The sequence below is a fragment of the Arachis ipaensis genome, chromosome B2, assembly GCF_059453495.1.
Source record: "Arachis ipaensis isolate K30076 ecotype BB chromosome B2, ASM5945349v1, whole genome shotgun sequence".
Taxonomy (NCBI): domain Eukaryota; kingdom Viridiplantae; phylum Streptophyta; class Magnoliopsida; order Fabales; family Fabaceae; genus Arachis; species Arachis ipaensis.
Window position 1 is genome coordinate 59,274,866 of NC_142437.1, and position 72,089 is coordinate 59,346,954.

General features: G+C 40.2%; 3 non-coding genes across 3 annotated transcripts; all 3 read right to left on the bottom strand.

Moving 5' to 3' along the window:
* Positions 1-3,359: 3,359 nt before the first annotated feature.
* Positions 3,360-3,467, bottom strand: LOC148574038 (small nucleolar RNA R71). The gene has a single exon (XR_015905939.1). It is a non-coding gene; the product is annotated as a small nucleolar RNA R71 (small nucleolar RNA).
* Positions 3,468-44,084: 40,617 nt separating this feature from the next.
* LOC148574039 (small nucleolar RNA R71) lies at positions 44,085-44,192 on the bottom strand. The gene has a single exon (XR_015905562.1). It is a non-coding gene; the product is annotated as a small nucleolar RNA R71 (small nucleolar RNA).
* Positions 44,193-57,550: 13,358 nt separating this feature from the next.
* On the bottom strand, positions 57,551-57,654 carry LOC148574040 (small nucleolar RNA R71). The gene has a single exon (XR_015906731.1). It is a non-coding gene; the product is annotated as a small nucleolar RNA R71 (small nucleolar RNA).
* Positions 57,655-72,089: the final 14,435 nt, after the last annotated feature.

The window sequence follows — 72,089 nt, forward strand, 5'->3', positions numbered from 1 at the left end:
TACTTTGCCCGAGTTTAGACGATGTAAACTGGCGTTCAACGCAAGTTCCATGTTGCATTCTGGAGTTAAACACCAGAAACAGGTTGCAAAGTGGGGTTAAATGCCAAAAACAGGTTACAAACTAGCGTTCAACTCCAAGAGAAGCCTCTACATGTGTAAAGCTCAATGCTCAGCCCAAGCACACACCAAGTGGGCCCCAGAAGTGGATTTCTGCATCATTTACTAATTTCTGTAAACCTAGTAACTAGTTTAGTATAAATAGAACTTCTTACTATTGTATTTAGGAATCATTGGATTATATTTTGATCCTTTGATCATTTTCAGGGGGCTGGCCGTTCGGCCATACCTGGATCTTGTTCTTATGTATTTTCAACGGTAGAGTTTCTACACACCATAGATTAAGGTGTGGAGCGCTGCTGTTCCTCATGAATTAATGCAAAGTACTATTGTTTTTCTATTCAATTCAAGATTATTCCTATTCTAAGATGTTCATTCGCACCCAAGAACATGATGAATGTGATGATTATGTGACGCTCATCATCATTCTCACTTACGAATGTGTGCCTGACAAACACTTCCGTTCTACATGCAAACAAGCTAGAATGAGTATCTCTTAGATATCTAATACAGAGGACTGAGTCCGAGATATTAGAGTCTTCATGGTATAAGTTAGAACCCATGGATGGCCATTCTTGAGATCCGAAAAGTCTAAACCTTGTCTGTGGTATTCCAAGTAGGATCTGGGAAGGGATGGCTGTGACGAGCTTCAAACTCGCAAGTGCTGGGCATAGTGACAGACGCAAAAGGATAGTAAATCCTATTCTAGTATGATCGAGAACCGACAGATGATTAGCCATACAGTGACAGCGCATTGGACCATTTTCACAGAGAGGACGGGATGTAGCCATTGACAACGGTGATGCCCAATATAAAGCTTGCCATGGAAGGGAGTAGGAATGATTGGATGAAGACAACAGAAAAGCAGAGGTTCAGGAGGAACAAAAGCATCTCTATACGCTTATCTGAAATTCTCACCAATGAATTACATAAGTATCTCTATCTTTATTTTACATTTTATCTATCTTTTAATTATCAAATCTCTAAAACCATTTGAATCTGCCTGACTGAGATTTACATGGTGACCATAGCTTGCGTCAGGCTGACAATCTCCGTGGGATCGACCCTTACTCACATAAGGTTTATCACTTGGACGATCCAGTGCACTTGCTGGTTAGTTGTGCGAAGTTGTGACAAAGTGTGATTCACGTTTGAGAGCACCAAGTCTTTGGCGCCATTGTTGATGATCACAATTTCGTGCACCAAGTTTTTGGCGCCGTTGCCGGGGATTGTTTGAGTTTGGACAACTGACGGTTCATCTTGTTGCTCATATTAGGTAATTTTATTTTAATTTTAAGCTTTTTATTTCTTATTTTCAAAAAATACAAAAAAAAAGTTCTTTTCTTCTTTTTCGTTCTTCCCAAAATAATTTTTGAAAAAAATACAAAAAAAAATTTAATAAAATCATAAAAACAAAAAATTTGATGTTTCTTGTTTGAGTCTTGTGTCAAATTTTAATTTTGGTGTCAATTGCATGTTTTTAAAATTTGTGCATTTTTCGAAAACTCATGCATTTGTTCTTCATGATCTTCAAGTTGTTCTTGATGAATTTCTTTGTTTGATCTTTAAATTTTTCTTGTTTAGTGTCTTTTCTTGTTTCTCATATGCATTTTTTAATTATTAATGTCTCAACATTGAAAATTTCTAAGTTTGGTGTCTTACATGTTTTTCTTTTCTTAATAATTTTCAAAAATAAGTTCTTGGTGTTCATCTTGACATTCAAAGTGTTCTTGGTGTTCATCTTGACATTCATAGTGTTCTTGCATGCATCATTTGTTTTAATCCAAAATTTTCATGCATTGAGTCTTTTTGATGTTTTTCTCTTCCATCATTAAAAATTCAAAAATCAAAAAAATATCTTTCATTTTTTCTTTTCATAAAATTCAAAAATTTGAGTTGATTTTTTCAACAATTTTTAAATTTAGTTGTTTCTTATGTGTCAAATCAAATTTTCAATTTAAAAATTCTATCTTTTTCAAATCTTTTTCAAAAATCAAATCTTTTTCATTTTTCTTTCATATTTTCCAAAATTTTAAATTTTGATTTTCAAAATCTTTTTCTTATTTCCATTTCATATTTTCGAAATTAGTACTAACAATTAATGTGATTGATTCAAAAAATTTTTAAGTTTGTTACTTGCCTAGTAAGAAAGGTTCAATCTTTAAATTTTAAATCATATCTTTTTGTTTGTTGTTAGTCAAGTAATCAACTTTAATTTTCAAAATCAAATCTTTTTAATTTTTTTTTTCAAATCTTTTTCAAAATAAGTTTTAATCACATCTTTTTCAAATTCAATTTCAAAATCTTGTCTAACTTCTCACCTTCTCAAAAATTGATTTTCAAATCTTTTTCAATTAATCTTATCTTTTTGTTTGATTCTTATCTTTTTCAAAACTACCTAACTACTTTTCTCTCTCTAATTTTCGAAAATCACCTTCCTTTTTTTCAAAAATCCTTTTTAATTAACTAATTGTTTTAACTTTTAATTTAATTTCATTTTTTTTAAATTTTTTAATTTTAATTGTAATTCTAAATAAAAAACAAAAATATTTTTCTTTTCTTTTCAATTATTTTCGAAAATTCCTCTCTCCTGTGTTTGGATTCTTATCTTTTTCTTTTTGCTACTCTTCTCTTTTTATACTTATATAAGGAATCTCTATATTGTGACATAGAGGATTCCATATTTTCCTTTGTGTTCTCTTCTTTTTCACATGAGCAGGAGCAAGGATAAGAACATTCTTATTGAAGCTGATCCGGAACCTGAAAGGATTCTGAAGAGGAAGCTAAGGGAAGCTAAAGCACAACTCTCTGGAGAAAATCTGACAGAAATTTTTGAAAAAGAAGGAGACATGGCCGAAAATAATAACAATGCAAGGAAGATGCTTGGTGACTTTACTGCACCAAATTCCAATTTACATGGAAGAAGCATCTCAATCCCTACCATTGGAGCAAACAATTTTGAGCTTAAACCTCAATTAGTTTCTCTGATGCAACAGAACTGCAAGTTTCATGGACTTCCATCAGAAGATCCTTTTCAGTTCTTAATTGAATTCTTACAGATCTGTGATACTGTTAAGACCAATGGGGTTGATCCCGAGGTCTACAGGCTTATGCTTTTCCCATTTGTTGTAAGAGACAGAGCTAGAATATGTTTAGACTCTCAACCTAAAGATAGCCTGAACTCTTGGGATAAGTTGGTCACGGCTTTCTTAGCCAAGTTCTTTCCTCCTCAAAAGTTTAGTAAGCTTAGAGTGGATGTTCAAACCTTCAGACAGAAGGACGGTGAATCCCTTTATGAAGCTTGGGAGAGATACAAGCAACTGACCAAAAAGTGTCCTTCTGACATGCTTTCAGAATGCACCATCCTGGATATATTCTATGATGGTCTGTTTGAGTTATCAAAGATGTCATTGGACCATTCTGCAGGTGGATCCATTCACCTAAAGAAAATGCCTGCAGAAGCTCAGAAACTGATTGACATGGTTGCAAATAACCAGTTCATGTACACTTCTGAAAGGAATCCTGTGAGTAATGGGATGCCTCAGAAGAAGGGAGTTCTTGAAATTGATACTCTGAATGCCATATTGGCTCAGAACAAAATATTGACTCAGCAAGTCAATATGATCTCTCAGAGTCTGAATGGATTGAAGGAATCATCCAACAGTACTATAGAGGCATCTTCTGAAGAAGAAGCTTATGATCCTGAGAACCCTGCAATAGCAGAGGTGAATTACATGGGTGAACCCTATGGAAACACCTATAATCCCTCATGAAGAAATCATCCAAATTTCTCATGGAAGGATCAATAAAAGCCTCAACAAGGCTTTAATAATGGTGGAAGAAACAGGTTTAGTAATAGCAAGCCTTTTCCATCATCCACTCAGCAACAGACAGAGAATTCTGAGCAGAATCCATCTAGCTTAGCAAATATAGTCTCTGATCTATCTAAGGCCACTCTAAGTTTCATGAATGAAACAAGGTCCTCCATTAGAAATTTGGAGGCACAAGTTGGCCAGCTGAGTAAAAGGGCCACTGAAACTCCTCCTAGTACTCTCCCAAGCAATACAGAAGAAAATTCAAAGAGAGAGTGCAAGGCTATTGATTTGACCATCATGGCCGAACCTGCAAGGGAGGAGGAGGACGTGAATCCTAGTGAGGAAGACCTCCTAGGACGTTCAGTGATCAATAAAGAGTTTTCCTTTGAGAAACCAAAGGAATCTGAGGCTCATCTAGAGACCATAGAGATTCCATTGAACCTCCTTCTGCCCTTCATGAGCTCTGATGAGTATTCTTCTTCTGAAGAGAATGAAGACGTCACTGAAGAGCAAGTTGCTAAGTACCTTGGTGCAATCTTGAAGCTGAATGCCAAATTATTTGGTAATGAGACTTGGGAAGATGAACCTCCCTTGCTCACCAATGAACTGAATGCATTGGATAGGCAGAAATTACCTCAAAAGAAACAGGATCCTGGTAAATTCCTAATTCCCTGTAACATAGGCACCATGACCTTTGAGAAGGCTCTGTGTGACCTGGGGTCAGGAATAAACTTAATGCCACTCTCTGTAATGGAAAAACTTGGGATCTTTGAGGTGCAAGCTGCTAGAATCTCATTAGAGATGGCAGACTGATGCACGGGAACTTGTCTCTCAACAATTTCCCTTCGGCAAGTATACCGAATTGTCGTCAAGTAATAACTCACAAAAGAGTGAGGTCGAATCCCACATAGATTAACGGATTAAGCAATCAATAGTTGATTAATTATCCTAGTTATACGAATCATATTGGAGTGATAAGTAACAAGGAAATGTAAATGGCATAAAAGTAAAGAAAGCAATAAAGTGCATAAAAGTAAAATGGCAAGAAAAGTAAATGTAAGAACTAAAAATAAAATGAACATTGGGATCAAGAGATATTGCAATCCTCTGGATCAAGTTCATTCTCATCTCTTACTCAATCAATGCATTCATTAATCTCCTTGGCAATCTTAAGTGATTGGATCCCAATTCCTTGGCAATCCAATCTCTCTAAGCTTGAACAATTTCTCAATTCCTTGATTTAATTGCTCATGGGAAGAGATGAAGTTTGGTCACTGATTATACTACACACATTCATAGATCAAAGTATTGGTAGGATTAAATGTCACAATATCCATCCAACCCCCAACCTAATCCAATGTGAGAGAGTAATTCTAGCATGATTTCCTCATTCCTCTTCCAAGGTTCAGAGGAAATCCAAGTATGAGCAATTTCTCTTCCGAGACAATTACCCAATTGGATGAAGATCGAAAGCTCTCTAGTAAAATCAAGAGAAAAGAAAGAAAAAGAAGAATAAGAAATACAATTGATCCATTGAATCACAATAGAGCTCTTTAACCCAATGAAAAGAGTTAGTTGATCATTGCTCTACAAAAATAGAAAAGAAAGAAAGTGCAGAAAAGTAAAGATGAAGATTGAAACTAAAATTGAAACTTCAAAATTCATAAATGAAAAGTACAAAGAAAATGAAACTACTCCTAAAGAAGAAAAGAAGAGAAAAGGAAGAAGAGTGTAGGAGGGGAGGGGTCCGAAGACCCACTCCCCTTGGAGTGTGCCAATTCACAGAAGTTCGAATTGGTCTTCACTCTCTCCCCCTTCCTTCAATTCTCCGTTCCAGAATTTTCTGAATGAATTGAATGTAAAAACTAAGGCCTTTATATAGGCTCTCCTAAATTACAAAATGAAATGAAATTAAAAGCAAATTACAATGAAATAAAAATTAACAATTCTAGATGCTTCTTGTGGCCTTGATTGGTTGACAATTGTGGGCTTGCTTGCTTGAGCTTTGAAGTAGACTAGAGAAGTGAATCAAATTGAGGTCCAGGGTGACTTGGCTTTATTGCTTCCGTTAGCCACACTAACGCTACAAGTGTGGCGTTAGTGCTGAAGTTAGTGTGGCTAACGTCAAACTTGCTACCCAGTTGGTATTTTTGGGGCTTAAAATATGCCTCTGGTTTGTGCTCCAATTTCATACCTACTATAGATTATTATATATCATTGGAAATCTCTGAATGTTAGCTTTCTAACGCAACTAGAATCACCTCAATTGGACTTCTGTAACTCAAGTTATGCTCCTTTGAAGTGGACAAGGTCGCTGGCATAATCGCTAGCGTTACTGGAAAAAGCGAGTCACAATAACGTTAGCGATCAGGGGCTTAATATTGCCATGTTTTGGAGCTCAAACTTAATGTCTACCCCATACTATTATATATTGTTGAAAATCCCTGGATGTCTACTTTCCAACGCCTTTAAAAGCGCATCATTTGGAGCTCTACAGCTCGAGTTACACTTCTTGGAAGGTGAAGAGGTCAGCTGGCCTTAATACAGGTTGATACCATGTTCATCTTTGCACTTTCGGGGTAGATTTTCTCCCTCAAATTCAGTGTCCACCATGTAGTGCCATATATGCTTGGAAATATCTGGAAATTCCAATGCCATTGGAATCACCTCATTTGAAGCTTTGTGGCTCAAGTTATTCTTGTTTGAAGAAGGCATGGTCAGGCTGCCAGGTGAGACTTTTGCCCACGTTAATGTCCACGTTAGTGTAACTAATGTGGCCATTAACGTGGGTCTTCCTTTGCTTCACAAACGTTAGTGGCACTCACTTTTTCAACTAACGTTGGCGCTTCCCTTTCCTTCCACATTAGTTCCCACGTTAATGTAACTAACGTGGAAGCTAACGTGGGTCTTCTTTTGCTTCGCTAGCATTATTGGCACTCACTTTTGCCAATAACGCTGCTCCTTCTTCAAAGTTAATGCCATTAACTTTCTCACTAACGTTGGGGCTTCTCTTTTCTTCCACGTTAGTGCCCACGTTAGTGGAGCTAACGGGGTCGCTAACGTGGGTCTTCTTACCCTTCGCTAACGTTAGTGGCGTTAACGTTCTCTCTAACTTTCCAAGCTTTCCTTCCTTCCACTTTAATGGCCACGTTAGTGGCGCTAACGTAGCCACTAACGTGGCTCTTCTCTGCTTCTTTTGGTCTGAAATCAAACAAACAAAGTGTATCAAAGTAACATACAAGATAAACTTTACTATACTAAGTGTGCTAATAATGCTCAAAATCATACTTTCACTTAGTGTGATCTATTTCATCATATTTACCATGTATATTAACTAAAATTCACCTATGCTTGAGATTTTGTTTCATGCAGAGATTTTTCATGCTATTACTCATTTATTGGCCAAATTTGTATGAAAACTAACTAAAACCTACTGAAATAACTATCAAAAACAGGCAATGATGCACCCGCATCACAGACAACTCAAGAAAACAGGCTTATGGACTAGTAGAGGACGTGTTAGTAAAGATTGAAGGCCTTTACATCCCTACTGATTTCATAATCCTAGACACTGGGAAGGATGAGGATGAATCCATCATCCTTGGAAGACCCTTCCTAGCCACATCAAGAGCTGTGATTGATGTGAATAGAGGAGAGTTGGTCCTTCAACTGAATGAGGACTACCTTGTATTTAAGACTCAAGGATCTTCTTCTGTAACCATGGAGAGGAAGCATGAAAAGCTTCTCTCACTGCAGAGTCAACCAAAGCCCTCACATTCAAACTTTAAGTTTGGTGTTGGGAGGCCACAACCAAACTCTGAGTTTGGTGTTGAACCCCCACATTCAAACTCTAAGTTTGGTGGTGGAAGGTCCCAACAATGCTCTGAACATCCGTGAGGCTCAATGAGAGCTCACTGTCAAGCTACTGACATTAAAGAAGCACTTGTTGGGAGGCAACCCAATGTTATTTAATTATATCTATTTTATAGTTTTTTATTATTTCGTGTTTATTAGGTTGATGATCATGTGGAGTCACAAAAACTACTGAAAAATCAAAAACAGAATGAAAAACAGTATTAAAAACAGCACACTCTGGAGGAGGAGCATTTTGGCGTTTAACGCCAGAAACAAGCATATGTCTGGCGTTTAACGCCAGAAACAAGCACCAAGCTGGCGTTTAACGCCAAAAACAAGCATCTACCTGGCGTTAAACCCTAGAAACAGGCTACATTTGGGCGTTTAACGCCAGAAACAAGCAGCAGTCTGGCGTTAAACGCCAGGATTGCATAGCAAGGGCGTTTTACATGCCTAATTGGAGCAGGGATGTTAAGTCTTTGGCCCCACTAGATCTGTGGATCCCACAGGATCCCCAACACTTCTTCTCTCTTCTTGACACCTTTTCATAACTCTCTTCCCCAAAATAACCTCCACCAATCACCTCCATTACTCCTCCAAAATCATCATACAACCCACCTACACCCACCCACTGAAATTCAAACCATTACTCTTTCCTTTTCACACATTATAACCACCTAAACCCCCCTGGCCGAACCATTCACACACTTCCATCTTCTCCATCTCTTCTTCTTCTCACCCTTTCTTTCTTCTTTTGCTCGAGGACGAGCAAACTTTTTAAGTTTGGTGTGGTAAAAGCATTGCTTTTTGTTTTTCCATAACCATTTATGGCACCTAAGGCCAGAGAAACCTCAAGAAAGATGAAAGGGTGATGCACGGAAAACTTGTCTCTCAACAAATCTCCCTTCGGCAAGTGTACCGAATTGTTGTCAAGTAAAACCCACAATAGAGTGAGGTCAAATCCCACAGAGATTAACGGATTAAGCAATCAATGGTTAATTGATTATCCTAGTTAGACGGTTCAGATTTGGATGATGAGCAGCAGGAATTGTAAATTTACAAAAAAGTAAAGAAAGCAATAAAGTGCAAAAAAATAAAATGGCACAAGAAAAGTAAATATAAGAACTAAAAATAAAATGAACATTGGGATCAAGAGATATTGCAATCCTCCGGATCAAGTTCATTCTCATCTCTTCCTCAATCAATGCACTCTTTGATCTCCTTGGCAATCTTAAGTGATTGAATTACAATTTCTTGTAATTCAATCTCTCAAATCTTGTTCAATAGCCAATTCCTTGGTCAATTGCTCATGAGAAGAGATGAAGTATGGTCACTGATTATACCACATGCATTTTCCAAATCAAGCATTGAGAGGATTATAGTCACATATCCATCCAAACCCAATTTGGTCCAGCATGAGAAAGCATTTCTAGCTTGATCTCTTCATTCCTCTTCCAAGGTTCAGAAGAGATCCAAGTATGAATAGTTTCTTTTCCAAGATAACTACCCAATTGGATGAAGACCGAAAGCTTTCAAGTAAAATCAAGAGAAAGGAAAGAAGAAAAAGAATAAGAACTACAATTGATCCATTGAATCACAATAGAGCTCTCTAACCCAATGTAAAGAGTTAGTTGATCATTGCTCTACAAAATACAAAATAGAAAAGAAAGAAAGTGCAGAAGAGTAAAGATGAAGATAAAAACTGAAATTGAAAATTTAACATTCATAAATGAAAATTACAACTAAAAGAAAAACTACTACTAAGAAAAGAAAAGAAGAGAAAAGGAAGAAGAGTGGTTGAGGGGAGGGGTCCGAAGACCCACTCCCCTTGGAGTGTGCCAATTCACAGAAGTTCGAATTGGTCTTCACTCTCTCCCCCTACCTTCAATTTCCAGAATTCCAGAATGCTTTGAATGTAAAAACTAAGGCCTTTATATAGGCTCTCCTAAATTACAAAATGAAAAAAAAGCAAATTACAATAAAATGAAAATTCCTATTCTAGATGCTTCTTATGGTCTTGATTGGTTGACAATTGTGGCCTTGCTTGCTTGAGCATTGAAGTGGACTTGAGAGAGAAGTGAGTTAAGTTGAGGCCCAGGTGCTAAAGTTAGTGCTAAAGTTAGCCACACTAACGCTACAAGTGTGGCGTTAGTGCTGAAGTTATTGTGGCTAACGTTGCACTTGCTGCCCAGTTGGTGTTTTTGGGGCTTAAAAGATGCCTCTTGTTTGTGCTCAAATTTCATGTCCACTATAGAGTATTATATATCGTTGGAAATCTCTGAATGTCAGCTTTCAAACGCAACTAGAATCACCTCAATTGGACCTCTGTAGCTCAAGTTATGCTCCTTTGAAGTGGATATGGTCGCTGGCATATATGCCAATGTTACTGGAAATGTTGATTGCCAATAACGCTAGCGATCAGGGCTTCATTATTGCCAGTTTTAGAAGCTCAAACTTATTGTCCACCCCATACTATTATACATTGTTGGAAAGCCCTGGATGTCTACTTTCCAATGCTTTTGGAAGCGCATCATTTGGAGCTCTACAACTTGAGTTACACTTCTTGGAAGGTGAAGAGGTCAGTTGACCTTAATACAGGTTGATACTATGTTCATCATTGCACTTTCGGGGCAGGTTTTCTCCCTCAAATTTAGTGTCAACCATGTAGTGCCATATATTCATGGAAAGCTCTAGAATCCTACTTTCCAATGCCACTGGAATCACCTCATTTGGAGCTTTGTGGCTCAAGTTATGCGTGTTTGAAGAAGGCATGGTCAGGCTGCCAGGTGGGACTTTTGCCCACGTTAACTAAGTTAACGTGGGAGTTAACGTGGCTCTTTGTGGCTTGTGTTGGAAACGTTAGTGACAATGTTTGGTATCACTAACGTTGTCGACAACTTCTTCTTCTTCACGTTAACTTCCACGTTAACTAGGTTAACGTGGGAGTTAACGTGGCTTCTTGGGGATAGTGTGTGTTCATCCCAACGTTAGTGACAATGTTTGGTGTCACTAACGTTGTCGACCACTTTGTTTCCTCACATTAGCTTCCACGTTAACTAGGTTAACATGGAAGTTAACGTGGCTTAATGTGACTTGGCCAACGTTAGTGAGAATGTTGAATGTCACTAACGTTGGCTTCCCCCCTTTCTTCTTAACGTTAGAGGCCACGTTAACTAAGTTAACGTGGCAACTAACGTGCCCACTTATGAGCTTGGTCCAACGTTAGTGATAATGTTAAGTGTTACTAATGTTGGCTCCATTTCCTTTCTTCAAAGTTAATGCCACTAACTTTTCTCACTAACGTTGGGGCTTTCCTTCCTTCCACGTTAGTGCCCACGTTAGTGTAACTAACGTAGCTACTAACATGGCTTCTTCTCTTCTTCTTTTGGCCTGAAATCAATCAAACAAAGTGCATCAAAGTCTTTCCTCTTAATCATGGGATCATGCATCATCCAATTTATCATATAATTCATGCAAAATTCTCATGAAATCATTCAAAGTTCACAGTGTTTGCTTGAATCAAGATGTAAGTAAATATCTATCTAAAACTAGCTTATTTCCTAAGAAAATGCATGAAACTACCTTAAAAATAGTAAAGAAAAGGTCAGTGAAACTGGCCAAAATGCCCTGGCATCAAAGGGAAGGCAATTGCTTCCACCACTGAGTCATGGAAGATGGAGAGATTCATCTCAAGGGTCCATAGCTCAGTAGTAGAGCATTTAACTGCACATCAAGAGAGCCCAATCATGGACCTCAACAAGAGCATGAGAAAATTCCTCACCATGAAATCCCTGAGATGCCTCAGGGGATGCACTTCCCTCCATAAAACTATTAGGAGCAAATCAACACCTCCCTAGGAGAATTAAGTTCCAACATGGGACAACTAAGGATGGAGCACCAAGAGCACTCCATCATCCTCCATAAGATTAAAGAAGATCAAAGAGCTATGAAGGAGGAGCAACAAAGACAAGGAAGAGACATAGAGGAGCTCAACAGCATCATTGGTTCTTCAAGAAAAGGAAGACGCCACCCTCACTAAGGTGGACCCGTTCCTTAATCTCCTTGTTCTTATTTTCCTGTGTTTTGTTTATTATGTTTTATTTATGTTTGTGTCTTTATTACATGATCATTAGTATTTAAGTGTCTATGTCTTAAAGCTATGAATGTCCTATGACTCCATCACCTCTCTTAAATGAAAACTGTTCTAAAAACAAAAGAACAAGAAGTACATGGTTTCGAATTCATCCTTGAAACTAGTTTAATTATTTTGATGTGGTGACAATACTTTTTGTTTTCTGCATGAATGCTTGAACAGTGCATATGTCTTTTGAATTTGTTGTTTATGAATGTTAAATATGTTGGCTCTTGAAAGAATGATGAAAAAGGAGAAATGTTATTTGATGATTTGAAAAATCATAAAATTGATTCTTGAAGCAAGAAAAAGCAGTGAAGAACAAAGCTTGCAGAAAAGAAAAATGGCGAAAAAAAGAAAAGAAAAAGCAAGCAGAAAAAGCCAAAAGCTCTTTAAACCAAAAGGCAAGAGCAAAAAGCCAATAGCCCTTAAAACCAAAAGGCAAGGGTAATAAAAAGGGATCCAAGGATTTGAGCATCAGTGGATAGGAGGGCCTAAAGGAATAAAATCTTGGCCTAAGCGGCTAAACCAAGCTGTCCCTAACCATGTGCTTGTGGCGTGAAGGTGTCAAGTGAAAACTTGAAACTGAGCGGTTAAATTCAAGGTCCAAAGCAAAAATAGAGTGTGCTTAAGAACCCTGGACACCTCTAATTGGGGACTTTAGCAAAGCTAAGTCACAATCTGAAAAGGTTCACCCCAGTTATGTGTCTGTGGCATTTATGTATCCGGTGGTAATACTGGAAAACAAAGTGCTTAGAGCCACGGCCAAGACTCATTAAGTAACTATGTTCAAGAATCAACATACTGAACCAGGAGAATCAATAACACTATCTGAATTCTAAGTTCCTATAGATGCCAATCATTCTGAACTTCAATGGATAAAGTGAGATGCCAAAACTATTCAAGAGGCAAAAAGCTACTAGTCCTGCTCATCTGATATTTTGGAATTTATAGTATACTCTCTTCCTTTTATCCTATTTGATTTTCAGTTGCTTGGGGACAAGCAACAATTTAAGTTTGGTGTTGTGATGAGCGGATAATTTATACGCTTTTTGGCATTGTTTTTACATAGTTTTTAGTATAATTTAGTTAGTTTTTAGTATATTTTTTTTAGTTTTTAAATAAAAATCACATTTCTGGACTTTACTATGAGATTATGTGTTTTTCTATGATTTCAGGTATTTTCTGGCTGAAATTGAGGGACTTGAGCAAAAATCAGATTCAGAGGTTGAGGAAGGACTGTAAATGCTGTTGGATTCTGACCTCCCTGCACTCAAAGTGGATTTTCTGGAGTTACACAACTCCAAATGGTGCGCTCTCAATTGCGTTGGAAATTAGACATCCACGGCTTTCCAGAAATATATAATAGTTCATACTTTGCCTGAGTTTAGACGATGCAAATTGGCGTTCAACGCCAGTTCCATGTTGCATTCTGGAGTTAAACGCCAGAAACAGGTTGCAAAGTGGAGTTAAACGCCAGAAATAGGTTACAAACTGGCATTCAACTCCAAGAGAAGCCTCTACACGTGTAAAGCTCAATGCTCAGCCCAAGCACACACCAAGTGGGCCCCAGAAGTGGATTTCTGCATCATTTACTCATTTCTGTAAACCCTAGTAACTAGTTTAGTATAAATAGAACTTTTTACTATTGTATTTAGGAATCTTTGGATTATCTTTTGATCCTTTGATCATGTTCAGGGGGCTGGCCATTCGGCCATGCCTGGACCTTCTTCTTATGTATTTTCAACGGTAGAGTTTCTACACACCATAGATTAAGGTGTGGAGCTCTGCTGTTCCTCATGAATTAATGCAAAGTACTATTGTTTTTCTATTCAATTCAAGCTTATTCCTATTCTAAGATGTTCATTCGCACCCAAGAACATGATGAATGTGATGATTATGTGACGCTCATCATCATTCTCACTTACGAACGGTGCCTGACAAACACTTCCGTTTTACATGCAAACAAGCTAGAATGAGTATCTCTTAGATATCTAATACAGAGGACTGAGTCCGAGATATTAGAGTTTTCGTGGTATAAGTTAGAACCCATGGATGGCCATTCCTGAGATCCGGAAAGTCTAAACCTTGACTGTGGTATTCCGAGTAGGATCTGGGAAGGGATGGCTGTGACGAGCTTCAAACTCGCGAGTGCTGGGCGTAGTGACAGACGCAAAAGGATAGTAAATCCTATTCCAGTATGATCGAGAACCGACAGATGATTAGCCATGCAGTGATAGTGCATTGGACCATTTTCACAGAGAGGACGGGATGTAGCCATTGACAACGGTGATGCCCAACATAAAGCTTGCCATGGAAGGGAGGAGGAATGATTGGATGAAGATAGCAGGAAAGCAGAGGTTCAGGAGGAGCAAAAGCATCTCTATACGCTTATCTGAAATTCTCACCAATGACTTACATAAGTATCTCTATCTTTATTTTACGTTTTATCTATCTTTTAATTATCATATCTCTAAAACCATTTGAATCCGCCTGACTGAGATTTACAAGGTGACCATAGCTTGTTTCAGGCCGACAAACTCCGTGGGATCGACCCTTACTCACGTAAGGTTTATTACTTGGACGACCCAGTGCACTTGCTGGTTAGTTGTGCGAAGTTGTGACAAAGTGTGATTCACGTTTGAGAGCACCAAGTCTTTGTTGCCATTGTTGATGATCACAATTCCGTGCACCAGTAACTCTGATATTTGACTGTATGTCGAAAAAAGCTTGGACCTTTCTATGATCTTGTGTTTGCTTGTCGCTATAATGTGTTATCTCTGACTTTATTTTTCGTTTTTACGCCTACTCCTGGTATTTCTGTTTGAGGCTTCTTAGGGCTTTGCATGTTCTATTGTCGCTTCTGGCTGTTTTTTTTGAAAAAACTGTATCTTGCTCACAATTTCAAAAGATTGCCCCTTGATTTCTGCCCTGTTTGGTGGCTTTCCTTGTTGCTGTACCTTTGTAGGGGATGACGATACCCATAATTTAATTTTTGCCTTTTGTTCGGAGTGCGTTTTCTTGACTTCCTCTTGATGCTTTTGTTTGCTTGTTAGTTTCGTCTGAGACAGTGAATTTTGGGAGGTAATTATTTTGATGATTTTTGGTTTGTAACTCGTGGCTTTCTTCTCGGAGTGTTATCTTCCTGTTAGGACGTGTAGAGATGTAGGTTTCCTTGAGTCCTCGCTCTCTAACTTGCCCCCAAAAGGATGCCCCTGGATCTTTAGTGCGGGTCCTGGGGCTTTCTTTTGTTTGTATTGCTCCGTGTCGTGCTTGTTCGAGCTGTTCTGAGATGTTTTGTTTTTTGTCCGAGATGTTTTGGGTTAGTAATCTATTTTCTTCTCTTCTTGCTGTAGGACTAGTTGACCTCATGTCTTCACGCAAGAACATTGTTGAGACATCTTGCCAGGTCCCTGAGGGCATGGCTGATTGGGTGGATTCGATTGTTCTTTTGTGTGTTTCTTTGGTTGATGCTGAATTTTGTTAGCAGCTTAGGCAATTTCATAGGGTTTGTAGTAGTGTTGGTGAGGAAAAGAATTATGAACTTGTACCTCCCACTTCTGAAGAGAGAGTTTGTTTCTCTACTCGGGTTGTTGGAGATCGCCCTTTTTTCTATGCTTACGATTTCTTTTTTGGCCAGACGAGTATCACCCTTCCTTTTACCAATTTTGAGACCAACCTGTTATGGTCCTGTAATGTTGCTCCTTCCCAACATCACCCGAATTCCTGGGGTTTCATAAAAATCTTTCAATTGTTGTGTCATGGATTTGGTATTCCTGCTTCGCAATCCCTTTTCTTCTATCTCTTTGTTTTAACGAAGCCTGGGGTAGTTTAGAAGAAAGCCGCTTGGGTTTCTTTCTGAGCTTCCCAACGAAAAAAGGTCTTCTCTATGTTTGATGAATCTTTCTATGATTTCAAAAATTACTTTTTTAAAGTCTGAGCTGTTGAAGGAGCTCGGCCATTTTTTCTGGATGAAAATGATGAGCCTGCCTTTCCCTTGGAATGGCAAAAGGATGTGAGGGTATCTAGATATTCATGGGAAATGTTGGATGAGGCTGAGCAAGCTTTCGTGACTGTTTTGGAAGAGACCTGGGGTCAGCCTCCCCATCTCGACAGAAAAAAATTTTTAACCAATCCCTCTCTCCTCCGAACTGAGCTGGGTAGTTAATTTTTTGATTTTCCTCTTTTATCTGCTCCTATATTGTTTGCAAGCTCTTTTCCGATTTGTTAATTGATTCCTTACTGTTGTATTTTGCTTGCAGAGATGATTAAGGATAATGAATCTATGAAGGCCTTCAAAAGGGCGAGGAAAGCTACCGCAGCCAAAAATGTCTCAGCCAAGGCAGCCGGGGAGGGATCATCCCAGGCTCAGTCGAAGCCAGCCGTTCCGAGCTCACCTGGGGCGAGGAAGATAATCCTGACTCCCCGAGTTCATTTGATTCATCCTCCCCAAGCCTCTGTTGCTACTTCTGGTGCTCCTCCCAACAAAAAGCAAAAAACCATTGAGCCTTTCAACCTTGATGCCCCTGATTTTGACGCGGTCGAGTTCTTCGATCAGCAGATCGGTCCTTATGGTGCCCTCCTTATGGATGATGTATCACTCCTTCGCCATTTGGACTTTATAACTCGAAGTAGTGTTAAGATGGCGCACATGGGAGCTGCCTTGTACCGAACTGCCAAAAATCTTCCTCTTCATGCCACCAAAGCCTTCATGGAGGAGGCTAAACAGGATTTTGATCAGATGAAGGGCTTGAAGGAGGAGCTTGAAGTGAAAGTGACCGAATTGGAGAAGGAGCTGGAGAGCGAGAAGGCTAGCTCCCTTGCCTTGGCGGCTTCTGTGAGGTTGGCCGAGGACACGGCATTGAGGCATAAAGACAGCTATGTTACATCTTATCGGGAGGTAATGCGTCTGAGGGAGGAGTTGGAGTTTGCCCGAGCTGATTACTCTGAGCTCCAAGGTCACCTTGTCGGCAGCGTGAATGCTGCTTATGAGAGCCTGAAGGAGCAGGTTTGAATTCTGGCTCCTGAGGTTGATCTTTCTCCCTTCAGTCTGGACAATGTTATGTGGGATGGTAAGATTGTCCATGACGACCCGGATGATGATGATGTCAAACCTCCCCCTGCGCCTGCCGCCAAAGTGTCAACTTCTACAGTTCCTTCAGTTGAGGCCGGTCATCCCGTATCCGATCCGGACTGTCAAATCCTGAATCGAGATGATGGGACCGTGGATGCTGTGCCCATTCAGACTCGTCCTCCTTCTCCCCGTGATGATGCTATTGGGAAGGCTTCTGATGTTTAACTGAACTTTTTTATCTTGATTATGTAGATAGCGCGGCTTGTGGGCTTGTAAACTCTTTATTTTGTAAAATTCATTTTGTTGACTGTTGACACTTGTTTAGTTGCTTGTTTAGCAACTTTAGGTTGAAAAACAAAAAATAGCTTCCAAGTTCTGGGGGATGATTTGGGTAGCCCCTTTGAATTTGTCTTTTATCACAACTTCGCGCCTTTAGTATTATGTCGATCTTTATCTCATCTAGGCACTTTTTCGAGGCTTTTGGTAGTGCTGGAGCCTTGTTGCTCGATCTCTTTGAGTTGTTTTTGTGCTTGTGGCTTTGATTCCTTTGAGGCAAACAAAAATCCCATTTTGTTTGGACCTTTTGTGAGGTCTCTGCCAGGTATTACTTTTTGTAGCCTTCGCACTTTATGTGGGTCGACTTCGTCATGTCGAGCCCTTTTAAGTTAATTTTGTAATCCTCTTTCTTGGACCTTGTTCGGGTCTCTTTCAGGGGTTACGTTTATAACTTTTATGTTTTGGGCTGACTTTGTCATGTCGGATCAAGTTATTTTGTAATCCTCTTTCTTGGACTTTGTTCAAGTCTCTTTCAGGGATTACTTTTATAACTTTATATTTTGGACCGACTTCGTTATGTCGGGCCCTTCTAATTTATTTTTGTAATCCTCTTTCTTAGACCTTGTTCAGGTCTCTTTCAGTGATTACTTCTATAACTTTATGTTTTGGGCCGACTTTGTTATGTCGGGCCCCTCTAAGTTATTTTTGTAATCCTTTTTCTTGGACCTTGTTCAGGTCTCTTCCAGGGATTATTTCTATAACTTTATGTTTTGGGCCGACTTCGTTATGTCGGGCCCTTCTAAGTTACTTTTGTAATCCTCTTTTTTGGACCTTGTTCAGGTCTCTTTCAGGGATTACGTTTATAACTTTTATGTTTTGGGCTGACTTCGTCAGGTCGAGCCCTTCTAAGTTAAAGTAATCCTCTTTTATAGGGTTGGCCAGACCTCTTTCTAGGGTTTACTTATAATTTGGTTTGACTTGGTCTGACTTCTTAACGTCGGTCAGTCTTTTAAGTTATTATTTAGCAATCCATCAGGACCTTGTCAGGTCCTTTCTCCGGATCACTTTCGATAATTTCTTGCATTATTCCGTTTTCATCTTTGCCGATTTGTAGAAGGTGGGTTAAATCCTCGTTTAGTCGACTTTAGATGAATTTGGTTTTTATCTTTGTTGGTCTTTATCGTGATCGTGCAGTGAATTTATTTTTCACTTTCTGCCAATCTGTCGCTTTATAATCGGACGATGAATGTTTCAGATTAATTCGTCTTGCAAACTTTGTAGAACATCTAATATATTTTATTTAAAAGAAAATGAAAATATGTGCATATAGAGTTTTTATCCTTTTGAGTCGGACAATTTCTGGATCTCAATTTGGCGCCTCATTAAAAAACCTTTTCAGGAAAAAGAGTGCATCCTATGATGAGATCTTTTACCTTCTCTAGCTATAGTACCTTTTTAGATTGCAAGTGTGCCATGACCTAGGAAGTTCTCGCCCATCGAGTTCGGACAGTCTGTAGTAGCCCTTTCCAATTACTTCTATGACTCGGTAGGGTCCTTTCTAGTTTGCTACCAGCTTTCCTTCTCCGGGTCGAGTTGTTCCAATGTCATTTCGGATTAGGATGAGATCATTCTCAGCGAAACTTCTTGGCACTACCTTTTGATTATATCTGGAAGCCATTGACGTTTTAGTGCTTCTTCCCTGATCCGAGCTCTTTCTTGGATTTCAGGAAGTAGGTCGAGTTCTTCCCTTTGAAGTTGGGGGTTGGCTTCTTCATTGTAATGAACCACTCTGGGCGACCTTTCTTCAATCTCTACCGTGATCATTGCCTCCGTTCTGTATGCTAATCATAAGGGTGATTCCTTTGTGGTGGAATGTGGCGTTGTTCGATATGCCCATACGACTTGTGGAAGTTCTTCGGCCCAAGCTCCTTTTGCATCTTGTAATCTCCGTTTTAGCCCGGTCAATATGACTTTGTTAGCAGCTTCGGCTTGTCCATTGGCTTGAGGATGTTCGACGGAGGTGAACTGGTGCTTTATATTCAAGTCAGCTACTAATTTTCTAAAGCCTGCATCTATGAATTGGTTGCCATTGTCTGTGGTGATGGAGTATGGAACCCCAAACCTTGTGACAATGTTCCTATATAGGAATTTTTGACTTATTTGAGCAGTGGCGTTAGCTAGGGGTTCTGCCTCGATCCACTTTGTGAAATAGTCTACCCCTATGAAGAACTGAAGATTGATGGTTTAGAAGTTATAGTAAACTCTCGTTGCAAGTATAGTTACTAAACCAAGCAATCAACCTTTCTTACAAACATTTTGGTTGTCACAAGTAACAAACCCCTTAAAAATTGATAACCGAAGTATTCAAACCTCGGGTTGTCTTCTCAAGGAACTGCAGGGAAGTATGTTCTTATTATTGGTTATGGAGATTGTAAATTGGGGTTTTGAAGATAAGGAACAAGTAATTTAAATTGCAATTAAAATAAGTAAATGACTGTAAAATAAATAAATAACTGTAAAATAAAATTTTGGCAAGGTATGAGAAATTAGAAGTCCTATCCTAGTTATCCTTATCAATGATGATGAAGATTGAATCTTAATTCCACTTAGTTAGCCTTTACTTAAAGTAAAGAAAAGTCAAGTGACTAATTAGTTTGATCTTCAAATCCTAGTTTATCCCTAAGAAAAGATTGGGATTATTGAAGTTCAATTCAATTAGCAAAGATAACAATTATCAATCATGTTGAGTTTGATAACTCCTGAGTTACTGATTTCTTAACCAAGACCAAAAGGGAAAAGTAAATCTATTGGAATAAAAATATCTTCAGATTGGAAGCAACAGTAACATGAACAAAAGAAAGCAATAATAAACAGAAATACCTCAAATAACATTAATTCAAAGAATAATCTGTAACATAGAAGAATTCATAAATTAAATTGAGAAGATAAATAAAAAGGAATGTTGAACTTGATAAAAAGAGATAATCCTGAAAGTAAAAGAAATCCTAATTCTAAATCCAAATCCTAAAGAGAGAGGAGAGAACCTTTCCCTCAAAACTACATCTAAATCATGAAAAATAACTAATTGGAGACTCTCCTTCGAATGGATGCATTCCCCCACTTCATAACCTCTGATCTGTACCTTCTGGACTTGGATTTTGGCCAAAAAGGGCTTCAGAAATCGCTGGGAGCATTTTCTGTAATTTTTGGTGCATGGCCTCTGTCACGCGTCCGAGTGGGTCACGCGGTCACGTCAATTGGAGTTTTCCTTGCCACGCGGTCGCTTCAGTCATGCGTCCGCGTCATATGCGTTTCGCTTAAGGCGTGCGATCGCGTCAATCACGCGGTCGCGTCACTACCATTTCGTGCTGGCATGCGGCCGCGTCGTCCATGCGATCGCGTCACTGCCAGTTTCTTCAAAAACTCCATTTCGTGCTTTCCTTCCATTTTTGTATGTTTCCTTTCCATCCTTTAAGTCATTCCTGCCTTAGAAGATCTGAAACTACTCAACACACGAATCACGGCATCGAATGGAAATAAAGGGTAATTGAAATAATTACTTTTAAAGCATAGAAAACATGTTTTTCACATTCATCACATAATAAGGAAGGGAAGTAAAACCATGCAATTTATATGAATAAGTGAGTGAAGGATTGAATAAATCACTTAAAGTAGACACAAAATATATCATAAAATATGGGTTTATCACCCTACTATGAGGAATTTAACTTGTCCCGATCCCTAGGGAAAGGGTCCGAGAAGGTCGAGTCCCCATTTAGCGAATGGCCAAGGTGAGGTTACGTTAATGAGCTCCTCTGGCGGGGCGATGTGAAAGTTGGCATGTTTTTTACATGGTGGACATGTCTTTACAAACTCTGTGGCCTCCTTTTGTAGAGTTGGCCAATAAAATCCCGCCCGGAGTACTTTTTTGGTGAGAGCATGTGCTCCGAGATGATTGCCACAAATGCCACTTTGTACTTCCTCTAAAACTTCCCTTGTGTTGGAGGTCGACACACATTTTAATAATGGTATTGAAATCCCTCTATTGTATAGGGTGTTGTTTATGATAGTGTAGTATTGTGCCTCCCGTTTTAACCTCTTTGCCTCCTTTTCATCTGTGGGGAGTGTTTCTGTTTTGAGGTAGTTAATTATGGGGGTCATCCATCCTTGATCCTGACCTGTTATGGCTAGGACTTTTTCTTCTTCCGAGATTGACGGGTTCTGTAGCATTTCCTGGATGAGGCTTCTATTGTTGCCCCCTGGTTTGGTGCTGGCTAATTTTGAGAGTGCATTAGCTCGGGCATTTTGTTCGCGGGGTATGTGGCGGATCACATATTCCCCGAGTTGTCTGAGTTGTTCCCTGGTTTTATCCAAATACTTTTTTATGGTGGGATCTTTGGCTTGGTAGCTCCCTGTTATTTGAGAGGTGACTACTTGTGAGTCACTGAAGATGATGAGTTTTTGAGCTCCAACCTCCTTAGCCAGCTTCAAACCAGCTAGTAGTGCTTCATATTCTGCCTGGTTGTTTGAGGCAGGGAACCCGAATTTGAGGGAAAGCTCAATTTGGGTTCCTTGGTTGCTTTCAATTATCACACATGTGCCGCTTTCAGTTTTATTCGAGGAACCATCCACGTAAATATTCCATTATATGGGGTCTCCGGGGTGTCTGTAAATTCTACAATGAAGTCGGCTAAGTATTTTGATTTAATGGCTGTCCGAGCTTCGTATTGAAGGTCGAATTCGAACAACTCGACTGCCCCTTGTAGGATTCTGCCTGCTAGATCTATTTTCTGCAATATCCCCTTTATGGGCTGGTTGGTCCGAACCGTAATGGTGTGAGCTTGGAAGTACGGACGGAGACATCGAGATGTTAGTATGAGCGCGTAGGCAAATTTTTCTATTTTTTGGTAGTTCAGCTCGGATCCCTGTAGTGCTTTACAAATAAAGTATACATGTTGTTGCCCTTTGTCGTCCTCTCGAACCAGTGCTGAGGCTACTGCCCGACTTCCTACCGCGAGGAATAATAAGAGTGGCTCTTCCCCTCGTGGTCGAGTTAGGATAGGAGGTTTTTCCAGGAAACTTTTAAAATCCTGAAAGGCTGGCTCGCACTCTGTTGTCCATTCGAACTTTTTTCCTTTCCTTAGAGTGGCGTAGAAGGGGAGAGACCTTATTGCTGATCCCGCTAGAAATCTGGACAAGGCCGCCAACCTCCCGTTGAGTTGTTGTACCTCTTTGACACAAGTTGGGCTCTTCATGTTGAGTATAGCCTGGCATTTATCTGGATTTGCCTCGATTCCTCTTTGTGTGAGCATAAAACCCAAGAACTTGCCAGCTTCTACTGCAAAGGTGCATTTTGCAGGATTGAGTCACATGCCATGCTTCCTTATAGTGTCGAACACTTGGACCAAGTCGGACAATAATGTCTCTTCACTTTGTGTCTTTATCAACATGTCGTCCACATAGACTTCCATGATTTTTCCGATATGGTCTGAAAAGACTTTGTTCATTAGCCTTTGATAAGTTGCCCCCGCATTTTTAAGACCAAAAGGCATTACGATGTTGCAATAGTTTGCTTTGGTGTTAGAAACGAGGTTTTTCCTGATCAGGTGGATATATTGGAATTTGATTGTATCCAGAATATACATCCATAAATGAGAGGTATTTATATCCGGAAGAGGAATCCACCAGTGCATCGATACTTGGGAGTGGATAAGGATCTTTTGGGCAGGCCTTATTGAGATCGGTGTAGTCGGTGCACATTCGCCACTTCCCATTAGATTTTTTCACCAAGACGACGTTGGCTAGCCATAGTGGGTACTTGACTTCCCTTATGAATCCTGCCTCCAGTAGCGCTTGTACCTGTTCTTCCACAGCTTGAGATTGTTCTGGCCCAAGTTTTCTTTGTCTCTGCTGTATCGGCCGAGATCCTGGATAGACCGCCAACTTGTGGCACATTAGTTTGGGGTCTATGCTTGGCATGTCTGCAGCTTTTCATGCGAAGAGATCGACATTATCTTGTAAGAACTGTACCAGTGATTCTTTTGCGTCTCTTTTTAGGATCGTGCCAATATTAGTTGTTTTGTCTGAGGTGTTTCCGATCTGAACTTTCTCTACTTCACCTTCGGGCTGTGGACGGAGTTCTTCTCGCCTCTGAACTCCACCAAGTTCGATTGTGTGGAATTCTTCTCCTCTGCCTCTGAGATTTAGACTTTCGTTATAACAGCGGCCCGTCATCTTCTGATCTGCTTTTATTGTAGCTATCCCTTCTGCATTTGGGAATTTCATGCATAGATGTGGAGTTGAAACAATTGCGCCGAGTTGATTTAATGTTGTCCGACCTATTAGGGTGTTGTAGGCTGAACTCACGTCGACCACGAGGTAGTCTATTTTGAGTGTTCTGGATTGATTTCCTTTTCCAAAAGTTGAATGTAGTGGCACGTATCCCAATTGTTGTACCGGGGTATCTCCCAGTCCGAACAGGCTGTTCGGGTATGCTCTAAGCTCTTTTTCTTCTAAGCCGAGCTTGTCGAAGGTAGTTTTGAATAAGATGTCGGTGGAACTCCCTTGGTCTATTAATGTGCGGTGGAGATTGGCATTTGCTAGTATGATTGTGATGACCATGGGATCGTCGTGTCCCGAGATGATACCGGATGCATCTTCCTTGGTTAACGTAATTGCAGGGATGTCGGGTGCTTCCTCCTTTCCTTCGACATGATATACTTCTTTAAGATATCTTTTGCGGGATGATTTGGAGATTCCTCCTCCTGCAAATCCTCCGTGTATCATATGAACATGTCTTTCTGGTGTACGAGGTGATCGCTCGGTTCGCCCGACCTCTTCGTCCCTCCTTCTTTTTCTTTGCTCATCGTCTCGGGTGGCCAAATACCGATCTAGTTTTCCTTCTCTTACTAACTTTTCTATGACATTTTTTAGATCAAAGCATTCGTTGGTGGAATGTCCACGAACACGATGGTATTCACAATACTCGTTTCGGTTTCCTCCTCCTCTTTTCCCTTTGAGTGGTTGAGCTGGGGGAATTTTTTCTGTGTGGCAGACTTCCTTGTACACATCCACAAGAGACACTCGAAGGGGGGTGTAATTATGATATTTTTTAATTTTTTTCCCTTGTCGATCTTCCTTCTTTTTGGACTCTTTATCTTTATCCCAGTAGGTGAATCCGGATTTTGAGGTTTCTCCTAGTCGAGAATTTTTTTCTATGTTAATGTATTTCTCCGCTCGTTCTTGCACTTCGTTCAAAGATGTGGGGTACTTCTTTGATATGGATTGGCTAAAAGGTCCCTCTCGTAGACCATTGATGAGGCCCATGATGGCGGCCTCTGTTGGCAAGCTTTGTATGTCTAGGCATGTTTTGTTGAATCTCTCCATGTAGTTGCGAAGACTTTCCTGATCTCCTTGCTTGATTCCTAGCAGACTAGGGGCGTACTTAGCTTTGTCCTTTTGGATGGAGAATCGGACCAGAAACTTTTTGGCTAGGTCATCAAAGCTTGAGATGGACTTTGGAGGTAGGTTGTCGAACCATCTGATTGTTGTCTTTGTGAGAGTTGTTGGAAAAGCTTTGCAACGAACTGCATCTGAGACGTCGGTGAGGTACATTCTACTTCTGAAATTGCTGAGGTAATGGTTGGGATCTGTAGTGCCATCGTACAAGGTCATGTCCGGAAGTTTGAAGTCCTTAGGAATTTTGGCCTTCATGATTTCCCTAGTGAATGGATCTTGATCTTTGCGTGAGTTATCTTCAGGGGTGGATCGAGTAGCTTTGGCTTTGAGATCGGCTTCGAGTTTTAGAAGTTTATCTTCTAATTCTCGACGTCGCCTTACCTCTCTCTGTAGATCCTTCCCGACTTCTCGTTGATGCTGGGTTTCTTTTTCAAGTTGCTTTAAACGATCTTGAAGCTCTTCTATCACTCCCGGATTTGATGGGTTTTTGTCCCTGTTAGATTTCGGGGTATCTTTCAGTGTAGTGTCCGCGTTCTTGTGCGGTGTTCTATCCTCTAGATCTGAATTGTGGTAGTTGTCATGGTTGTCCGCCATGGTAATGGGATGACTTCTGGGTCCCCGGCAACGGCGCCAATGTTCCGAGGGTTACCTGAAACTATAGGTCGATCTCGGAGGAGATCTTCTGTACTGGTCGGAGATGACGTGTCCGGCTGGTGGGTGGCGGCCGGAGCTGTCATGTCTGACTTGTTGGACTGGCTGCACTGCTGATCCTTGGTCACCGGAGGATGGGGGGTACCTGCAAGAGACTCCGATGCTTAAGTTAGCATGGGTATTAAACAGGTTTTTTAGTAGAATCAGAGTATGAGTTATACCTGGGTGTTCCAGTGTATTTATAATGGTGTAGAGTGACCTTTTTAGATAAGATAAGTTAGTTATCTTATCTTATCTTATCTTTGAGTTGAGGTCAGCTTATCTTTTAAGGGAACCGCCCTTATCTCTATAGGCTTGGACTGCCTTTGGATTTGGGTCGTGTTTCTCTATTTGGGCCCCTTACTGGGCTTTCCTGTCGATTCAACCGACCTCTTTGAGAAGAGGTCGGATAGCCTTACCTGAAGAGGTCGGTCGCTTTATTACTGAACATCCCGGATCGGATAGCTCGACCCAGGGTATGAACAATTACCAATCATCATCATCGTATACAATTTACATGCATCATCAATCATCACTTACTGTTCTTACCTCTTTCTGGCATCCGTACCAAATTCACAGCCTCTTGCCCAATATTTCATCAAATAAACTCATAACCACATAATTCACTGTCTAATATCAATTTCAAACCACACATCAACTATGCAAAATTTCACCATCCTTATCCGATACCAATATCATCCACTTCACATATCATACCAATCAATCATACCTTTCAAGCTTAATCCTAGGGAACCTTAAACCGTACTTAAATGAAACTTAAACCGTACCTTACCCGATTTCTCGTAAAACCCAAAGATAACCTAACCAAGCATGTTCACAAGCTCCACCACCAAAATTCAACATCCAAGGGCCTAGTCAAGCTTCCATCTTCACAATCTTACTCCACATCACATATATACACTACCTATTTCACATCATATATCCATACATACACACTCAATACCCAAACACAATTAATTAAGGGATTTAATAGGGTTTAAGGGTCTTTACCTTGAATATGCCTCAATCAAACAAAAGTCTGCTAATTCTTCAAGTTAATTTCCAGAAGCATAAGTCATCACAGTCAACCAAGCAAAAAGCATTTCCAAAACATCAAAACGCGCCAAATGGAAATCATCAAAGGTACGAACTTTTGAGCAATCAGACAGAAAGCTTGCAAGCAAAACAAGGAATGGATGCAGAGTTTTTATCAGATAATAAAAAATCAGAAGCAACAAACAAAAACCGTATAAAGTCTCGACGGAAATGCCAGAAGAACACACAAAAGAAAACCAAGAAAAACGCATCTACAGCGACAAACAAATACAAAATCACGAAAAGGTTCAAACTTTCAAAACATGCAAAAGCAAAAGCTTCACCAAAAAACTAAAAGATGAAGCCGTGAAAGGAGCAAGAAGGTTAGTACCAACTTGAAAAGGCAGCAGATTTCAGGAAAGGAGAAGAGGGACGGCGAAATCTGGAATCACCACCTCGAAGCAAAAGAAAAGACACGAGCAAAGAAAATGTCGCAGGGCTAAAACGCGAAACTATGAACTCCAGGCAGAGGCTTCAGAAAAATCAAACAAACGCCGCAACACAAAGAAAAATTGAAAGCGAGAGAATGAAGGGAAAAATGCGAAGAAGTTACGAAAAGGACGAAAGAAGAGAAGCCGTTTATGGGTTTTCAAAATCAAAATAAAGAGCCAAAAGGAAACGGGGCAATTAATGCTAAAATTAAAAGGCATTAAACCCTCGCACGTTCCCAAAGCGCCGATATAAAAGCGCACGATTTTAGAGGAAAACGTTCTACATTCAAAAGCTTCTACAGAGGAATCGACAAAATGCTTGAGATCGGCTTCACTAAAGAAGGACCGAAGTCAAGAACTCGACCTCAAAAATAAGACCGAGCTCAAGCAGGGGCACTGTTCATACCCTGGGTCGAGCTGTCCGAACCGGGATGTTCAGTAATAAAGCGACCGACCTCTTTAGGTCAAGCGGACCGAATTCTTTCCGAAGAACTCGGCCAAATCGACAGGAAAGCCCAGAGGGGCCCAATTCTAGGAATATGACCCAAATCCAAAGGTCATTCAGGCCTACAGAGAAGGGCGGTTCCGTTGAAGATACGCTGACCTCAACCCAAAAGGATAAAGATAAGATAAGATAACTAACTTATCTTATCCAAAGGTCACATCTCACCATTATAAATACACTGGAGCACTCAGGTATAACTCATACTGTGATTCTACTAAAAACCTGCTTAATACCCGTGCTAACTTAAGCATCGGAGTCTCTTGCAAGTACCCCCCACCCTCCGGTGGCCAAGGATCAGTAGCGCAGCAAGTCCAACAAGTCAGACACAACAGCTCCGGCCGCCACCAGCCAGCCGGACACGTCATCTCCGACTAGTACCGAAGATCTCATCCGAGATCGACCTCCAGTTTCAGGTAACCCTCGGAACATTGGCGCCGTTGCTGGGGAACCTGAAAGTCATCCCAAAACCATGGCGGACGGCCATGACAACGACCACGACTCGGATCTGGAGAACAGAACACCGCACAAGAACGCGGACACTACGCTAAAGGATACTCCGGAATCCAACCGGGACAAAAACTCACCAAATCCGGGAGCCATGGAAGCACTAAGTATTCAAACCTCAGGTCGTCTTCTCAAGGAACTGCAAGGAAGTATGTTCTTATTATTGGCTATAAAGGTTGTAATCGGGGTTTAGAAGGTGAGAAGCAAGTGATTTGAATGACCAGTAAAGTAGATAGCAATTAAAATAAATAAATACTGTAAAGCAGACTTCTGACAAGGTAAGAGAAATTGGAAGTCCAACTTAGTTATCCCTCTCAACAATAATGAAGGTTGAATCTAAATTCCACTTAGTTAACCTTTACTAAAGCAAAGGAAAGTCAAGGGACTAATTAGTTTGACCTTCGAATCCTATTTAATTCCTAAGAAAGAGTTGGGATTATTGAAGTTCAGTTCAATTAGCAAGATAGCGATTATCAGTTATGTTGAGTTTGACAACTGTTGAGTTACTGATTCCTTAACCAAGACCAAAAGGGGAAAAAGTAAAATTGTTGGAATAAAAATATCCTTAGATGGAAAGCAATGGTAACACAAATTAAAGAGAAAGCAATCAATAACTGAAATACCTCAAATATAATTAATTCAAATAACAATCTGTAACATGGAATAATTCATAGATTAAATTATAAAAGTAAAAAATCAACTCAAGTGCTGGAATAAATAAATAAAAGTGAAAAGAGAAGCTTAAAACAAAGAAACATAAAACCTGGATCGAGAGTCACTCTTACAAGCTAAGAGAAGTCCTAAATCCTAAGAGAGAGAGGAGAGAACCTCTCTCAAACTAAATCTAAATCATGGAAAGTAGTAAAAAATGCGACCTCCCTTTTAAATGGATGCATTCCCCCACTTTATAGCCTCTAGTCTGTGTGTTCTGTACTTGGATCTGGGCCAAAAGGGCTCCAGAAATCGCTGGGGGCGTATTCTGTAAATTTTGATACGTGGCCTCTGTCACGCGTCCGCGTGGGTCACGCGGTCGCGTCATCTGGAGCTTTTCCTTGCCACGCGGTCGCGTCAGTCACGCGTCCGCGTCGTATGCATTCTACTTAAGGCGCGCGGTCGTGTCAGTCATGCGGCCGCGTCGCTGCTTCTTCGCTTCTGGATACCAGTTTCTTCAAAAACTCCGTTTCGCACTTTTCCTTCCATTTTTATACGTTTCCTTTTCCATCCTTTAAGTCATTCTGCCTTAGAAAATCTGAAACTACTCAACACACTAATCACGGCATCGAATGGAAGTAAAGGTAATTAAAATAATTAATTTTAAAGCTTAGGAAACATATTTTTCACATACATCACATAATAAGGAAGGGAAAGTAAAACCATGCAATTAATATGAATAAGTGGGTGAAGGATTGAATAAATCACTCAAACTATGCACAAAATAACTCATGAAATATGGGTTTATCAACCTCCCCACACTTAAACAATAGCATGTCCTCATGCTAAATCCAAGGTAAAGAATAAGGTAAGGTTAAAGTGGTGAAATGTTATGCAATGCAACCTATTCTAAATGCATCTACCTAAATGAGTCATGCAATTCCAATTTATCCACTCATATATAAAGCTTACATGTAGTCAAATTAATTCACATTCTCAAGGAGTCATATATATATATATATATATATATATATATATATATATATATATATATATATAGCCAACCCCTAAATAATAAAGCATTTTAGCAAATGAGATGGGAAATAAAAATTTTGTACAAACTTGCAAAATAATTAGTAAATTAAGCACAGATATATGTTGATGAGCTATTGAACCCTCACTGGATTTTGTGTTTACCCTCTAGTCACTAAGTGTTTATTGGGTTTATTCACTCTACTTTTCTTTTTTATTCTTACTTTCTATAACTTTGTTCTTCATCTAACCAATCAACAATTATAGAGTACAGTCATACCAAAAGTCATGAGGTCTTTAATTAAGGTTGTAATGGGGCCAAGGTAAAGGTAAGGATATATGTATAAGGTTAAGTGAGCTAATAAGTGAATCCTTAATTAGACTAAGATCTCACCTAACATACATATTTAGTAGAACAAACTTCTTTACCAATTTTTCCATATTATCCCACTTGTTGTTACATGCTCATATTTAAATTTTATTTTTATTCCATGTGCATTGCTTTTATTTTGCATTGGGGAAATCTTTTGTATCCCCTTTTATTAAATGCTGAAAAATAACTTTTTTTTTAATGCACATGATATTTGAATCACTTTGATTTCTCATGAGCATGCTTCCCAAATTTTCTGAGTTATTTTATTTCTTTCAACTTTTCTACCCTTTTGTTTCTATCATCCATGTTCCCAATAGGTTTCCCATATTTTAATCTATTCATGATTTTCTATCTTAAGCTAACCAAGGATTCAACTTGGGATTTTATTTTGTTTTTCTGCTTAAGGCTATTAGTGTGGTTAAATAGAATAAAAGGGATTTTAAAGGTTCAAGGGGGCTAACAAGGGTGATGTGAAAAGTAGGTTATTTTGGGGTAAGTGAGCTAAAATCAAATGATGGCCTTCAATCATTCTTTTGGTATGTATCTATATTCTATATTCTATATTCTATAATTGGACATATAGATTAAAGCAAAGTAAAGAATATCAGAATAAAAAGAAGTGAAACACACAGAAATAAAATTATGGTTTGAATGCAACCATACAATTAAGCTCAAGACTCACAGGCTGTGTGTTCTCTAACTCAAGCATCATATATCATTCATATATGTTATGCCGGTTTAGTTAAAAATTCCCATTATTCTCATAAAAAAAATTATTTAGGGTAGCCTTTAAAGTTTTAATGTTCCTCCTTGATGAAATGTTGTCAACTTAACTATATGATGTAATGCTATATATACAAGGTTTATGGATTTAAATCTGTTATGTTCAATTTCCTAGCTTACTTCCTTTTTCAATTTAACTATGCTATCTTATGCTAAAAAGGGTAAACTATACTAATTAATCCACTAATAAGTCAGAATTGCAGACTAAACTAAATAACTAAAAATATGAACTAAAAATGCAAAGTGCGGAAATAGAGTAAAAATACATAAAAGTAGCAATGTATAAGTACTCAGAAAATAACAGTAAAAAGAAAAATACAGAAAAAATATCCAAAATAAAAGAAAAAAGAGATGTAGTGGTTCACCAAAATAAAACGCCAAAGATGGCGACCTCCCCACACTTAAAATGACGCATCGTCCCTGATGCTCAGTCAAGCCAGGTGTGAAGGGGTGTCATCACTGGTAGGGATGGTAGCTGGAGGCTCTGTGGTGGTGGTGGGCTGAGGGTCTGGCTGTTGTAGAGGCGGTGCTGACTGGATCGGAATTTCCGGATCTGCAGCCTCGATCTGATACGTAATCTCCTGATGCGGGGCAGCTTGCTCTGTGTCTGCCTGCTGATGGGTCTCCTCCTGGAAGTGAGTCTCCTCCTCGTGTTCATCCTCCTCCTCCTCTGATGGCTTTGATGGTGTGTCGGGCTCGGAGGGGATGTTACTACCCTGTCGGATCATCAGCTTCAGATGTGAATAGCGTCGCAGCTCATATCGGCGCCGGTTACGGCGCTCCATCTAATCAAGCTGTCGGAATAGGCGGTGCACGAGGCGGTATACGGGCTCAGAGGTAGGTGGAGGTGCGGTGGTGGTAGCAGGGGCAGCAGGGGCAGCCGTGGATGAAGAGGGTCCAGCAGACGGTGGGGCTGTCTCATCAGTAGCAGTGAAGGGTGGTGGTCTGTAGCCCAAAGCTAGGAAGTTCCTGCTGTGAGGAATGATCTTCCTGCCGTCCGCCGCTGGTGGTCTCTCATCGGCATCCTCCCATGGCACGTCCGCTCAACGGCCTAGCTGTGTAACCAGATACGGAAAAGGAAGGGTGCCTTGGACCTGGACCCTGGCCATATAATGCCGGATAAAGCGTGGCAGATAAAGGTCCTTACCCTCCATCACACACCATAGGAGGGTGATCATAGCAGCTGGGATCTCGGTCTCATGAGTACTCGGCATGACATAGTTGCTCAAGATCTGATGCCATAACCGGGCCTCATCATTTAAGTACGCCCTCTTGATCCCTCTAGGCATGGTGGTGTCCTAACCCATCTCCCAAGAAACAGTCGGGTCGAGAGCTATCCGTGCCTTTACAGCATCCCAATCAAACTGCATCAGGCGCATTTCCTCATCAGCCTTTGAATAACCATCAGGCTGATCGGACTTGGCTGGGAGCCGTAGAATGTCCTCTATGGCCTCCTCAGTGACCAGAATCTACTTTCCTCTAAGGTTCACTGCATCTAGGGTGGTGATGTAGTAGTTGCAGTAGAATTCCCGGACCCAAGATACATTGATCTTTGTCAGTGTTCTCTCCAGAAAGAACCAACCTCTTTGCTTGATTTGCTCAGTGGTGTACTGCTGGAGTGCTTCTGGAATCTTCAGAGTTCTCTCCAGGTATAGATTCCTGGAGTTTGCAAATGCCGGATACTTCAGCTCACAGTATCGGTTTCAAATTTTATTGGATCATTTGCAGGGAGCAGCTGGTCAGCCTTTTTTCTACTGTGTAAAGTTCTTCTCCCGCCATGAGGAATGATGCATGAGGGCAATGATGGACTGGGAAGAATCTCCTCTCTTGCGCTTCCCAGTAGCCTTGCCTTTTCCTTTCCTCTGTGAGGTAGACATCCTGAAAAATGGGAAACCAGGATATGGATAAAAATAAGGAAGCAAATAGGCAATTAAACAAAGAAAATTCAAAGCGGCAAAGGAGAATTAGAATGAGGTAAATGAGTCAAGTAAATGTGCATTAAGGATTGTTTAGTAGTTTAAAATTTGGAAAGGAAGAATTTACAATCCAAAATGTATCAGAATTCAAGTTAAATAGAAAAATTGTCATTATGCCATGGTTAGAAAGTTAGAGGAAAGTGAAAAAATCAAAAAAGAGATTTTAAAAAGGTTAGTATGGTTAGAATTTGAAGAGGAGTTAGTAAATTAAAATTAGTGAAGCAGTAAAATGTGGGTTAAAGTAAGTGGCATAAAGAAAATATTACACGTAACAAGGATTCACAATTATGACTAGAAATAACTCACAACCTAACAAGGGAAACAGGGTGATGTTGATTCAAAGAGATATAAAGAAAGCAAGAATTGGAATCAGAATATCACAGATGCAGTTTATAAACCAGGAAATCAAAGAGGATAAGAAAGTCTGCCATACCATTCATGAAACGGTTTGGTGAAAGCAGAGGACAACAGAGTTCAGATTGCCAAACCAAAACATGAATGAAAACAATTCACAAAAAATTTGGACAGCATTCCGACTAAAATTGGATTGTCCCGGAAAATAAACAGCAATCAAAGCAGTTCATATGAATTAAAATTGAAGCTTGCAATTTACATATAATAAATATAAACATGAAAAATAGAATAAAGAGCAGCATGAATGAAGAAATTATAGCATATGAACTAATATCATAGCAGCATCAGGATTGCAAAAACATAAAGCAATAAACAAGAACGGTGCAATTAAACAGACCTAAATCCACTAACCACAGCCTAAGCTACCTAACAACCTAAAAATCCACTACAGCATGCATATCTATCTATCCTAATTATGAACAGAAATAGAAAAAAAATTGTAAAATAACTGCGAAGGACAGAAAGGCGGCGTTCATCGGAACCTGGTAGGCGTGAGGAGTAGAACGGGGTAAGAAAGCGGCTGGGTGGTGGCTGCGGCAGCGTCCGGCGCGGTGGAGGGGCATGGCGGCGCGGTGGCGGCTGAGGGGGCAGTGGAGAAGGTGGTAATGGGGATAGGGTTTAGGGTAATTGATAGAGGAAGGGAGGGGGGTTACGTGTGGGTGGCGCAGGGGGCGCGGCTGGGTTGCGGCGGTGTGAGGTGGGCAGTGGCGGAGGTCAGTGGCAGAGAAGGAGGGAGAAAGAGGAAGAAGGAGAAAGAGGAAGAGAGAAGGGGTGGGGGTGGTACGGCGGCGGTGTCTGGGCGGTTGACGGCGTCGGCGGGGGTCGGAGATGGTGGTTGGGTGGTGGTGCGGTGGTGGCTGGGGTTTGGAGGAGGGGAGAAGAAAGGGTTGGGGTTCAGGGGGTGGCGCGAGAATAGGGTTCGCGTGATCTGGGGGGGTTTAAATTGGAATCCACGCGGCCGCGTGGGGCACGCGGTCGCATGGTGGGGGTGAAAATGGGGGTGACGCAATCGCGTAGGTCGCACGATCGCATGAGAGGGGTAGGAGAGGGGGTGACGCGATCGCGTGGGTCGCGCCATCGCATCGCTGGAATTTGTGCTAGACGCACGACTCCAGCGTCGTTTTAGCGCAACTCTCTGTCTCCTTCTGGGGTGATGTGCAATCTATGCGATGCGATCGCGTCGCTCACGCGGTCGCGTGGGATTGGTATTGTGCAAGTGACGCGATCGCATGGGGCATGCGATTGCGTGGGCCAATTTGTGCAAAACGCACAAGGGCCGCACGATTCCAGCCTAACTTTCTGGACGTTGGATTTTTACGCCGATCTCCAGGTCACGCGGCCGCGTGGATGACGCGGTCGCGTGGGAAGTGTAGTTCGCCATTCGACACGATCGCATGGGTGATGCGGTCGCGTCGCGCATCCCTTTTTTTTTTATGTATGATAAATGCAGAATGCAATGATTAACATGAATGCTATGCATGATTCCAGGTTCAATGAAGTAAAATGAAAAGGAAATAAAAATGAAAGCAATTAACAAGAAATAAATTGAAAAAGAAGCGACCATACCATGGTGGGTTGTCTCCCACCTAGCACTTTTAGTTAAAGTCCTTAAGTTGGACATTGGAGCAGCTTCCTGCTATGGTGGCTTATGTTTAAATTCGTCCAAAAATATCCACCAATGCTTGGAATGCCAATAGCCTCTGGGGTCCCAAACTAGGCATGTGAAGCTTCTAATCAGCTTCAAGTAGATTTTCAGGCTCTTGGGATGACGAATGTCAGAACAGAATTCATGATCCCAAGCTTTATTTTTAAATCCGCCTCCGTCTTGATCTACATGTTTCCATCCGGGCGGTTTAAAAAGTAGAATCTCACCATGGTGACCAAACGTTCTCCGTGATCCATGCAATTGAGCATGATACCAATCCGTGTACTTCGAGGTGAAGCGTGGAACCTTATTGAACCTTGTGCACCAACTCTGAGTACGAGCCATTTCCCTCTTACTCTTAAAGCCGCAAAGAGCTCTAAGCTGGCCATCTGTTTCAAGCAAACCATATTCAAGTGAATAAGTAAAGTTATAGGTTAAGGATTGTACCCACTTGAAGCTTGTATTGGGTGGCAATGGCCTTGGGGTAGGTGTTTCTGGTAGTTCTGTAAGTTCTTCTCCCTTGGGTTCTTCTGTGAATTTCTCCACTTCCTTGCAAGAGTCCTCAAATGTAGTATCACCCTGGTCAAAGTCTTCTATGTCTTCCTCATCACTCGAGTCATAGATTGGAGGTTGAGAGAAATCTACCTCTGCATCGTCTTCGTATTCATCTGGGGAAGATTCTTCAATCTCAGAGACTTCACTTTTGGATGCAAGTTCATTACTAAGAGAGCTAAACTTGTGACTATCATCATCAAGGGAATTTGTGTCCTGGGTTATTCCGTCTGATTCTTCATAAACAACTTGCCTTGGAGATTGTACAATATCCTCCTTAGCATCAACTATAGCGTCCTTGACGGAGTTCTCCTCAGTTCTGGATTCCCATGGAGGTTCAGCATCTCCTAGATCTTCAACCAACTCTTCTTCTTGAACAATGATAGCTTCTTCTACTTGTTCTAGTACGAATTCATTCTCTGTCTTGTCCACTGGAGGTTCTGGTATTTCCTTCCTGCTACACTCTTCGTTAGATTGTTCACATGGGGCTGTGGCTGATCCTTGTGTATTTGAGCGCCTAGAAACCCATTGAATTACTAGCTGCTCCAGTTGTCGAATGGTTGTTTGAAATTTATTTACTGTTTCCTTTAGGCGAACCTCTGCTTCTCGGGTTGCTGGACTTGGGCATGATACATAGGAAAGTGGTGGTGTTTGGGAGTGATTGGATTGGTACTGGGGTAAGGAAGGATCATATGGTAGCGAATGGTGAAGAGAAGCTTGTGAGTATGGTGGTTGAAGGTTATGTTGAAAGGATGGTTTATATGCACGGGGTGGGGCTTGTTGGTAGTTTCAAGGTTGTCCACCATATCTTTCAGCTGGGTATGCACGGTAGAATGGTCTTTGTCCAGGATATCTCAGAGGGTGTTGTTGCCTAAAGGGTTGATTAGATCCTCTTGGCTCCATCCATCCTTGATTGGTCTGACCTTGATGCATATTCCTGTTGTAACTTCTATTTCCTTCAACAAAGTTAGAACCAAACTCAAAGCGTGAGGGGTGAGAGTTCATGGTAGCAAATAAAGATAAAAAGGAAAAACAAAAATAAATACACAAGTAAAAGAAAAATATTTACAATAACCAATAATAAGGCACACGTTAGCAGTTCCCCGGCAACGGCACCATTTTGAAAGAGCTGGAAGATTGATGGTTTAGAAGTTATAGAAAACTCTCGTTGTAAGTATAGTTACTAAACCAAGCAATCAACCTTTCTTACAAACGTTTTGGGTGTCACAAGTAACAAACTCCTTTAAAAATTGTTAACCGAGTATTCAAACCTCGGGTCGTCTTCTTAAGGAACTGCAAGGAAGTATGTTCTTATTATTGGCTATAAAGGTTGTAATCGGGGTTTAGAAGGTGAGAAGCAAGTGATTTGAATGACCAGTAAAGTCGATAGCAATTAAAATAAATAAATACTGTAAAGCAGACTTCTGGCAAGGTAAGAGAAATTGGAAGTCCAACTTAGTTATCCCTCTCAACAATAATGAAGGTTGAATCTAAATTCCACTTAGTTAACCTTTACTAAAGCAAAGGAAAGTCAAGGGACTAATTAGTTTGACCTTCAAATCCTATTTAATTCCTAAGAAAAAGTTGGGATTATTGAAGTTCAGTTCAATTAGCAAGATAGCGATTATCAGTTATGTTGAGTTTGACAACTGTTGAGTTACTGATTCCTTAACCAAGACCAAAAGGGAAAAAAGTAAAATTGCTGGAATAAAAATATCCTTAGATGGAAAGCAATGGTAACACAAATTAAAGAGAAAGCAATCAATAACTGAAATACCTCAAATATCATTAATTCAAATAACAATCTGTAATATGGAATAATTCATAAATTAAATTATAAAAGTAAATAATCAACTCAAGTGCTGGAATAAATAAATAAAAGTGAAAAGAAAAGCTTAAAACAAAGAAACATAAAACCTGGATCGAGAGTCACTCTTACAAGCTAAGAGAAGTCCTAAATCCTAAGAGAGAGAGGAGAGAACCTCTCTCAAACTAAATCTAAATCATGGAAAGTAGAAAAAATGCGAGCTCCCTTTTGAATGGATGCATTCCCCCACTTTATAGCCTCTAGTCTGTGTGTTCTGTACTTGGATCTGGGCCAAAAGGGCTTCAGAAATCGCTGGGGGCGTATTCTATAAATTCTGATACATGGCCTCTGTCACGCATCCGCGTGGGTCACGCGGTCGCGTCATCTGGAGCTTTTCCTTGCCACGTGGTCGCGTCAGTCACGCGTCCACGTTGTATGCGTTCTACTTAAGGCGCGCGGTCGCGTCAGTCATGCGGCCGTATCGCTGCTTCTTCGCCTCTGGCACGCGATCGCGTTGTCCATGCGATCGCGTGGATACCAGTTTCTTCAAAAACTCCGTTTTGCACTTTTCCTTCCATTTTTGTACGTTTCCTTTTCCATCCTTTAAGTCATTCTGCCTTAGAAAATCTGAAACTACTCAACACACTAATCACGGCATCGAATGGAAGTAAAGGTAATTAAAATAATTAATTTTAAAGCTTAGGAAACATGTTTTTCACATACATCACATAATAAGGAAGGGAAAGTAAAACCATGCAATTAATATGAATAAGTGGGGTGAAGGATTGAATAAATCACTCAAACTAAGCACAAAATAACTCATGAAATATGGGTTTATCATAGCCGCTAGAGTGTTATCTTCTTGGAGACTTGGACATTCGTCCGTGTAGTGGGAGTAGCATGAGCAAATGCCACACACTTTTTGGGGGACCAATTGTTGGCATTGTTGGTTTTGAGGAGAGGGTGAGTGTTGTCGAGGTGGAGGTTGTTGTTGATTCACTTGGAGTTGCTTTAGGAGGCTTGTCATCTCACACAAAGTCTTAGTAAGGGTAGCAGTCTCACCACTAGAAGAAACTTCATTCACAGCCTTTGGGCGGTTGACTCTCCGTCTAGCATGTTGAGTTGACTCAGCCAAGTTGGTAATAAGTTGCCATGCCTCCTCCACCGTCCTATACTTTCACAATGAACCGTTGCTTGAAGCATCCAATAAATTCTTATCTTGTTCTCTCATGCCTTGGCTAACATAGCTAAGCAATACTTGAGTGTCAATCATGTGGTTGGAACATGAGTTAAGAAGTTTGCAGAACCGCTCCCAATATTCATATAAAGTTTCCATCTCACCTTGTACAATACATGAGATCTCCTTCCTTAGCTTGTCTGTCATTTCTTCGGGCATGAATTTATCAAGGAATTCTCTTCTAAGCAAGTCCCAATCGGACACAACATCACTCGGCAAGGTATAAAACCATTCCTTGGCTCTTCCCTCAAGAGAGAAAGGGAAGGCAAATAACCATATAGCCACTTCATCGGATCCTTCCTGCCTAGTAGTCGAGCATACACCATGAAAGTCCTTGAGGTGTCTAATTGGATCTTGTGCGGGAAGTCCATGGAACTTTGGTAAGAGATTGATGAGAGCGGTCTTGAGTTCAAAGTTTGCATTCAAGTTGGGATGAAGCACATGAAGAGGTTGGAGAACAAAATCCGGTGCACCCGCTTCCTTGAGAGTAACTCTCCTTAGAGCGGCCATGTTGTCAAAACCTAGATCAAAAGAAGAACTATTAGTAGTATCAACGGAAAAATAATTCGTGCCTTCGTTGGATGACGATGATATGGTTGGTGAATTGGTAAGAACCTTTTCACCTTCCTCAAAGGCTAACCGCCTCCGAGCTTGCCTAATATGAAGCAAAGTTCTCTAAATTTCTGAATCAAATGACGCTAAGCTCAAATTTGGTAGTGATCGCGTCATACAATGAAGGGGGAAAGAAGCTCATGACATCAATTGGTATCTAAGCAAAAACTAATCCTATCTAACGATCAAACAAACAATCAATCAAGAGAGAAATACAAATATTCACATATTAACATATTCACACTAACCAATAGAATGGCACACATAAGCAATTCCCCGGCAACGGCGCCATTTTGATGAACCAAATATTCTTATGCCGGTTAGACCTAATAAAGTCAATCGTAGTATAGTCTAACCAACACGCAAATATCGCATCAAATAATTCTAAAATCTATGACCGAGAGTGTTGATCCCGGGTCGTTCTCCCTAGGAATTGCCTTAGAATGCACATCTTTGATTAGGAAAGCTTTTGTGGTTTTGAGAGTTGGTGCAAGAATGTAAGCTAATCAAGCAAACAACAATTAATTGAGATAAAAGCCTTGGCTAAGGGTAAGTATTGGAAGTTCCATCATTATTGCCTCCTTCAATTATGATAAGAATTGATTGTTGCTTCACTTAGTTAACCCCCTAAGAATGGAGAAAAGTCAAGTGAGAGTAACTAACTTGAGTCACAAGTCCTAGTTTCACCCTAGGGAAGTCTGGCTTTAGTCCACTCCAAGTTAATTAGCAATTCTCAATTCCTAGTCAACAATTGATATCCACTACTCAAGTGTCTCTAATAACTCAACCCCTAAGCCAAGTTGAGAAATCTACTCCATAACTAGGGTTGTCATTATCACAAATAATTGGTAGGCAATCATAGAAGACATGATGTAATTGAGAGAAGAAAATTGAATTAAAGCTATCTAATCCACACAATCATCAACAATCAAGCAATTGAATGAAATGACACAATTCATTAATCAAAATCCAAAGTAACAAAATCAAACAAATCTAGATCTAAGAGATTGAATAAAAAGAGCACCAATTGAGAGTAGAAGAAGAGTAGATCTACAACTTGTATCAAAGTAAAAGTGAATTAGCAATGGATCTCACCAAGAAATCCAAGGAGAATTGCAATGGAGGAAGTGAAAACCTAGAGAGAAGTTGGAGTTTCTCTCTCTAAAAACCAAATGTAACTAACTCCCTAAAATATCTAGAATTATGACTAATTGTCCTAACACACATAACCCTTAGTCTTCTTAAGCTTTTCCCTCCAAACTTCTGCTCCAAAACAGGGCTGATGAGCGGATAATTTATACGCTTTTTGGCATTGTTTTTAGTATGTTTTTAGTATATTTTAATTAGTTTTTATTATATTTTTATTAGTTTTTAAATAAAAATTACTCTTCTAGACTTTACTATGAGTTTGGGTGTTTTTCTGTGATTTCAGGTATTTTCTGGCTAAAATTGACGGACCTGAGCAAAAATCTGATTCAGAGGCTGAAAAAGGACTGCAGATGTTGTTGGATTTTGACCTCCCTGCACTCAAAGTGGATTTTCTGAAGCTACAGAAACTCAATTGGCGCACTCTCAATTGCGTTGGAAAGTAAACATCCTGGGATTTCTAGCAATATATAATAGTCCATACTTTGCTTGAGATTTGATGGCCCAAACAGGCGTTCCAAGTCAGCTCAAGAATTCTGGCGTTTAACTCCAAAACTGGCACAAAAGCTGGAGTTAAACGCCCAAACTGGCACAAAAGCTGGCGTTTAACTCCAAGAAAAGTCTCTACACATGAAATCTTCAATGCTCAGCCCAAGCACACACCAAGTGGGCCCGGAAGAAGATTTCTGCATTAATTACTGATTTCTGTAAACCCTAGGCTACTAGTTTTCTATAAATAGGACCTTTTGCTATTGTATTTTACATCTTGGGACGTTTAGTCCTTAGACCTTTGAGGCTGGCCATTCGGCCAGGCTTACACTATTTGTTCTTATGTATTTTCAATGGTGGAGTTTCTACACACCATAGATTAAGGTGTGGAGTTCTGCTGTTCTTCATGAATTAATACAAAGTACTATTATTTTTCTATTCAACTCAAGTCTATTTCTTCTCCAAGATATTCATTCGTTCTTCAACTTGATGAATGTGATGATCCGTGACACTCATCATCATTCTCACCTATGAACATGTGCCTGACAACCACCTCTGTTCTACTAGCAATGGCTTGAATGCGTATCTCTTGGGTTTCTAATCTAAGATTGGAACCTTCGTGGTATAGGCTAGAATTATTGGCGGCCATTCTTGAGATCCGGAAAGTCTAAACCTTGTCTGTGGTATTCCGAGTAGGATCTCGGAAGGGATGACTGTGACGAGCTTCAAACTCGCGATTGTGGGGCGTGTGACAGACACAAAAGGATCAATGGATCCTATTCCGACATGATCGAGAACCGACAGCTGATTAGCCGATGTTGTGACAGAGCATCAGGACCATTTCCACTGAGAGGACGGGATGTAGCCATTGACAACGGTGATGCCCAACATAAAGCTTGCCATGGAAAGGAGTATGAATGATTGGAAGAAGGCAATAGGAAAGCAGAGGTTCAAGGGGAACAAAGCATCTTCATACGCTTATCTGAAATCCACCAATGAATTACATAAGTATTTCTATCTTTATTTTATGTTTATTTTCATCACCTTAAACTCCATAACTATTTGAATCCGCCTGACTGAGATTTACAAGATGACCATAGCTTGATTCAAGCCGACAATCTCCGTGGGATCGACCCTTACTCACGTAAGGTTTATTACTTGGATGACCCAGTGCACTTGCTCGTTAGTTGTGCGGAATTGTGACAAAGTGTGATTCACGTTTAAGAGCTCCAAGTCTTTGGCGCCATTGTTGATGATCACAATTTCGTGCACCAAGTTTTTGGCGCCGTTGCCGGGGATTGTTCGAGTTTGGACAACTGACGGTTCATCTTGTTGCTTAGATTAGGTATCTTTTCTTCAGAATTTTTAAGAATGAATTATAGAGTTTCAAGGTGATTTTCCCACCATCACAAAAGCTGATTGATTCTCATCAATTTAGCTATTGAATGTAATGTCCTGCTGAAGCTTGGCCAAACATGTCTAATCTTTTTAGACTGAAGCTTTAGACTAACATTGCATGATTCCTGGAATTCTTATTAAAAGTTTTGATTCTCTTTATTTTTTTTCCCATATAAGTTCCGAAAATCACAAAAAAAAATTTATAAAACCATAAAAATAAAAAATATTTTATGTTTCTTGTTTGAGTCTAGTATCAATTTTTAAGTTTGGTGTTAATTGCATGTTTTTATTCTTCTTGCATTTTTCGAATACATGCAATATGTTCTTCATTGATCTTCAAGTTGTTCTTGATGATTTCAGTGCTCTGATCTTTAAATTCTCTTGTTTTGTGTGTTTTGTTGTTTCTCATATGCATTCTCAATTTGTTAGTGTCTCTTATATGAAAATTTTTAAGTTTGGTGTCCTGCATGCATTGTTTGATTTGAGTTTCCTAAGATTAGTTGTATTTTGATTGTTTCTCATCCTTGAAAAATTCAAAAAAAAAAATTTCAAAACTATGTCTTTTGAAGTCAATAATACAGAGAATTGAAGATTCAGAACATTCAGCAGAGGAATCAAACAAAAAAAGCTGGGCATTCAAAATGCCCAGTGAAGAAGGAAAACTGGCATTTAAACGCCAGCCAGGTACCTGGCTGGGCGTTTAACACCCAAAAAGGTAGAGATTTGGGCGTTAAACGCCAGAATGGTGCCCATTCTGGCGTTTAACGCCAGGATGACACAAGAGGGAAGATTTTGTTTTTAATTCACATTTTTTTTCAAGTTTTCATAATTTTTCAAAATCAAATCTTTTTCAAATCATATCTTTTCAATCATATCTCTTTCAAAATCAATTTCTTTCCATTTTATATTTATTTTTACTATTTTCAAAAATCCTTGCTATAATTAAAGATTTACTTCAAAACTTTCAAGTTGTTACTTGCCTATTAAGAAAGGATCAAACTTTAAATTTTAAAATCATATCTTTTAATTTCTTGATAGTCAAGTAATCAACTTTAATTTTAAAAATTTTCTTTTTCTAAATTGATTTTCAATCATATATTTTCAAACATATCTTTTCAATCACATCTTTTTCAAAATTAATTTTTTCAATCATATCTTTTTCTAATTTCAAAATCTTTTTCAAAAATCACTTTATTTATTTCCCAATATTAGTTTTCAAAAATCTCAATCAAATTTTCAAATTTCTTTTTAAAATCTTTTAATTAATTTTCGAAAATTCTTCCCCTCTTCTCACATCCTTCTATTTAAGGGACTAAGACTCCTCCTCAAGGTACAATTCGAACTCCCTCCTTCTGTATATGTTCGAATTCTCCTCCATCTACCACCTCCTTCTATTCTTCCTTTCTTCTGACACTTCAAGGAATCTCTATACTGTGACATAGAGAATTCCATACTTTCTTGTTCTCTTCTCTTTCATATGAGCAGGAACAAAGATAAAGGCATACTTGTTCAAGCTGATCCTGAACCTGAAAGGACCTTGAAGAGAAAGCTAAGAGAAGCTAAAGAACAATTCTCTTTAGAGGGCCTAACAGAACTCTTCAAAGAAGAAGAAACCATGGCAGCCGAAAATAACAATGCCAACAATGCAAGGAAGGTGCTTGGTGACTTTACTGCACCTATTCCTGATTTCTATGGGAGAAGCATCTCTATCCCTGCCATTGGAGCAAACAACTTTGAGCTTAAGCCTCAATTAGTTTCTCTAATGCAACAGAATTGCAAGTTTCATGGACTTCCATTGGAAGATCCTCATCAGTTCTTAGCTGAGTTCTTGTAAATCTGTGACACTGTCAAGACCAATGGGGTTGACCCTGAAGTCTACAGACTTATGCTCTTTCCTTTTGCTGTAAGAGACAGAGCTAGAACATGGTCGAACTCACAACCTAAAGAAAGCCTGAACTCTTGGGAAAATCTAGTCAATGCCTTCTTGGCAAAGTTCTTTCCACCTCAAAAATTAAGCAAGCTTAGAGTGGAAGTCCAAACCTTCAGACAGAAGGAAGGTGAATCCCTCTATGAAGCTTGGGAAAGATACAAGCAATTGATCAGAAGATGTCCTTCTGACATGCTTTCTGAATGAAGAGCAAGTTGCTAAGTACCTTGGAGCAATCATGAAGCTAAATGCCAAGTTATTTGGTAATGAGACTTGGGAGGATGAACCTCCATTGCTCATCAAAGAACTGAAAGACCTGACTAGGCAGAGATTACCTCAAAAGAGACAGGACCCTGGAAAGTTCTCAATCCCTTGTACCAAAGGCACCATGACCTTTGAGAAGGCTCTATGTGACCTAGGGTCAAGCATGAACCTTATGCCTCTCTCTGTAATGGAGAAGCTAGGGATCATTGAGGTACAAGCTGCAAGAATCTCACTTGAGATGGCAGACAATTCAAAGAAACAGGCTTATGGACTTGTAGAGGATGTCTTGGTAAAGGTTGAAGACCATTACAACCCTGCTGATTTCATAATCCTAGAGACTGGGAAGTGTATGGATGAATCCATCATCCTTGGCAGACCCTTCCTAGCCACAGCAAAAGCTGTGATTGAAAGCTCAAGGATATCTCTTGTGTTTAAAGCTCAAGGATATCCCTCTGTCACCATGGAGAGGAAGCACGAAGAGCTTCTCTCAATACAGAGTCAAATAGAGCCCCCACAGTCAAACTCTAAGTTTGGTGTTGGGAAGCCACAACCAAACTCTAAGTTTGGTGTTGAACCTCCACATTCAAACTCTAAGTTTGGTGTTGGGAGGTTCCAACATTGCTCTGAACATCTGTGAGGCTCCATGAGAGCCCACTATCAAGCTATTGACATTAAAGAAGCGCTTGTTGGGAGGCAACCCAATCGTTACTATTCTATGATAATTTTCTATTTTCTATTTTCTATTTTCTATTTTCTATTTTATGTTTTCTGTAGGTTGATGATCATGTGAAGTCACAAAAACAATTGAAAAAGCAAAAACAGAAGGAAAAACAAAATGAAAAACAGAACACCCTGGAGGAGAAACTTACTGGCGTTTAAACGCCAGTAAAGGTAGCAGAATGGGTGTTAAACGCCCAGTCTGGCACTATTCTGGGCGTTTAACGCCAGAAAAGGGTACCAGACTGGCGTTTAACGCCAGGAATGGGCAAGAAGATGGCGTTAAACGCCAGAAATGGGCAGCAGTCTGGCGTTTAATGCCAGGATTGGCAGAAAGGGGCGTTTTGCATGCCACTTGGTGCAGGGATGAGATATCCTTGACACCTTAGGATCTGTGGACCCCACAGGATCCCCACCTACCCCACCACTCTCTCTCTTCTTCATCCATTCACCAATCACCTCAATAACTCTTCCCCAAAAACCCCTCACCTATCAAATCCCACCATTCTCTTCACCACTCACATCCATCCTTCATAAAACCCCACATACCTCACCATTCAAATCCAAACCACTTCCCCTCCCAAACCCACCCTCTATAGCCGAACCATACACACCCCTCTCACCCCTATATAAACCCATCTTCACTCCTTCATTTTCACACAACCTAAACACCACTTCTCCCCCTTGGCCAAAACACAAGCCCACTCCATCTCCTCTATTTCTTCTTCTTCTACTCTCTTCTTTCTTCTTTTGCTCGAGGACGAGCAACCTTCTAAGTTTGGTGTGGTAAAAGCTAAAGCTTTTTGTTTTTCCATAACCATTTATGGCACCAAAGACCGGAGAAACCTCTAGAAAGAGGAAAGGGAAGGCAAAAGCTTCCACCTCCGAGTCATGGGAGATGGAGAGATTCCTCTCAAGGGTGCATCAAGACCACTTCTATGAAGTTGTGGCCAAGAAGAAGGTGATCCCCGAGGTCCCTTTTAAGATCAAAAAGGGAGAATATCTGGAGATCCGACATGAGATCTAAAGAAGAGGTTGGGAAGTTCTCACCAACCCCATTCAACAAGTCGGAATCTTAATGGTTCAAGAGTTCTATGCCAATGCATGGATCACCAAGAACCATGATCAAAGTGTGAACCCGGACCCCAAGAATTGGCTTACAATGGTCCGAGGGAAATACTTGGATTTTGGTCCGGAAAATGTAAGGTTGGCATTCAACTTGCCCATGAAGCAAGGAGATGCACACCCCTACATTAGAAGGGTCAACTTTGATCAAAGGTTGGACCAAGTCCTCATGGACATATGTGAAGAGGGCGCTCAACGGAAGAGAGATTCAAGAGGGAAGCCAGTTCAACTAAGAAGGCATGACCTCAAGCCCGTGGCTAGGGGATAGTTGGAGTTCATCCAATGCTCAATCATTCCCACTAGCAACCGGTCCGAAGCTACTATAGACCGGGCTATCATGATACATAGCATCATGATTGGAGAGGAAGTGGAAGTTCATGAGGTTATATCCCAAGAACTCTACAAGGTGGTGGACAAGTCCTCCACTGTGGTAAGGTTAGCTTTCCCTCATCTCATTTGTCACCTCTGCAATTCGGCTGGAATTGACATAGAGGAAGACATCCTCATAGATGAGGACAAGCCCATCACTAAGAAAAGGATGGAGCAAACAAGAGATCCCACTCATGGACAAGAGCATGAGGAAACTCTTCATCATGAAATCCCTGAGAAGCCTCAAGGGTTGCATCTTCCTCCACAAAACTATTGGGAGTAAATCAACACCTCCCTAGGAGAATTAAGTTCCAACAAGGGACAACTAAGGGTAGAGCGCCAAGAGCATTCCATCCTCCTCCATGAAATTAGAGAAGATCAAAGAACCATGAGAGAGGAGTAACAAAGGCAAGGAAGAGACATTGAGGAGTGGTATGCGAAATTGTTACTCAGGTTGTGAATTATTGTTCGAAATTGATTCCCTGGCGATGGCACCAAAAACGGATGCACAGAACCATGGTCTAAACATATCTTCACAACATCGCATAACTAACCAGCAAGTGCACTGGGTCGTCCAAGTAATACCTTACGTGAGTAAGGGTTGAATCCCACGGAGATTGTTGGTGTTGAGCAAGCTATGGTCACCTTGTAAATCTCAGTCAGGCGGATATAAAATAGTTATATAGTTTTCGAAATTTAGTAATAAAAGAAGGATAGAAATACTTATGTAGATCATTGGTGAGAATTTCAGATAAGCGTATGGAGATGCATTCGTTCCTCTGAACCTCCACTTTCCTGCTGTCTTCATCCAATCCGTCTCACTCCTTTCTATGGCTGGCTTTGTGTAAGGATGTCACTGGTGCCAATGGCTACTTTCAATCCTCTCGGGAAAATGGTCCAAATGCTCTGTCACAGCACGGCTAATCGTCTGGAGGCATCACCCTTGTCGTTGGTTGCATCCTATTCCTCTTTGTGAAAATGGTCCGATGCGCTGTCACTGCATGGCTAATCATCTTGGAGGTTCTCGATCATACTGGAATAGGATTTACTATCCTTTTGCGTCTGTCACTACGCCCAGCACTTGCGAGTTTGGAGTTCGTCACAGTCATTCAATCCCAGAGTCCTACTCGGAATACCACGGACAAGGTTTAGACTTTCCGAACTCTCATGAATGCCGCCATCAATCTAGCTTATACCACGAAGATTCTGATTAAGAGATCTTAGAGATACTCATTCATTCTAATGTAGAACGGAAGTGGTTGTCAGGCACGCGTTCATAGGGAATGATGATGATTGTCACGTTCATCACATTCAGGTTAAAGTGCGAATGAATATCATAGAAGCGAAATAAGATGAATTGAATAGAAAACAGTAGTACTTTGCATTAATCTTTGAGGAACAGCAGAGCTCCACACCTTAATCTATGGAGTGCAGAAACTCTACCGTTGAAAATACATAAGTGATAATGGAGTTCATTGGTCTCGGCCCCAGAGGGTAACCGGAGTAACCAAGACTACGAATACAATGATAAAAAGTTCTATTTATAATAAACTAGTCACTAGGGTTTACAGAAGTAAGTAATTGATGCATAAATCGACTTCCGGGGCCCACTTGGTGTGTGGTTGGGCTGAGCTTGAAGTCTACACATGGAGAGGTCATTCTGGGAGTTGAACGCCAGCTTTTGTGCCAGTTTGGGCGTTGAACTCCACTTTGCAACTTGTTTCTGGCGCTGGACGCCAGAATTGGGCAGAGAGCTGGCGTTGAACGCCAGTTTGCGTCGTCTAAACCTGGGCAAAGTATGAACTATTATACATTGCTGGAAAGCCCTGGATGTCTACTTTCCAACGCAATTGGAAGCGTGCCATTTTGAGTTCTGTAGCTCCAGAAAATCCATTTTGAGTGCAGGGAGCTCAGAATCCAACAGCATCAGCAGTCCTTCTTCAACCTCTGAATCTGATTTTTGCTCAAGTCCCTCGATTTTAGCCAGAAAATACCTGAAATCACAGAAAAACACACAAACTCATAGTAAAGTCCAGAAATGTGAATTTAACATAAAAACTAATGAAAACATCCCTAAAAGTAACTAGATTCTACTAAAAACATACTAAAAATAATGCCAAAAAGCGTATAAATTATCCGCTCATCACAACACCAAACTTAAATTGTTGCTTGTCCCCAAGCAACTGAAAATCAAATAGGATAAAAAGAAGAGAATATACTATAAATTCCAAACTATCAATGAAACATAGCTCCAATCAGATGAGCGGGACTTGTAGCTTTTTGCCTCTTGAATAGTTTTGGCATCTCACTTTATCCATTGAAGTTCAGAATGATTGGCTTCTCTAGGAACTCAGAGTTTAGATAGTGTTATTGACTCTCCTAGTTCAGTATGATGATTCTTGAACACAGCTATTTTATGAGTCTTGGCCGTGGCCCTAAGCACTTTGTTTTCCAGTATTACCACCGGATACATAAATGCCACAGACACATAATTGGGTGAACCTTTTCAGATTGTGATTCAGCTTTGCTAAAGTCCCCAATTAGAGGTGTCCAGGGTTCTTAAGCACACTCTTTTTTTTTTGCTTTGGACCTTGACTTTAACCGCTCAGTCTCAAGTTTTCACTTGACACCTTCACGCCACAAGCACATGGTTAGGGACAGCTTGGTTTAGCCGCTTAGGCCAGGATTTTATTCCTTTAGGCCCTCCTATCCACTGATGCTCAAAGCCTTGGGATCCTTTTTATTTACCCTTGCCTTTTGGTTTTAAGGGCTATTGGCTTTTTGCTCTTGCCTCTTGATTTTAACAGCTTTTGGCTTTTTCTGCTTGCTTTTTCTTTCCATTTTTTTTCGCCTATTTTTTTTTTCTGCAAGCTTTGTTCTTTGCTGCTTTTTCTTGCTTCAAGAATCATTTTTATGATTTTTCAGATTATCAAATAACATGTCTCCTTGTCATCATTCTTTCAAGAGCCAACATATTTAACATTCTTAAACAACAACTTCAAAAGACATATGCACTGTTCAAGCATTCATTCAGAAAACAATATAATTAAACTAAGTTCAAGGATAAATTCAAAACTCATGCACTTCTTGTTCTTTTGAATTAAAACATTTTTCATTTAAGAGAGGTGATGGATTCATAGGACATTCATAACTTTAAGACAAAGTTACTAACTACTAATGATCATGTAATGAAGACACAAACATAGATAAGCATTTAACATAGAGAAAACGAAAAACAGAAGAAATAAGAACAAGGAATGAATCCACCTTAGTGATGGTGGCGTTTCCTTCTTGAGGAACCAATGATGTCCTTGAGCTCTTCTATGTCTCTTCCTTGTCTTTGTTGCTCCTCCCTCATTGCTTTTTGATCTTCTCTAATTTCATGAAGGATGATGGAGTGCTCTTGATGTTCCACCCTTAATTATCCCATGTTGGAACTTAATTCTCCTAGGGAGGTGTTGATTTGCTCCCAATAGTTTTGTGGAGGAAAATGCATTTGAGGCATCTCCGGGATCTCATGGTGATGAGCTTCATACGCCTCTTGAGCTCCATGAATGGGCTCTCTTGCTTGCTCCATCTTTTTCTTAGTGATGGGTTTTTCTTCCTCAATGTGAATGTCTCCTTCTATGGAAGCTCCAGCTGAGTAACATAGATGGCAGATAAGATGAGGAAAAGCTAGCCTTGCCCCAGGAGAGGGCTTTTCGGCTATTTTGTAGAGTTCAAGGGAGATGACTTCATGAACCTCTACTTCTTCTCCAATCATGATGCTATGGATCATGATGGCCCGATCCACAGTAACTTCAGATCGGTTGCTAGTGGGGATGATAGAGCGTTGGATGAACTCCAACCATCCTCTAGCCACAGGCTTGAGGTCCAATCTTCTTAGTTGAACCGGCTTGCCTTTGGAGTCAATCTTCCATTGAGCTCCTTCCACACATATGTCCATGAGGACTTGGTCCAACCTTTGATTAAAGTTGACCCTTCTAGTGTAGGGGCGCTCATCTCCTTGCATCATAGGCAAGTTGAACGCCAACCTCACATTCTCCGGACTAAAATCTAAGTATTTCCCCCGAACCATTGTAACATAATTCTTTGGATTCGGGTTCTTACTTTGATCATGGTTCCTAGTGATCCATGCATTGGCATAGAACTCTTGAACCATTAGGATGCTAACTTGTTGGATGGGGTTTGTTAGGACTTCCCAACCTCTTCTTTGGATTTCATGTCGGATCTCCGGATACTCATTTCTCTTGAGCTTGAAAGGGACCTCAGGGATCACCTTCTTCTTGGCCACAACATCATAGAAGTGGTCTTGATGAGCTTTGGAGATGAATCTTTCCATCTCCCATGACTCGGAGGTGGAAGCTTTTTGTCTTCCCTTTTCCTTTTCTAGAGGATTCTCCGGTTTTAGGTGCCATCAATGGTAATGGAAAAATAAAAAGCTTATGCTTTTTCCACACCAAACTTAGAATTTTTGCTCGCCCTCGAGCAAGAGAAGAAAGAATTAGATGAAGAAGAAGAAGAAAAGATGGAGAAGAGGGGGGAGGTGTGTTTCGGCCAAGAAGAGAGGAGAGGGTTGTGTTGTGTGAAAATGAGGAAGAATGGAGGGCTTTATATAGGGAAGGGAGGGGGGGTTAAGGTTCGGCCATATGGGTGGGTTTGGGTGGGAAATTGATTTGAATTTTGAAGGTAGGTGGAGTTTATTGGGTAGGTTTATGGGAAAGAGTGGGTGGATGTGAGTGGTGAAGGGTTAATAGGGAAGAGAGATGGAGGTGATAGGTGAAGGGTTTTGGGGAAGAGTGTTTATTGGGAATAGAGGATGATTGAGAAGAGAGAAGAGAGTGAGTGGAGGTAGGTGGGGATCCTGTGGGGTCCACAGATCCTGAGATGATCTTGCGGGGTCCACAGATCCTGAGGTGTTCAAGGATTTACAACCTTGCACCAAATTAGGCATGTAAAATGCCCTTGCACACAACTCTGGGCATTCAGCGCCAGGTTGGTGCCCATTTTGGGCGTTCAACGCCCATTTGTTACCCATTTCTGGCGTTGAACGCCAGAACCATGCTTGTTCTGGGCGTTCAGCGCCAGCTCCTTTCCAGGGTGCAATTCTGGCGTTCAGCGCCCAGTTGATGCCCATTTTGGGCGTTCAGCGCCCAGATACTACCCATTTTGGGCGTTCAGCGCCAGAACCATGCTCTGTTCTTGCGTTGAACGCCAGGCAGGTGCTTCCTCCAGGGTGTGATTTTTCTTCCGCTGTTTTTGATTCTGTTTCTAAATTTTTCGTTTATTTTGTGACTCCACATGATCATGAACCTAAGAAAAGATGAAAAACAAAAATAAAATTAGATAAATAAACATTGGGTTGCCTCCCAACAAGTGCTTCTTTAATGTCAATAGCTTGACAGTGGGCTCTCATGGAGCCTCACAGATGTGCAGAGCTTTGTTGAGACCTCCCAACACCAAACTTAGAGTTTGGATATGGGGGTTTGACACCAAACTTAGAGTTTGGTTGTGGCCTCCCAACACCAAACTTAGAGTTTGACTGTTAGGGCTTTGGTTGACTCTACTTTGAGAGAAGCTTTTTCTGCTTCCTCTCCATGGATGCAGAGAGAGATCCTTGAGTTGTAAACACAAGGTTGTCCTTATTTAATTGAAGGATCAATTCTCCTCTGTCCACATCAATCACAGCTCTTGCTGTGGCTAGGAAAGGCCTTCCTAGGATGATGGATTCATCCTCTTCCTTTCCAGTATCCAAGACTATGAAATCAGTAGGGATGTAAAGGCCTTCAACCTTCACTAACACGTCCTCTACTTGTCCATAAGCCTGTTTTCTTGAATTGTCTGCCATCTCTAGTGAGATTTTAGCAGCTTGCACCCCATAGATTCCCAGTTTCTCTATTACAGAGAGGGGCATGAGGTTTATCCCTGAACCAAGGTCACACAGAGCCTTAAAGATCATGGTGCCTATGGTACAAGGTATTATGAACTTTCCAGGATCCTGTTTCTTCTGAGGCAATGTCAGTTGATCCAGATCACTTAGTTCATTGGTGAACAAGGGAGGTTCATCTTCCCAAGTTTCAATACCAAATAATTTGGCATTCAGCTTCATGATTACACCGAGGAACTTGGCAGCTTGCTCTTTAGTAACATCCTCATCCTCTTCAAAAGAGGAATACTCATCAGAGCTCATGAATGGCATAAGGAGGTTCAATAGAATCTCTATGGTCTCTAGATGAGTCTCTGATTCCTTTGGTTCCTCAGAGGGAAGCTCCTTATTGATCACTGGACGTCCCAGGAGGTCTTCCTCCTTGGGATTCACGTCTTCCTCTCCCTCTTTGGGTTCGGCCATTTTGGTTATGTCAATGGCCTTGCACTCTCCTTTTGGATTTTCTTCTGTATTACTTGGGAGAGTAGTAGGAGGGATTTCAGTGATCCTTTTACTCAGCTGGCCCACTTGTGCTTCCAAATTTCTAATGGAAGACCTTGTTTCATTCATGAAACTTACAGTGGCCTTAGATAGATTAGAGACTAAATTTGCTAAGCTAGATGGATTTTGCTCAGAATTCTCTGTCTGTTGCTGAGTGGATGATGGAAAAGGTTTATTGTTGTTAAACCTGTTTCTTCCACCATTATTAAAGCCTTTTTGAGGCCTTTGATCCTTCCATGAGAGATTTGGATGATTTCTCCATGATGGATTATAGGTGTTTCCATAAGGTTCACCTAAGTAATTCACCTCTGCTATTGCAGGGTTTTCAGGATCATAAGCTTCTTCTTCATAAGAAGCCTCTTGAGTACTGTTGGATGCAGCTTGCACTCCATTCAGACTCTGAGAAATCATATTGACTTGCTGAGTCAATATTTTGTTCTGAGCCAATATGGCACTCAGAGTATCAATTTCAAGAACTTCTTCATAGGCGTCCCATTACTCACAGGATTCCTCTCAGAAGTGTACATGAACTGGTTATTAGCAACCATGTCAATAAGTTCTTGAGCTTCTGCAGGCGTTTTCTTTAGGTGAATGGATCCACCTGCAGAAGTATCCAATGACATCTTTGATAGCTCAGATAAACCATCATAGAATATATCTAGGATGGTCTATTCTGAAAGCATGTCAGAAGGACACTTTTTGGTCAGCTGCTTGTATCTTTCCCAAGCTTCATAGAGGGATTCACCTTCCTTTTGTCTGAAGGTCTGAACATCCACTCTAAGCTTGCTCAGCTTTTGAGGAGGAAAGAACTTGGCTAAAAAAGCCGTGACCAGCTTATCCCAAGAGTTCAGGCTATCTCTGGGTTGAGAGTCCAACCACACTCTAGCTCTGTCTCTTACAGCAAAAGGGAAAAGCATGAGCCTGTAGACTTCAGGATCTACTCCATTAGTCTTAACAGTATCACAGATCTGCAGGAATTCAGTTAAGAACTGAAAAGGATCTTTAGATGGAAGTCCATGAAACTTACAGTTCTGCTGCATCAGATAAACTAGCTGAGGTTTCAGCTCAAAGTTGTTTGCTCCAATGGCAGGAATGGAGATGCTTCTTCCATGTAAATTGGAATTAGGTGCAGTAAAGTCACCGAGCATTCTCCTTGCATTATTGTTGTTGGGTTCGGCTGCCATCTCCTTTACTTCTTCGAAATTTTCAATAAGGTTGTCTCTGGATTGTTGTAATTTAGCTTCTCTTAGTTTCCTCTTCAGAGTCCTTTCAGGTTCTGGATCAGCTTCAACAAGAATGCCTTTTTCTTTGTCCCTGCTCATAAGAAAGAGAAGAGAAAAAGAAAAAAAAGAGAAATCCTCTATGTCACAGTAAAGAGGTTCCTTATTGTTAGTAGAAGAAGAAAAGGAATAGGGATGAAGAAGAATGAAGAATCCAAACACAAAGGTAATGATAGGAGCAGAGATGTGAGATGAAGAGAAGTGTTAGTAGATGAATAACTAAATAGAAGGGGATGAGAGGAGGAGAGAATTTTCGAAAATAATTTTTGAAAAAGAGTTAGTGATTTTCGAAAATAGTTTTTGAAAAAGGTTAGTAGTTTTTCGAAAATTCAAATAAAAAAATAAAATAAATAGTCTAATTAAAAAGAAATTTTGAAAAAGAGGGAAGATTTTTTTCGAAAATTAGAGAGAGAGAGAGTTAGTTAGGTAGTTTTGAAAAAGGTAAGAAACAAACAAAAAGTTAGTTAGTTAGTTGAAACAAATTTTGAAAAGATAAGAAGTTGATGCCAGGGCATCTTGGCCAGTTTCACTGACCAAGTTAACGTGAACTCTAACGTGGAGAAGAGAAGATGATCCAACGTTAGTGACACTCAACATTGTCACTAACGTTGGCAATCACTCATAAGTGGCCACGTTAGAAGCCACGTTAACCTAGTTAACGTGAACGTGGCCTCTAACGTTAAGGGGGAGGGAGAGAAGCCAACGTTAGTGACACTCAACATTGTCACTAACGTTAGCCTATGGTGCTAAGTACCACGTTAACACCCACGTTAACTTGGTTAACGTGGGAATTAACGTAGAGGATGAAGAATTGTCGACAACGTTAGTGACACTCAATATTGTCACTAACGTTGAAGCAACCACACAACCCCCAAGAGTCACGTTAACCTCCACGTTAACTTGGTTAACGTGGAAGCTAACGATGAGAAATGAAAGATGAGGCAACGTTAGTGACACTCAACATTGTCACTAACGTTGGGATGGCTAAAAGATGGCCACGTTAGAAGCCACGTTAACCTAGTTAACGTGGACTCTAACGTGAGACCCAGGGGTACATTGGAACGTTAGCGACAATGTTGAGTGTCACTAACGTTCTCGAAGGTTGGCAAGGACCACGTTAGAAGCCACGTTAGCCTAGTTAACATGGGCTTTAACGTGAAACAAGAAGGGGCACACTGGAACGTTAGTGACAATGTTGAGTCTCACTAACATTCTCGAAGGACTAACAAGGCAACGTTAAAAGCCACGTTAACCTAGTTAACGTGGGTTTTAACGTAAGGCAAAGGGGTGCACTGGAACGTTAGTGACAATGTTAAGTGTCACTAACGTTCTCGAACTCATATTCTCACTAAATATTAACACCCCTAACGTCCTGAGCTGAAGTCTCTGCCCACTTAGCACTTTCTATCTGCAAGTAAAGCCAAGCCCAAATGAAGAAAAGAACTGCTTCAAACTCAAGATCCAAAGGCCCAAGACTTGAAGAGTAAACTAGAAGCTGAGAAGAGTAGTATATATAGGAGTAACTTTAAATTGTAAAGAAGTTCTGGAGGCTGAAGAACCACTCTCTGTATTTACTTTCTTTGCAATTTCTAGTTTTATGATGTATTCTCCATCTTTGTTTTCATTTTCAAGAGCTATGAACAACTAAACCCCTTTCATTTGGTTAGGGAGCTCTGTTGTAATTTGATGGATCAATACTAATTTTCATTGTTCTTCTTCTATCTTTCCTCTTGATTTTACTTGAAAGCTTTCGATCTTCATCCAATTGAGTAGTTATCTTGGAAGAGAAGCTATTCAAACTTGGATCTCTTTTGAACCTTGGAAAAGGAATGAAGAGATTAAGCTAGAAATGCTTTCTTATGCTGGACCAAATTGGGTTTGGATGGGTATGTGACTGTAACCCTCTCAATACTTGGTTTGGGAAATGCATGTGGTATAATCAGTGACCATACTTCATCTCTTCTCATGAGCAATTGACCAAGGAATTGGCTATTGATCAAGATTTGAGAGATTGAATTGCAAGGAATTGTAATTCAATCACTTATGATTGCCAAGGAGATCAATGAGTGCATTGATTGAGGAAGAGATGAAAATGAACTTGATCCAGAGAATTGCAACATCTCCTAAGCCCAATGAACTCCCCATCTCTAATCTTACCCATTCTCTTTAATTTCTGCGATTTACTTTTATGAGCAATTCCCCCATTCCCATTTACAATTCTGCAATTTATTTTCAGTCATTTACTTCCAGTCCTTTAATTCTAGCATTTACTTTTCTGTTATTTACATTCCCGCCATTTTATTTTCTGCAACTCTCAACCCAAATTCAGGATTCGCTCAACTAGAACATTCTTCTAATTAAAGTTGCTTGATCAATCAATCCGTGTGGGATTCGACCTCACTGTATTGTGAGTTTTTACTTGACGACAACTTCGGTACACTTGCCGAAGGGAGATTTGTTGAGAGACAAGTTTTCCACTCATCAAGTTTATGGCGCCGTTGCCGGGGATTGATTGTGCATCAACAATGATTAGATTGGAAGATCACTAGATTGAGCATTTTATTTTGTGTATTTTATTTTCTGTTTGATTGATTTGCTTTTTGTTTTAGTTAAACTTCTTCCCTTCTCCATCTACTCTTTTGTTTTTCTTTGTTATTTTCAATTCTGTTTGCTAACCCACTAACTGTTTGATATATTACATCACCCACAACTAACATCAATTCTGACATAAATACTGTCTGCACCTATCTTCTCTGCTTGTACTTGTGGGTTGTATGACAGGGAGAAGAAGCGGGGCTTCAACTTCCTTTGATTCTAAACCAGAGAGAACCTTCCTTAGACTAAGAAGGGAGGCAAGAGGAAAACGAGTAGTTGGTGCTGAAGAAGAGGAGGAACAGTTTGAGGAATACTTTGAACCAAACATGGAAGAAAACATGGAAAATCATCATGAAGAAGAGACTCACAACCATGGCAGAGGAGGTGGAGCAAATCATGCTGGGGAGGATAGAAGAGTTTTGGGCTCTTACATTAATCCAAACCCAGGCAATTGTGGAAGTAGCATCCAAAAGCTAACAATCCATGCCAACAACTTTGAACTTAAACCACAGCTCATCACCCTTGTTCAGAACAACTGTTCATTTGGAGGAGGTGTTCAAGAAGATCCCAACCAACATTTGACCACCTTCCTGAGAATATGTGACATAGTGAAACCTAATGGTGTTCATCCTGACGCCTATAGATTGCTCTTATTTCCCTTCTCACTCAGAGACAAGGCAGCCAAGTGGCTGGAATCCTTCCCAAGGGAGAGCTTGACAACTTGGGAAGATGTGGTGAACAAATTGTTAGCAAGATTCTACCCTCCTCAACGAATCAATAGGCTGAGAGCTGTGGTTCAAAACTTCAGGCAACAGGATGGTGAGACTCTGTATGAAGCATGGGAGAGGTTCAAAGACTTAACAAGGAGGTGTCCACCTGACATGTTCAACGAATGGGTCCAGCTGCACATTTTCTATGAAGGGCTCTCTTATGAGTCAAAGAAGGCAGTAGATCATTCATCTGGAGGGTCTTTGAATAAGAAGAAGACCATTGAGGAAGCTATAGATGTTATTGAAACAGTAGCAGAAAACGACTACTTCTATGCTTCCGAAAGAGGGAACACAAGGGGAGTGATGGAGCTAAACAATGTAGATGCTCTGTTGGCCCAAAACAAACTCATTACTCAGCAGCTGGCTGACCTCACCAAGAAGATGGAGATGAACCAAGTAGCAGCAATCTCCACTTCATCAACAACATAAGAAGGAGTAAACCAAGAAGCAGAAGGGAGTCAGGAACAAGCCAACTACATTGGGAATTCACCAAGGAAGAACTATGATCCATACTCCAAGACTTACAACCCTGGATGGAGAAATCACCCGAACTTTGGGTGGGAAAGTGAGCAAGATCAAAACCAAGACCAGAGGCGTTACAATTCCAACAACAATGCGGCTCACCAACAATTCACCCAGTGGACATCTCAACACCCCCACAACAACAACTCTCCACACACTTATCAAAACCAAAACAGCACATCAGCTCCGAACCACTCATCAATTGATGACAGGCTCTCTAAGATTGAAGCCTTACTTGAAGGAATAAGCCAAGAGATTCAAGAAAATAAGGTATTCAAAGAGGAGGTGCGAGCCAATATTAAGAACCAGGGAGAAACCATTAGGAAGATGGAATTCCAGGTAGGATATTTAGCTGAGAAGATTCCCAAACCTACTGATAGCTTCCAAAGTGACACTGAGAAAAACCCCAAGGGAGAAGCAAAGAAAGTAAGATGGGAAGATTGCAAAATGGTCACTACAAGCGATCAAGAGATTGAAGACAAGCAAGGCAAAATGTGCAAACAACTTGAAGACAACTCAACAAAGGAGGAGGATAGAGATCACAAAGAACCAGAAATCTCACAACAAGAGCTGCTGAAGCTCTATGCACCATTCCCTCAACTGCTCAATGGTGCTGTGGGAAAAAGAATATACTCAAGGTTCCTAGACTTGTTGGCATCTCTACATGTGAACATACCATTCATCAAAGCAATTCAACAAATGCCTGCATTCATCAAATATATGAAGGAACTTCTTCCCAGGAAAAGCTCACTCAAGGGAGGGCAGACTATAGTGATGAACAAGGAATGTAGTGCCCTTATTCAACCTGAGTTACCTACAAAAGAAGAGACCCAGGAAGTTTTCATATCCCTTGTGCCATAGGTGAAACTATGTTCGACAGAGCACTATGTGATCTAGGGACCAGCATCAACTTACTGCCCTTATCCCTGGTGAAGAGGCTGCAGATCAATGAGATAATGCCTACAGATGTCATTATCAGACTGGCTGACAAAACTCAAAAGCAAGCAATAGGAGTGGTGGAAAATGTGTTGCTAAAGGTTGGGAAGTACTTTCTCCAAACAGACTTTGTCATTCTGGACATGGAAGAAAGTCACACTCACCCAATCATATTGGGAAGACCATTTCTAGCTACGGCCAGAGCACTTATCGATGTAGAGAAAGGGGAGCTAATATTGAGAATCCATGATGAACGACTCAGCTTCAATGTTTTCAAACTCTCACAAGAAACAAACCATGAGGACAAGGAACTAAGCACAAATGACAATGAGACACTGAAGGACGAAACAAGCACTGAAGCACAGTCGATTCACTCTGAGACCCCCTTAACTGACAAACAAGGAAAACAGCAATTGCCACAGCTCAAGGAGAAGTTGGAGGAACCAAAACCTCTAGAGGCAGGTGAAGACAGCATCACAATTCCTTGGAGAAAAGAGGTCACCAAGGGGAAGGCAACCTCAAAAGAAATAAAAAAGAAGGTACTAAGGAGATGGAGGAACAAGAAGATCCCTACGGAAGATTTCTCTCTAGGGGATAGAGTTGTCTCAGCTTACTTCCCAGATATTCCCCCTAATCTCCCTACTGTACCATCTCAATTACCCAAGGTCTTCACTATCAATAGAGTTCTTTCTCTGGAACATATGGAGATCATTGATCCAACCAATGGATACAAGTCCACAGCAAGAGGGGAAGACTTTAAGCACTACCAACCACCATGATGAAGGAAAAATGTCAAGCTAGTGACACTAAAGAAGCGCTTCATGGGAGGCAACCCATGTTTTATATGCTTTCAAATGATAATGAATAAGTCAATCTTTATGAGCTTCAATCCAAACTTAACAAACAATTGGTGAAAATCCTCTTATGCAGAATATAGTGAGGAACAAGTTTGGTGTTCAAAGCAAACCAAGTTGCATGCTAGCCTTGGAAGCTTTGAACACAAAACCTTCATCACAGTGCCTCAAACTAAGTTTGGTGTCACCCCATGGTGCCACCAAAATGCATATAAGGAACCACCAATAGTTAGTTCGTTAGTTGAAATTCATAAACAAACAATCAAATCCTTTCTTTTAATTTATTCTAGCCGTAGAGTTTTAATTTTCTTATATATTAATTCCCTTATTTCAAATCTTTATAGGAAAAGAAAAGAAGCATGAAAAGGGATTGATTGGACAATTAAATGAGGGAGATTTCGCCACTTAATGAAGAGCACTACACACATGTCTCAAGAGGGAACGCATGGGGAAACGCTGCCATGCAACATTGGAGAAAGAAGAACCTTGGAGACCGAACCAATCACTCTCATTAAAGTGATGATCCTTGTCTTCCCTTCATAAACAACCCCATCCGTTCATCTAGTAAACATTCATGCAATCCACACCATTCATCCACTCATGATTTTCTTATATAAGTGAACCGTAGTGCATGCTCACTCCTCACATTCAAATCCCCACTCTCCACACTTCAATTGGCACACTAAACCCTTCATCACAAATTGCTTTAACCAACCCTCTCTTCATCTATCCGAAGCCTCAAACCCCCTCAAACAACAATTCAAGTCATGGCATCATCAAGCTCAAAGAGGCAAAAGAGGAAGGGGCCTATGGAGAGTGCTCCTTTTGATGACAAGAGATTCAAGACTGCCTTTCATGAGCATGAATTTGAGCGGATAAGTGCCAGAAGGATATTGCCAGAATTAATCTTCCAAATCAATGCCAATGAATCACCACAGATTTGGAGAAAAATCGAACAGAGGGGGTGGCAATTGCTCACCAGTCCAGAGGGAAAGATCAATGGAAACCTCATCAAAGAATTCTATAAAAATGCAGTTAGAGATGATAAGACCCAAGCCCCAACCTTCAAAAGTTATGTGAGAGGAAGGGAGGTGGACTTCAGCCCAAATGCCATCACAAGAGCTCTTCAATTGAAATCACCTCATTTTGATGAGGAGAGTTATCAGGCAAGGATAAGTAGAAACCCCGATAAGGATGAGCTCTCAGATATAGCATCAGATATCTGTGTCATAGCCGCTGACTGGGAGAGGTACCCAGATGGGAGACCAAAATTCATAAAAAGGGGGGACCTTCACCCTGAAGCCAAAGGGTGGTTTGAGCTTGTAAGGAGGTCCATCCTATCAGCCGCTAACAATTCGGAAGTTAACATCAATCGAGCCACTATGGTACAATGCTTAGTACAAGGTGGGGAAATCAAGGTGCATGAGCTCATTGCCGAAGGGATTCAAGAGTCAGCTGAGAAAGCTGACTCAGGAGCCAGACTTTGGTACCCCAGCACCATTCTCCGCTTGTGCAACAAGGCCAAGGTAGTATTTGAGGACAGCAGCCCAGACTGGGTAAACCCAGGGAGGCCAGTCACACTTGAGCGAATGGTCTATACCACACCGGCTCAGCAACTAAGAAGGCCACATATAGGAAGGCAAAGGACCCAGGAAGAAGCTCATCAAGAGGAATACCATCAGGAAGAACATCAACAAGAAGAGTATCATGATCCAGCCAACTTGAATATGACTCACCTTCTAAGAGCCATTGAGGATTTAGGACAGAGACATATGGAAGGACAAGAGCAATTACTGAACCGGCTGAACCAACAGGAAGCATGGCAAAAACAACAAATGGAGCAGCAGCAGGAACACTACTCTCAGCTCACTCAAGCCATCAACCAAGTGAATGAAAGACAAGAGCTTTAAGAGAAGCACTTGCAAGAGCTCAACCAGCGGCAGATAGCCCAAATGAAAACTTTCAATGAATTCAGTGTACTCAATAAAGGAAGGCAACTACATAGAGAGGAGTTCTATGTAAACACTCAAGCCGAGTTGAACTACATGACCAGTAATATGCATCATCTACACTATACCATCCCTGCATATGATGAAGTTCAAAAAGAATTTGTAGAACAAGAAGAGAGAAAAGTGAAACAACAAAAGGAGGCACTCAAGAAGAAGATGGAAGATAGTGGTTTCTGGAGAAAGCTGCTTGGAAAAGGCAAAGGAAGTGGAAGTACAAGTACTCAAGAGAGACACAATGAGGATAAACAAGGATAGGAGCATGGACATCCACATGAATGAAAGGTGGTGGAGTTCTTTTTAGTCCATCTTTTCTATGCTTTAAATAAGGAAGATCTTGTATGAAATAGAACATGCTTCCATGTTATGTTTAAATTTTGTTTTTAATTCTGTCTTTTAAGGTTTTCCTTCTGAAGAGGTCCATGATTTCTGGTTTAAATGTCACTGCACCATCACTTAACCTACTTGTAAGCTTATCCCTTTAAATAAAATAAAAAGAGAATGAGTATAGTTGTAAAAGACTAGAGTGAAGTTTATATTGTGGAAGTGCATTCATGAATCCTTGGGGTAGTCATAAGTTAGCTAAGTTGGTTCAACCACAAGGCTAGGAGGACAACTATCTATCCTGAATACTTTGCTTTGGATACACTCATAAGACTAAGTTAATAACAAGATCCTAATAAGAGAAAAGGGAAAGAACAATGGAAGTGAAAAACAAAAGAAAAAGAGTAAGCAATAAGGCTAGGCATCAATGGTTTTAAGCTTGAGGCAAGTGTCTGTGGTGCCCCTGTGTGAGGGATCTACTTGGATGAATAAGCTCTTAGGGGTGCTTTATCACTTGGTAACTTGGGTTAACTAACCCGGGATTATCAGCTGAAAATCCACTATCAAGAGTAACCCTCAATACAGAGCATTTAGTAACCCAAAGAGGTGCTGGACACCAAGGTCTTAAGAAAAGAAAATAAATAAACTATATGCCTGTGGTTTGTATGTATGGGGGAGAGACTTGAGGGAGTAAGTCCTTAGGGGTGTTTCAACACCTAGCACCTTGAACCAACTGGTTCGAGAGTGTTGGCTAAATGCTTATCTTAAAGAGTTGCCCCCTTACAGAGCACTTAGCCTAAATAACACAAATAACCCTTGAAACAACAATAAAAGGATCAATGAATAAAAGTCTCATGAGATATAAACAAAGTAAGTGTTTAGGGACATGATAAAGGTCTGAAAGCCAGTAATGGAATGAACCTAAGTTGCTATGCATGAAACCACCATAAAATCAGTAATATGACTTCCACAAGAATGACTCATTCCCCTGGATATTCCATTCATCATTCTCTTGTTCCAGTACTTGCTTAGGGACAAGCAAGCTTTAAGTTTGGTGTTGTGATGCCAGGGCATCTTGGCCAGTTTCACTGACCTTTTCTTTACTGTTTTTAGGTTAGTTTCATGCATTTCTTTAGGAAATAAGCTAGTTTTGGGTAAATATTCACTTATGCCTTGACTCAAGCACACATTGTGCATTTTACATGATTTCATGAGGATTTTACATAAGTTTAGTGACAAATATTATGTTGCATTACTCATGACTTGGACTGGAGCTTTGATGCACTTTGTTGCTTGATTTCAGGACCAAAAAGGAGCAAGAAAAGGGAGGTAACTTGCAAGGATTAATGAGAAAAGTGATTGCCAATAACACTCTCAAAGAAAGCCATCAATGCCCACGTTAGAGAGTCACGTTAACCAAGTTAACGTGAACTCTAACGTGGAGAAGAGAAGATGAGCCAACATTAGTGAAACTCAACATTGTCACTAACGTTGGCAATCACTCATAAGTGGCCACGTTAGAAGCCACGTTAACCTAGTTAACGTGGCCTCTAACGTTAAGGGGGAGGGAGAGAAGCCAACGTTAGTGACACTCAACATTGTCACTAACGTTGGCCTATGGTTAACTCCCATGTTAACTTGGTTAACGTGGGAATTAACGTAGAGCATGAAGAATTGTCGACAACCTTAGTGACACTCAACATTGTCACTAACGTTGAAGCAACCACACAACCCCCAAGAGTCACGTTAACCTCCACGTTAACTTGGTTAACGTGGAAGCTAACGACGAGAAATGAAGGATGAGCCAACGTTAGTGACACTCAACATTGTCACTAAAGTTGGGATGGCTAAAAGATGGCCACGTTAGAAGCCACGTTAACCTAGTTAACGTGGACTCTAACATGAGACCCAGGGGCACATTGGAACGTTAGTGACAATGTTGAGTGTCACTAACGTTCTCGAAGGTTGGCAAGGACCACGTTAGAAGCCACGTTAGCCTAGTTAACGTGGGCTTTAACGTGAAACAAGAAGGGGCACACTGGAACGTTAGTGACAATGTTGAGTGTCACTAACGTTCTCGAAGGACTAACAAGGCAACGTTAAAAGCCACGTTAACCTAGTTAACGTGGGTTTTAACGTAACACAAAGGGGTGCACTGGAACGTTAGTGACAATGTTAAGTGTCACTAACGTTCTCGAACTCATATTCTCACTAAATATTAACACCCCTAACGTCCTGAGCTGAAGTCTCTGCCCACTTAGCACTTTCTCTCTGAAAGTAAAGCCAAGCCCAAATGAAGAAAATTACTGCTTCAAACTCAAGATCCAAAGGCCCAAGACTTGAAGAGTAAACTAGAAGCTGAGAAGAGTAGTATATATAGGAGTAACTTTGAATTGTAAAGAAGTTCTGAAGGCTGAAGAACCACTCTCTGTATTTACTTTCTTTGCAATTTCTAGTTTTATGATGTATTCTCCATCTTTGTTTTCATTTTCAAGAGCTATGAACAACTAAACCCCTTTCATTGGGTTAGGGAGCTCTGTTGTAATTTGATAGATCAATACTAATTTTCATTGTTCTTCTTCTATCTTTCCTCTTGATTTTACTTGAAAGCTTTCGATCTTCATCCAATTGAGTAGTTATCTTGGAAGAGAAGCTATTCAAACTTGGATCTCTTTTGAACCTTGGAAGAGGAATGAAGAGATCAAGCTAGAAATGCTTTCTCATGCTGGACCAAATTGGGTTTGGATGGGTATGTGACTGTAACCCTCTCAATACTTGGTTTGGGAAATGCATGTGGTATAATCAGTGACCATACTTCATCTCTTCTCATGAGCAATTGACCAAGGAATTGGCTATTGATCAAGATTTGAGAGATTGAATTGCAAGGAATTGTAATTCAATCACTTAAGATTGCCAAGGAGATCAATGAGTGCATTGATTGAGGAAGAGATGAAAATGAACTTGATCCGGAGAATTGCAACATCTCCTAAGCCCAATGAACTCCCCATCTCTAATCTTACCCATTCTCTTTAATTTCTGCGATTTACTTTTATGAGCAATTCCCCCATTCCCATTTACAATTCTGCAATTTATTTTCAGTCATTTACTTCCAGTCCTTTAATTCTAGCATTTACTTTTCTGTTATTTACATTCCCGCCATTTTATTTTCTGCAACTCTCAACCCAAATTCTGGATTCGCTCAACTAGAACATTCTTCTAATTAAAGTTGCTTGATCAATCAATCCCTGTGGGATTCGACCTCACTCTATTGTGAGTTTTTACTTGACGACAACTTCGGTACACTTGCCGAAGGGAGATTTGTTGAGAGACAAGTTTTCCACGCATCAGAAGTTAGGAAGTTAGAAAAGATATTTTGCAATCACTTTTTTTGAAAAAGGTAAGATAAGAAGATGTTTTTGAAAAGATATGATAGAAATTAGTTTTTGAAAAAGATTTGATTTTTAAAATCTCAATTAATGTCTTGATTCAGAAGAAATCACAAGATATGATTCTAGAACTTAAAGTTTGAATCTTTCTTAATAAGTAAGTAACAAACTTGAAATTTTTGAATCAAAACATTAATTGATGATGTTATTTTCGAAAATATGATGTAAAATTAAGAAAAAGATTTTTGAAAAATATTTTTGAAATTTTTGAAAATAATTAAAAAAAATTAAAAAAGGATTTGATTTTTGAAAAAGATTTTGAAAAAGATAAGATTTTTTTTTAAAATTGAAAATTTGATTTGACTCATGAAAACAACTAGATTTTAAAAATTTTTGAAAAAGTCAAATCTAATTTTCGAAATTTTCAGAGAGAAAAAGGGAAAGATATTTTTTGATTTTTGAATTTTTATGATGAGAGAGAAAAACAAGAAAAATGATGCAATGCATGAAAGTTATGGATCAAAACAATGAATGCATGCAAGAATGTTATGAATGTCAAGATGAACACTAAGAACACTATGAAGATCATGATGAACATCAAGAACACATTTTTGGAAAAAAAAATTTTTAATGCAAAGAAAACATGCAAGACACCAAACTTAGAATTCTTTAATGCTTAGACATAAAGAATTCAGGAATGCATATGAAAAACAAGAAAAGACACAACATGCAAATGCAAAGATCAAACAAGAAAACTTACCAAGAACAACTTGAAGATCATGAAGAACACTATGAATGCATGAATTTTTCAAAAAATGCAAGATGAATATGCAATTTACACCAAACTTATAACATGACTCAAGACTCAAACAAGAAACACAAAAAATATTTTTGATTTTTACGATTTTCTAATTTTTTTTGTATTTTTTTAGAAAATTATTTGAAAAATAAAAATAAGGATTCCAAAATTTTTAATATGAATTCCAGGACTCTAGCATTCTTAGTCTAAAGCTCCAATCTGAGGGTCAGGCATGGCTTAATAGCCAGCAAAGCTTTAGTAAAAATATGAGTGTAATTCACTCAATTTTAAGCCAAGACCTCAGTCCAAAAGAATTTAGACATGGCTTTACAGCCAGCCAGGCTTTAGCATGCTTCATGAAACACTAGAATTCATTCTTAAAAATTTTGAAGAAAAATTATATTTTTGAAAACATTTTTATTTAAAAAATTTTTTTTTTCGAAAACAAAGGAGACATTTTTGAAAGATTTTTGAAAAATTTTTTTGAAAATAAAACAAAAAGAAAATTACCTAATATGAGCAACAAGATGAACCGTCAATTGTCCAAACTCGAACAATCCCCGGCAACGGCGCCAAAAACTTGGTATGCGAAATTGTTACTCAGGTTGTGAATTATTGTTCGAAATTGATTCCCCGGCGATGGTACCAAAAACGGATGCACAGAACCATGGTCTAAACATATCTTCACAACTTCGCATAACTAACCAACAAGTGCACTGGGTCGTCCAAGTAATACCTTACGTGAGTAAGGGTCGAATCCCACGGAGATTGTTGGTGTGAAGCAAGCTATGGTCACCTTGTAAATCTCAGTCAGGCGGATATAAAATAGTTATGTAGTTTTCGAAATTTAGTAATAAAAGAAGGATAGAAATACTTATGTAGATCATTGGTGAGAATTTCAGATAAGCGTATGGAGATGCATTCGTTCCTCTGAACCTCCGCTTTCCTGCTGTCTTCATCCAATCCGTCTTACTCCTTTCTATGGCTGGCTTTGTGTAAGGATGTCACCGGTGCCAATGGCTACTTTCAATCCTCTCGGGAAAATGGTCCAAATACTCTGTCACAGCACGGCTAATCGTCTGGAGGCATCACCCTTGTCGTTGGTTGCATCCTATTCCTCTCTGTGAAAATGGTCCGATGCGCTGTCACTGCATGGCTAATCATCTTGGAGGTTCTCGATCATACTGGAATAGGATTTACTATCCTTTTGCGTCTGTCACTATGCCCAGCACTCGCGAGTTTGGAGTTCGTCACAGTCATTCAATCCCAGAGTCCTACTCAGAATACCACGGACAAGGTTTAGACTTTCCGGACTCTCATGAATGCCGCCATCAATCTAGCTTATACCATGAAGATTCTGATTAAGAGATCTAAGAAATACTCATTCATTCTAATGTACAACGGAAGTGGTTGTCAGGCACGCGTTCATAGGGAATGATGATGATTGTCACGTTCATCACATTCAGGTTGAAGTGTGAATGAATATCTTAGAAGCGAAATAAGATGAATTGAATAGAAAATAGTAGTACTTTGCATTAATCTTTGAGGAACAGCAGAGCTCCACACCTTAATCTATGGAGTGCAGAAACTCTACCGTTGAAAATACATAAGTGATAATGGAGTTCATTGGTCTCGGCCCCAGAGGGGAACCGGAGTAACCAAGACTACGAATACAATGATAAAAAGTTCTATTTATAATAAACTAGTAACTAGGGTTTACAAAAGTAAGTAATTGATGCATAAATCCACTTCCGGGGCCCACTTGGTGTGGGCTTGGGCTGAGCTTGAAGTCTACACGTGGAGAGGTCATTCTTGGAGTTGAACGCCAGCTTTTGTGCCAGTTTGGGCATTGAACTCCACTTTGCAACTTGTTTCTGGCGCTGGACGCCAGAATTGGGCAGAGAGCTAGCGTTGAACGCTAGTTTGCGTCGTCTAAACTTGGGCAAAGTATGGACTATTATACATTGCTGGAAAGCCCTGGATGTCTACTTTCCAACGCAATTAGAAACGCGCCATTTTCAGTTCTTTAGCTCCAGAAAATCTATTTTGAGTGCAGGGAGGTCAGAATCCAACAACATCAGCAGTCCTTCTTCAACCTCTGAATCTGATTTTTGCTCAAGTCCCTCAATTTCAGCCAGAAAATACCTGAAATCATAGAAAAACACAAAAACTCATAGTAAAGTCCAGAAATGTGAATTTAACATAGAAAACTAATGAAAACATCCCTAAAAGTAACTAAATTCTACTAAAAATATACTAAAAACAATGCCAAAAAGCGTATAAATTATCCGCTCATCAAGGAGCTTAAGCCCTCCATAAGATCTTCAAGAGGAAGAACAAGCCGCCATCACTAAGTTGGACCCGTTCTTTAACTTCCTTGTTCTTTATTTTCCTGTTTTCGAAAATTATGCTTTATGTTTATCTATGTTTGTGTCTTTATTACATGATCATTACTGTCTATGCTTTAAAGCTATGAGAATGAATCCATCACCTTTCTTAAATGAAAAATGTTTTCAATTGAAAAAGAAAAAGAAGTGCATGAATTTCAAATTTTAAAACAGTTTAATTATTTTGATGTGGCGGCAATACTATTGTCTTTCTGAATGAATGCTTGAACAGTGCATATTTTTGAATTTGTTTGTTTATGAATGTTAAAATTGTTGGCTCTTGAAAGAATGAAAGGAAAAGGAGAAATGTTATCTGATGATCTGAAAAATCATAAAATTGATTCTTGAAGCAAGAAAAAGCAGTGAAAAGCTTACAACAAAAAAAAAGCAAGCAGAAAAAGCCAATACCCCTTTAAACCAAACGGCAAGGGTGATAAAAAGGATCCAAGGCTTTGAGCATCAGTGGATAGGAGGGCCCACAAGAATAAAATCCTGGCCTAAGCGGCTAAACCAAGTTGTCCCTAACCATGTGCTTGTGGCGTGAAGGTGTCAAGTGAAAACTTGAGACTGAGCGGTTAAAGTCGAGGTCCAAAGCAAAAAGAAGAGTGTGCTTAAGAACCCTGGACACCTCTAATTGGGGACTCTAGCAAAGCTGAGTCACAATCTGAAAAGGTTCACCCAGTTATGTGTCTGTGGCATTTATGTATCCGGTGGTAATACTGGAAAACAAAGTGCTTAGGGCCACGGCCAAGACTCATAAAGTAGCTGTGTTCAACAATCAACATACTTAACTAGGAGAATCAATAACACTATCTGGATTCTGAGTTCCTATAGATGCCAATCATTCTGAACTTCAAAGGAAAAAGTGAGATGCCAAAACTGTTCAGAAGCAAAAAGCTAAAAGCCCCGCTCATTTAATTAACATTGATCTTCATAGATATTTTTGGAATTCATTGTATGTTCTCTTCTTTTTATCCTATTTGATTTTCAGTTGCTTGGGGACAAGCAATAATTTAAGTTTGGTGTTGTGATGAGCGGATAATTTATACGCTTTTTGGCATTATTTTTAGTATGTTTTTAGTATATTTTAATTAGTTTTTATTATATTTTTATTTGTTTTTAAATAAAAATTACTCTTCTAGACTTTACTATGAGTTTGTTTATTTTTCTGTGATTTCAGGTATTTTCTGGCTGAAATTGAGGGACCTGAGCAAAAATCTGATTCAGAGGCTGAAAAAGGACTCAGATGCTGTTGGATTCTAACCTCCCTGCACTCAAAGTGGATTTTCTGGGGCTACAGAAGCCCAATTGGCACGCTCTTAATTGCGTTGTTAAGTAGACATCCTGGGCTTTCTAGCAATATATAATAGTCCATACTTTGCCTGAGATTTGATGTCCCAAATAGGCGTTCCAAGTCAGCTCAAGAATTCTGGCGTTTAACTCAAAAACTGGCACAAAAGCTGGAGTTAAACGCCCAAACTGGCACAAAATCTGGCGTTTAACTCCAGAAAAAGTCTCTACACATGAAAGCTTCAATGCTCAGCCCAAGCACACACCAAGTGGGCCTGGAAGAAGATTTCTGCATTAATTACTGATTTCTGTAAACCCTAGGCTACTAGTTTTCTATAAATAGGACCTTTTGCTATTGTATTTTACATTTTGGGACATTTAGTCCTTAGACCTTTGAGGCTGGCCATTCGGCCATGCTTACACTATTTGTTCTTATGTATTTTCAATGGTGGAGTTTCTACACACCATAGATTAAGGTGTGGAGCTCTGCTGTTCTTCATGAATTAATACAAAGTACTATTGTTTTTCTATTCAACTCAAGTCTATTTCTTCTCCAAGATATTCATTTGTTCTTCAACTTGATGAATGTGATGATCTGTGACACTCATCATCATTCTCACCTATGAACATGTGCCTGACAACCACCTCTATTCTACTAGCAATGGCTTGAATGCGTATCTCTTGGGTTTCTAATCTAAGATTGGAACCTTCGTGGTATAGGCTAGAATTATTGGCGGCCATTCCTGAGATCCGGAAAGTCTAAACCTTTTCTGTGGTATTTCGAGTAGGATCTGGGAAGGGATGACTATGACGAGCTTCAAACTCGCGACTGTGGGGCGTGTGACAGACACAAAAGGATCAATGGATCCTATTCCGACATGATCGAGAACCGACAGCTGATTAGCCGATGTTGTGACAGAGCATCAGGACCATTTTCACTGAGAGGACGGGATGTAGCCATTGACAACGGTGATGCCCAACATAAAGCTTGCCATGGAAATGAGTATGAATGATTGGAAGAAGACAATAGGAAAGCAGAGGTTCAAGGGGAACAAAGCATCTTCATACGCTTATCTGAAATCCACCAATGAATTACATAAGTATCTCTATCTTTATTTTATGTTTATTTTCATCACCTTCAACTCCATAACCATTTGAATCCGCCTGACTGAGATTTACAAGATGACCATAGCTTGCTTCAAGCCAACAAGCTCCGTGGGATCGACCCTTACTCACGTAAGGTTTATTACTTGGACGACCCAGTGCACTTATTGGTTAGTTGTGCGGAATTGTGACAAAGTGTGATTCACGTTTAAGAGCTCCAAGTCTTTGGCGCCATTGTTGATGATCATAATTTCGTGCACCAAGGGCCTGGAACTCCTTGAAATCGCTGGTCACATATTTTGATTAAAAAATTACGTGCGTCCATCGACGCTTACGTGCACGACACGCGTACGCGTTCCTGGGGTCTTTTTGCGATCTGCGCGCAGGCGTATGGTGTGCGCGGGCGTCATGGGAAATATGGCTCAGCCATATAGACGCGTCGTCTCCTCGCTCGGCTCCACTGTGCTGGCTCTGGGTGTATGCATCCACGCTTACGTGCACGGTGCGCATGCGCGTGCATGTGCAAACTTCAAATCTTTAATTTATTCCATGCTCCTTCCATTCATGCATGCTTCCTTCATTCCTCTTAGCCATTTTTGCCCTATAACTTCTGAAACCACTTAACAAACGGATCAAGGCATCGAATGGTAATAGAGGAGGATTACAATATATCAATTTTGATGCAAACGAAGCATATTTTTATCTATGAGGCAAAATAGGGAAAGGAACACAAAATCATGCAGTTTTATATGAATAAGTGTGGAAGATTATTGATAAAACTCTTAAATCTATGCATGATAAACCCTAAAAACGGGGTTTATCACAATCTCCGTGGGATCGACCCTTACTCATGTAAGGTATTATTTGAACGACCAAGTGCACTTGCTGGTTAGTTGTGCGGAGTTGTGAAAAGTGTGAATCACAATTTCCGTGCACTAGA